Raw genomic sequence first — 72,089 nt, 5'->3', positions numbered from 1 at the left:
AAAACCACTGTCTAATCAGTTCGTCAGTTGACGAGTATGCTTTAAATGGTAATTCCACGATTAAGCAAGAAATACTTTTTTTTCTGTTCACTGATGGTTGGTCTGCTTCCAAGTGGTTGTGAGAAATGCATGTTGTTGATCGCGCGATAAGACTCCACGACTCTACCTCCTTGTCTTGACTGAGGGAAGTTCAGCTCTTGAAATCGTCATCCAGCTCACAGAGTTAATATTAAGACGTTGAATACTTAAATATCTCTTGCTGTCCATGGCGAAGGCACGAAAATCCCCAGGCGTCATCATGATTGCATGATATGGTCGAAAAAGTTTAGCCTCTCTAATTATTTCCGCATATTCTTCTGGAACCATTGTTGCCCACACGTAGTACCCATATTTGGAGACAAAGTACTAGAATGAACGTCATGACAAGATGTTGGCAATAACGACTTATAATTTTGAATGGAATAGGTTCCGGAGGTATTCTGGCAACTGAAATATCACTATGACGAAGTATAATAATCCTACCGGGGGCACGAGCTGACTTACTGCCAAACCTCGTGGGCTTAATACAGGTTCCGTCTTGCACCCACACTAGAAACGAATCTACTGTACCAGTTGACTTTCCCGTGTCAACGCCTCAACTGACTGTGGACAGTTGGTATGGAAAGCATCCCGGCAACATATGAAGTTTTAGTACGTCTGTCTTTTTAAATATTAACCTGATATTTGGTTTGTATGCCACACGGAGGAGGAGATCAAATCAAGAGCAGCAATAATGCGAAAAGGATGAACCTGCGAAGGACCACAGAGAGTGGGGAACTAAGTTACGACAAGACGCATGTTTACCTTCCCAGGATCAACTTGAGAGGGCGAGAAAAGTGTAACCATACACATGTCCAGTCGACGACGGCTACAACAGCAAGATGATAATAATAATAATAATAATAATAATAATAATAATAATAATAATAATAATAATAATAATAATAATAATAATAATAATAATAATAATAATTGATTTCAAAAAAGTCTATGATTCTGCTGATAGCAAGTCACTCTTTCTAATTTTGAAAGAACAAGATTTAGATATGAAAACGCTTGAAATCACAAAGCAGACACTGACGGACACGAAGTCCAAGGTTAACTTCACGGGGGAAACTTCAGACACCTTCCAAATCAAAACGGGAGTAAGACAAGGAGATGGACTCCCGCCTTTACTCTTCAACTGCGTCGTTGAAAAAGTGATACAAGAATGGCGCAGACAGAAATTGGTCCTCACAATTCACCAAACAATCACTTTAGGCAGACTAAAATTAGTGATAGATTGCCTAGAATTTGCGGATGACCGCAATCTTAACCCGAGACATTTCAACAACCTAAAATCAGATTGAACTCCTGAAAGAAATTGTGGAAAATTCGGTCTTCTGATATCTTTTGAAAAGACAGATTTCATGACCTGCAAACAAGCACTAAAATTTATTGAGACCACATATGGCACAATTAAACGAGTACCACAATTTAAGTATCGTGGTGCTACATTTCAGGAAAATGGACCGGAAACAAAAGACAAAGACATTGGATGTCAAAAGATGGAAACTGTGTATCGACCAACCCAAAATATCTATGACAAAAATGTATCTCGAAACACACAAAACTAAGATATTAGAATACAGTCATAAGACAAGAATGTCTAATTTTGAACAGGACAGCAGACATTGAAAATATTCATTAAAATGAACGCAATTTCATAAAAAAATTCTAGGTCCGAAACTCATCAATGGACAATACCAACTTAGAGGCAGACAGGAAATCAAACGATACACAAATATTCAAGTAGGCTAAAATTCTCTGTACATATTAAAAGAATACATCCAGACAGGTTTACCAAAAAAATAGTCGAATTCTATGAAATCAGGAGTAAACCTAAAACAGACACAATGAAATGGATTGGCGAAATCAAAGGAGTTACACCAGCAGATGTCCACGAGCGGGTAATGTTCAGATCCAAAATTCACAAATGGCAAGTTGTCCCAGAGGACAGACCAAAGAAGTAGACTGGAACAACCTGTTTTGAAGACAGAAAGGAAGTCCAGCGTAAGAAAATGAATGGAATATGGGTATCAAAGAAGGCAAATGCACGCCTCTGAGTACTTTGCGTAGTCTTAATGGGCTTATTCGTATATATAATAATATTGACATGATAATGTTCGGGCTTTTGGGCTTATGCCGTGTCAAGAAAATAAGGTGAAATTCTATACGTTTTGCAGAGAAGTGTGCTCTGCGTCATCAGGAGAAATCTCGACTGTCCACGAGGAAGGCTTCTTAAACAATGACTCTTTGAATTTAGACGTTATAATAGAAGTGGAAATGGTACGTTCATTCGCCACCAGATGGCTCTCAGGACGTGGCATAACGCTATCGTTCGAAGCGAAGCTGACCGAACCATCAGAATCAGTCTACGCGGTTCACATAACGTGTGTATGTAACATATGACATTGACAGGTGTATCACAGCCTAGAATGAAATGGCAATACTAATATTAATAATAATAAAAATAAAATAATTAACAAATCAATTACCTGCATGAATTCGCAGTTAGGATTGGCGTCAAAATCATCTCCATCGAAACCCAATTCATTTTTAACATCATACATGCTTCACGACATCTTGTGACTATCCACAGTAGAATCTTAAAAGTGCGAAGATCAAATACCTTGGTGAATGGGTTGAGTCCAACAATTTCGAGAAGTCTGCCGTCTTAACGCGTGTCAAAAAGTTTGAAACAGGCTTCCGAGTCCCTCAACATATATAAAAGAAAAGTCTATGTCTCAAAAAGCAAAAATTAAACATTATCAAACTGTAATTGCAGCAATTACACTTCGAACGCACAGCCTGCTGGAAAAACTGGCAATTAAGGAGGATTATCCGAAAATTTCTTGGTCCCAGGTTCAAAGATGGTGTTTACAGACTTTGGAGCAACTTAGAAATATTCACTGATACCGAAAAACTTCAAGCGCAATGTGGAAAAGACGCGGTCACCTCTTCAGATTGCCAGCTGAAAGGATCTGTTATCCTACTTCAGAAGTCTCAAAACGATTGCTGCTTAGTTGGTGGAGATCGATAAGGATCTCTTAAAGTATGGAGTCTCAGAAACTGACATTCATCTCCGAGCATCACTCAAACACAAACCTAGACAGGCTCACCGAGAAATAGTCCCAACTCGACTGAAGCATGTCGATTCTGAAGCTTGGAAGAAAGTACAGTCCGAAAGGATGGGAACACGGTGGCCACGCAGGAGATCTCGCGGTCCTTAGTGACCCTAACGATGAATGATAACAATAATAATAAGCACAGAAACATACATATGGCTAGGCTACAACATAAGGAAATCAAGCAAACCGAGTGAGTTCGCGGTGTGGTTTTACTTTGAGCTTGCATTCGGCAGATTGTGGATTCGAATCGCACTGTTGGCAGCCCAGAAGATGGTTTTCTGAGAGTATCTATTTTCACAGCAGGAGAATGCCGGGGCTGTACCATGATCACTACCTTTCATATCTTTACGTAGCCGAAAACCTTCCATGCATTGTTGCGACTTTTCTCTCCTATGACGTAATCGCCTTCCTCACGCACTCAAAAGAGTACGGAAAATGCTCCTTTACCATACTGTAATTATTTTTCGCACAGCTTTATTACAAATTGTCTGTGACTGGTTGAACTGCGCTTTACAGTAACGCGAACACAGTCAGATAGATTATTAATAAACTTAACCTTGTTGAATTGTGAAATGAAATGTCGTATGGCTTTTAGTGCCGGGATATCCCAGGACGGGTTCGGCTCGCCAGGTGCAGGTCTTTCTATTTGACTCCCGTAGGTGACCTGCGCGTCGTGATGAGGATGAAATGATGATGAAGACAACACATACACCCAGCCCCCGTGCCATTGGAATTAACCAATTTAGGTTAAAATCCCAGACCCGGCCGGGAATCGAACCCGGGACCCTCTGAACCGAAGGCCAGTACGCTGACCGTTCAGCCAACGAGTCGGACTGTTGAATTGTACCTCTTCCTGATTGCAGAACTGTGCTTCCTAACTTATGTACAACAAAAGATGGCTTCTCTGTATTCGCCGCCATCACAACACTGATTAATGGATAATTATAGCATACATCAAGCTCGTATTAACTTCATTAACACAGGACCTGAGCACCGTGTGCACGACTCTGGTAGTTTAGTGGATTATCCGCTGCTTGTAATAACATTAACTTTTATATGTCTTATTACAGCATAACCACATGTGCACACCTCTTAGAACTTTCATACCAAGACACAAACAAAGAAATCTTGAGTGCAACGATCAACCCTCGACTATTAGCGTCGTGATGAATCAGAATGGTTTACAATTAAATTCACCACAGTATTAAATAAAATATTGTACGTAACAGGAACTAAATGATAATATTACGTTACTCGTTTAGGGAGTAATGGTGTAACGTCTCACTCGTAATGTGGAGGTTGCGTAACGAACTATTGCTTTCCGAAAATCAAATGATCATAAATATGACTCTCAATTATCGCTACTCATCCATACCTTACATCACAGCCTGCACGGTTGTTAGGTAACGTTGTCTGGCCATCCATCCATACCTTACATCACAGTCTGCACGGTCGCTAGGTAACATTGTCTGACCATCCATCCATTTCTTACATCACAGTCTGCACGGTTGTTAGGTAACATTGTCTGACCATCCATCCATACCCTACATCACAGTCTGCACGGTTGCTAGGTAACATTGTCTGACCATCCATCCATACCTTACATCAAATCCTGCACGGTTGTTAGGTAACATTGTCTGACCATCCATCCATACCTTACATCACAGTCTGCACGGTTGTTAGGTAACATTGTCTGACCATCCATCCATACCCTACATCACAGTCTGCACGGTTGCTAGGTAACATTGTCTGACCATCCATCCATACCTTACATCAAATCCTGCACGGTTGTTAGGTAACATTGTCTGACCATCCATCCATACCTTACATCAAATCCTGCACGGTTGTTAGGTAACATTGTCTGACCATCCATCCATACCCTACATCACAGTCTGCACGGTTGTTAGGTAACATTGTCTGACCATCCATCCATACCTTACATCAAATCCTGCACGGTTGTTAGGTAACATTGTCTGACCATCCATCCATACCTTACATCACAGTCTGCACGGTTGTTAGGTAACATTGTCTGACCATCCATCCATACCTTACATCACAGTCTGCACGGTTGCTAGGTAACATTGTCTGACCATCCATCCATACCTTACATCACATCCTGCACGGTTGTTAGGTAACATTATCTGGCCATCCATCGGTACCTTACATCACAGCCTGCATGGTTGCTAGGTAACATTGTCTGACCATCCATCCATACCCTACATCACAGCCTGCACGGTTGTTGGGTAACATTGTCTGGCCATCCATCCGTACGTTACTCTACTGCTTGTTAGGGTTACATTTCCGTCAGATAAAATTCAGTCACGCTAACTTCCGTAACGCATATTTTCAGATGATCTGCAACGATAAGGCATATGTATGTCAAAATCATATCACAGAAAATCTCACTGCAGTTTACCTTGAAACAGGTACGTGAGACCATTATAAGCTCACAGACAAGAACGTCATAAATACTTTTGAATATCAGTTCTAACATATTCTTTCGGCATTATCCAGTGTCTCAAGACTGTTATGCAGTATCTACAGACGAAAACAAACGAATTACTAACCAATAACCACATGCATCTCCCTATAAACTCCATAGAAAGACTTACTTTCCTCCTTTGTGTTCGGCATAGAAAAACTGCACAGATTGTGTATATGAGTAAACTTCATCGCTGAACGGTGCACCTGTTAACAGCGCTCTCCAGAGAACATCTCACAATGCAAACGGAAAACTCTGCACCTAAATGAGTCGCATATCCGCACACCTCGCTGACACACTCAGAAGTGTGGAATTTATTGCAGGAGCAGCCGGTAGAATCTGATCTCTCTCGCGGATACCTTCACACCCAGCGAGACAAAACAACGGATTTGTTCTGGATGCCGATTATTGGCGAACGTGGACCACAGATTCAGGCATCATGTTGTAATTACTGGCTTTAAATTAATTAAACTGTCACAAATTTGGAATGTCCGAAAGCAATTGGCGTCGTGATATTTCCGTCACAGTTCCTCCCATTCTTACACTGGAATCCGAGGAAAAGTGATTTACAAGTGGTTATATGATATTAACAACATTCAAGATTATGACCTGTTATAAATTCTTTATCTTATATCCATTTATATCCTTGTAGTGATGGAAAGGATCATAAACGATCTTTCCTGTCATATACTTTCTCCGTTACACGGATATGTTTTTGTGCTTAGCAGAGGAAAGAGCGAGTACAGATTGTTTGGATGTTCCCCTTTTAGTAGCCTCTAACGACATGCAGGCGAGATGAAGTCATCCGATAAATCGAAGGGAAAATGTGTGCATGCACTAAAGAATGGGAAAGTTCATGCATTGTGAGGAAATTGAAGACATTCCAGGCCTCGTAAAAGTTAAAGTATTATTATTATTATGGTGAATACCGTATTTAATAAATGTCCGCACGCAAATCATCCATATTTGATTCACGCGGTGACATCTATCTCTATGTATGTTGCTAAAAAGATATAAGAGGTGTGTACACCAGTGGCGACTCCTGAATTCTGGTTTAGGGGATGTAACCGAAGAAATGCCAAACATCAACACAAACAGACCGTCATTCCAAAAAGATTTTTAAAGAGAAAACAGCAAACAGGAAAGTTTATTTAAGATCTCACATCCAGTAATCTAATGTCTGTTTCATAAATATTTTTATTGAAATGACGAACACACGAATTAAGATGTGTAGTTACATTCAGAGTTGGACGCGATTGTCCTCCATTTATAATTCTGCTTTTCTCTGCAAAAGAAAGTATACTAAAAGGTTCTCTTAATAATCATTCGATTACACATTGTTAGAATTCAATTGGGATTGCGCGGTGGAAACGCGCGACCCTGGCGCTCCCTGCTGAACTACTCTCTGATCTGTGTGATGTCATTTCAAATCGCATCATTCCCGCGTTTTGTTTGTTTGATATTTACACTACAAGCACACGAAACTGAATCATTTATATTACAGCAACACACATTTATAGCACAAGAAAATAATTTCTCATCAGGAAGACTCCAGTATTTCATCAAACAGCAAATAAATCCCGGCCACACGCGATAACTTACATAATTCCACCTTGCACCGCCCTCTTGACCATGTGGCTGTTCGTTCCGCATTCCAACCCCAGGAAAAAGATCAACACGCAAGAAGTGTCTAGTGCTCGCGCTGCCATCTCTGAGTATCGTTAACGGTGCGTTTGAATTTTATATAAATAACTTCCATGAATATATGAATAATGAATATTTATTTTTCGTTGAAAATTCAACGGATGTGACACATCAGCCGCATGTACTGGAAATTCGCCACTAGTGTACACGGAGTTATGTAGTTATTAAACATCAAAATTAATGTTATTTCTAGCAGCGAGCAGTCCACTAAGCTACTGGATCCTTAAAGATGGTCATCCGATCCTGAGTTAATTAAAGTAATACGAATTGTGTTATATATATGAGCTATAGCTGGGAATACAGAGACAACATTTTTATTGTTACGGAACCACAGCGCTGCAATCAGGTGGAGAGACAATTGAACAAGGTTAAGTTAGATGTTTGCTGATTCATAATCTCTGACTATCCGTGTTAACGTTGCTGTAAGGCGAAGTTCAACCAATTCGAAACGGTTCGTAATCAAAGTAAGTGCAGTGCGGTAAAGCGTCATTTTCCGTACTCTTCTGAGTGTGGGAAGAAGCCGATTACGTCATAGTCACTACCTGCCATATTCAATAGTTTTTACGATGTGGCCTCTTTAAGTCCGAAGCAAGGTAGGTTTTCATGAGGTCTCTCCATCTGGAACGGTCTTGAGCGATGTTCTGCCAATTGATCCCAGTAATCTTACGGATGTCTTTATCCTATCTGTCCGGTGGTCTTCCCCTAGGTCTCAGATGATCTTTCCGACTCCACTCAAGCACAAGCTTTGTCCACCTACCATAAGTTCTCCGAGCAACATGGCCTGCCCACTGCCATTTTAGGGTAAACACCCTTTTTAAAATGTCACTGACCTTTGTGACTGATCTGATGTAATCTGCTCTCTTCCTGTCTTTCTTCGTGAAGCCCAGCATGAACCGTTCCATAGCTCTTTGGGTTGTTCTGAGCTTTTGCTTAACAAACTCGCTCAATGTCCAGGTTTCACAACCGTAACTCAGTACAGGGAGAACACTTCTTCAGGTGTGTTGGCTTGTTGGATTTGAGGATTGAAGAATTTCTTCCGTAAGCTTGCCATCCTAGTTTGAACCAAAGATGTATAGGTTGTGTAATTCGTCTCTGTTTCGGCAAAACGTCATATTTGTCAATGTTCTTCGTATCCATTATTTTCCTGGTCACGCCTCCCAGTTATATATGGATATTATTTAGAGCATCAGAACATTTTTCGTTGAGTTCATTTTCCTTTGCTTATGTGTAAAGCGAAATGAACCTTACCACACTCTAGGAATGTATGTTTGCACGACTTATTTACTCAGTCTTACAGTATAATGTTAATTTTCCTTTAGGCATTAGAGTACGAGAATAAAGACAACGACAATTGTTCTGATGGACTGCACGTCAATATGTGGCTGAGAGGCGTGACCAGTCTTAAGTCAAGTAATGGATGCGAAGAGCATTGGGAGATACGACCTCTTGTCCGAACAGCGACGAATTGTAAGTATGAGACACAGTTTAATAAGACGCAACTGTGTTAAATTGTTCATGATTAAAACATTTTTAAAATTTATTTACTAGCAGTGTCCCGCTGGCTCCGCCCGCAATGTACAAAGTGTGGTGTTGTTCGTTACTATCCTCACGGATGTATTTGCAAAGTTTCGAGTTAATGAAATAAAGAACATGATCTGCTGTGGTAATCTATATATTAAAAAAAATTGATGAAAACTAAAGTCAGTCAGTCCGGCCATTCTATCCGGTCGATTTCCATAATTTTTTAAACTGAAAGGTATTCATGCACAGATTTGTCATCAGGTACTATAAATCACTTCTTCCGCATTCCTCAAATTATTTCATTTATCAATTTTTGTCTCTTTGAAGCAATCATATCTTTGGTTCTAATTGATGTACAGAGTTTGTTTTGGCCTAAGAACACTCAGTAACTCGAAACTTTGCAAATACATCCGCAATGATAGTAACGAACAACACCGCACTTTGTACATTGCGGCCGGAGCCAGCGGGACACTGGTAGTAGAATGTAATATTATGTCAACGAAACACTTGAAAATACATCACACAAAGAAATTGAATTAAACGTTCCTTCCAACAACACAACGCGCCGAACTGTTAAAAAGTCCTTCAAAGATCTTCGTCTCGAGACAAATGTGCTCATAACTTTTCTCAGAATCTACCAATTTAAGTAGTCATTACCGCAAAAGAAAGCCCTTGATCCCCTGAGTGTTTTTAGACCAAAACGAACTGCGTACCTCAATTAAAACGGAAGACGTGATTGCTTCAATGAGAAAAAAATGTTGAAGAAATGAGACGTCAAATTGAATGTGCACTCATAACTTTCCTCAGAATCAACCAATTTGAATAGGTCAGAGCTGAAATGGAAGAGCTTGATCCACTGAATGTTCTCAGGCCAAAATTAACTCCATACCTCAATTGGAACCAAAGATATGATTGCTTCAAAGAGACAAAAATTGAAAAATCAAATAATTTGAGGAAGGCGTAAGTTAAGTGATTGGTAGTACCTGGTGACAAATCTGTGCATGAATACCTTTCAGTTAAAAAAGAAATGAAGGAAATCGACCGAATAGAATGGCCGGACTGACTGACTTCAGTTTTCATAAATTTTTTTAATATATAGATTAATTAAGCTTGTTGAAAATATTTAAATATAATTAGTTTAATAACAGTTAAAAATAATTAATTTTTGATATAGAAAATATTTCATTTGCAATCAACTTATTTCATGTCTCCAATATGCCGAACGTTCCAAGCTTGAATACACTTAATTCTTCTTCTTTCGGCTCTTTTGGTTTTCATTGATGAAAATGACGTCAGTTTGGTTGTCGAGGAGGAAATACTGTTCAATAGTTCCCGCTAGAACGGAGATTGTAGTGAGCACGTGACTTCTAGAGGCCTGTCATTGCTTATACGAATAAAATAAACACATCTCGGGCAGTATTCACCAAGTTAGTTTCCCCCTTCGCGAATATAACCCACACAGCACACGCCGTATGACTCGCTAAGGATATGATGGTGTGTCAGTTATGTCAAAATGAACCAATATACGGCCGCCTCGGCTTCCTTCCTCCCCCCTCCACAGAGATAGCAATCTCCTGGTGAAATGACGCGCGTGGGCCCGGCGACGATATTGATGGAAGAAGGAAATTTCCAGATACTCACAGCATTGCCCCATCTTTATCGATGCGTGAAGAAGCTTTGTGCCAGCTCCTACGCGCTTACGTCATCCATGCGTTTCAATTATTGATATGAAGACAATGAGAGTTATCGTATTGGAGATCACTGGAGTGAAACTGCACAGTATTAATAATGTGACTATGCTATCCTCATGTGCCATCCCTTCGAGCTTCACAATTGAGCTGGGGCGTGCAGGATAACAGTTTAAAGCATTCCAACCTCAAACACTTGTATTACGTCAGCTCTGTTTCCCAAACAATGATATTCATAATTGCTGTTTTAATGGGATTTATTACGAGAATACCATCTCCTTTTAGCACTGTCCCAAGAGAGTAACAAAGGGTTGCGACATATCGAGCAGCAATTATATTTTACTAGCAAATGTACACGTGCTTTGCTACGGGATTCTACATTGTATACGGATATCGAAGTAAATTACAGTACATGAAGTGAATAAGATTTTTTAAAATTACATGTCTCTTGACGTTATCCGAGAAACAGCATAGGGAGGTCCGCAGACGTTGTTTCCAAAGTAAAGTGCGAGTTGCGGAGTTGTGATGATAACGACAGGTCCACTTGTCTGCAGCAATTCACTATGCATAACGTCAGTCACATTTGATGGGTAATTTTTTTATAATCTGGGGCACCCTAGCAAGGGGGCACCTATTCTTAATGATAAAGAAAATCAACTAAGAGAGTTTTGAAAAAATGCGCGCACCCTTGCCGTCTGCTAGTCAAATCGAGAAGGGAATTGTTCATTACAATGGTACACAGGCGTTGGAGGAGGACCCCATTCCTACTGCCAGTTAAAGTCGATGTGGGGAGTACTGATTATAACAGCAGACGCCCTCCTGCTGACAGTCACTATTGATTTGTAAAGTAATTACAATGTCAGACACACCCCCTTCTAGATCGCTACAAATCGACTTCATTGAATAAACGTAGATCGACATACGGAAGTGTATGCATGTTCACCTTCATTTATAGAATAACTGCTGCGAATCGGCGTACGATATCGAAAAGCGGATTGTACGGTAAGACGCCTCTGGCCTCATTTAGCGATCTAAATGACTGGCCCTATGATATTTCCTCGTATGTCATCTATTTAAAGGTGCGATTGTTTTAGAAACGTTGAATAGGGTGAAATTTGTGTAAGATTTTCACACAGTGAATTACTTTTCAGATACTTATGCGACAGCTTACATACGGCTACTGGGTGGGCCAATATTCGTGTTGAATTTGATGATCCCATCTTTCCTATAAGTGCATGAAACCATCAATTATAAGTGAATCCTGTAGATTCAAAATCCTCTATATCCAGTTCTATAAATTGTTTCGGAAGTGACTTTTTCTTTGACAGGTTATTCTTGAAATGGTATTGAACAATTTGTGTTATCTAAAGATGCAAAGAGGATCCAGAAGCAATTATAAGTAATATAAAATACATTAAGAGATATTAATATGCAATAAAATCAGTGTTAAATATGAACGTAGGGGATTTTGAAACTCATAATCATGAATATTACTGGATATGGAGCATTTTGAAACTAACTCATTTACTTCAGCTCTTACCAAGAAACTGATGTTAAACAATATAACATCACTGAATCATATTTTATACAAGTGTTTTGCATTCTTGGCCTAGTAATCGTGAATACAAACTTCTAAATCACAGTCAACAATGTAACTATAAGCACTTCAATAATACTTTAATCGCTAAACATTACTCAGCTTTCTCGATTTTCTCTAGATCTTTTCCAAGTATCCACCTGCCGCAACCTTTTTCGCCCTCTTCCTGGAGTTGCGTTAGCAACAAGAAAAGTTTTCTCCCTCATTTTTCAATAAATGATGCCAGGGAATTGGACAACAAATTGCTTTCTCCTTAATGCGCTAGGAAGCCACCTACTATCAGAGTAACGCATATTTCCAACATACTGCTTTCTGAGGGAGAAAGAACGGACGACTTGTCCTTTTACTAAGCCTTTTACTTTAATCAAACTCCCCATGAATACGTTCAAATTATCCTCTGACAATCATACTGGTTTGTCTTCATGTTGGTCCATTAGTATACGAAAATCTGTAGTTAAGAGAAGATCGCAAGGGTTGGCTGCACTGCTAAACAAGTGACGTCATTCTGATTCCTCAATATATCTGAAATTTCTCATTGGTTGATACACATAGAGGCTTTCGAACGTAACTGGTGGTGGATATAGAGGATTTTGAATTTAACAGTGATTTTGAAGTAGCTCATTCTATGTAACTTAGCGCGTTTTGAGACTCAGAGGTTCACCAACCGATCAAACTCATCCTTGGAAATCTACTGCTATGCTTATCTCAATTTTTAAAAAAATGGTCTTTAGGGGGTTTTGAATCAAGATGATTCAAGTGTACAAAGTGGAAAATTTAGTTAAATCCAGAAATGCAGCCAAATTTAACGTACAGAAAAGCTATAATTGTGCCAAATTTCAATTGTCTAACTCGTCTGGGAGAGTGTGCCACCATCTTCATATGGAGGAGGGGGTTAAAAATTGGTACTTGCAGGAAACTTTAAGCCCATGAAACCTATAAGTTACGTTCTGGATAAATATCACCGACTGTATTCTTTACAGATTTGAAACTCCCAGCGTGTCTCTCTCAGAGAATTTTGAGAATTTTAGATTTTTCTAGAGATCCTGAAGTCAAAAGCTTGTCTGGTACCAAGTTTTAAGTTTCTAAAATGCCTAAAATGGTCTCATTAAATCACGTCTGTTTTCATTTTAATGCCTTAATTTATATAGGCCTATATATATAGTACACTATATATAGATCGCTCCAAACTAACTTCCATTCATTAACACGGATTATATTTCACCCGCTTCTCTAGTGGCTCTAGGGGCATCTTACTACCACCGTATGTTGTTGCAGGTAGTAAGTCATACTGGAACATACACGCGTCCACTAGCTCGGGCATTTTTGACAATTTACTTTCTCATCTTTTCACCCTCTATGTCAAAGGGGGGCATTTTTGACAATTTATTTTTTCACCCTTTCTCACCCTCTATGCCGAAAGGGGACTGAAGTTGGACTTTAAAAATCCGGAATGTTGCTATTCATCTCACCGACCCCTAAAACTATGTATTCGACACTATTTTCTATTATTTCTATATATCACTCCCCCATCGCCCCCCACCACGAAGAGGGCTGAATTTGGACATTAAAAAATTCCGGACTGTTACTATTCATTTCAGCGAGCACGAAAAGTATGAATTCGACACTACTTTCGATGATTTTCATATCTCACACCCTAACCCCCTCCCTATAAGCGTTCCTGGGGTGTCCTACCCCCACGTGGTTTGTCTCCTGATACTAAAAATCCGAAGTGTACAATTCACGTCGGCGACTCCGAAAACTATGTATTCGACACTATTTTCATTTAATTTTGTATATCACTCCCTACTCGCCCTCCACCCCAAAGATGGCTGAACTTGGACTTATAAAATATCCGGTGTCTCAAGATTCATCTCAGCGACCCCGACAACTATGGATTCGACATTATTTTCGATTATTTTTATATATCACTCTCCTACGCCCCCCACCAAGAAGGGGGCTGAACATGGACTTAAAAAGTTCCGGAGTGTCACTATTCATCTCAGCGACCCCGAAAAGTATGCATTCGATACTACTTTCGATGACTTTTATATCTCAGCCCCTTTCACCCCCCCCCCCCCGACCCTAACGGTTCCTGGAGTGTATCACCCCCACGTGGTTTGTCTCCTGATACATAAAATCTATTGTGTCACAATTCATCTCAGCGACCCCGAAAACTATGGATTCGGCACCATTTTCTATTAATTTTATATATTACCCCAATCGCCCCCACTCCGAAGGGGGCTGAACATGGACTTAAAAAATTCCGGAGTGTCACTATTCATTTCAGCGACCCCGAAAACTATGTATTCGACACTGTTTTCGTTTAATTTTATATAACACTCCCCACTCGCCCCCTAACCAAAAGGGAGCCGAACTTTGACTTTAAAAAAATCGGTAGTGTCACTATTCATCTCAGTGACCCCGAAAACTGTGGATTCGACACTTTTTTCAATTACTTCTATACCTTGCCTCCCTGACCCCCACTCCTAATGGAGCTACGGATGGCTTACCCCCACAGAGCTCGTCTCCAGATAGTAAGTCATAAGTGTACCAAGTTTGGTTGAAATTGCTCCAGTGGTTTAGGAGGAGATGTGTCATTTACACACACATACGTCCATCTTTATACATAGTAAGAAAAGATTTGTAGTACTGTGCGTTTTAACGTAAACGTAAGTTCTTGACGAGTACCAGCGCTTTTAGTGTTTGTGCAGAACGCATATATCGCATACGATTCTGTTTAATGTCTACATTGACAGATAAAAAAAAACCTTCAGGCAAGCAACTCAATGTTGAAGACATCCTAGGGAAGTTTTAGGTACATAAAATAAAATAAAATAAAATAAAATAAAATAAAATAAAATAAAATAAAATAAAATAAAATAAAATAAAATAAAATAAAATATGAGATTATATTCCTTAGTTAGTCCCAAAATTTACAATCCTTTCCTTAATCATCGTTATTCGGACGAATAGATGAGCAGTTTGCCTTTTTCTACCACTAGGAGAGCTAATGTGAGTCAATGCACTGTTTCACTTAAAGCGCTAATGTGCGTCAATGCATTGCTTCCCTTTAACACCGCTAATAGCGCTAATGTGAGTCAATGCACAGTTTCACTTAAACACCGCTAATAGCGCTTATGTGGGTCAATACACTGTTTCACTTAAACACCACTAATAGCGCTAATGTGAGTCAATGCACTGTTTCCCTTTAACACCGCTAATAGCGCTAATGTGAGTCAATGCACTGTTTCACTTAAACACCAATAAAGCGCTAATGTGAGTCAATGCATTGTTTCACTTAAACACCAATAAAGCGGTAAAGTGAGTCAATATAATGTTTCACTTAAACACCGATAAAGCTGTAATGTGAGTCAATATATTGTTTCACTTAAACACCAATAAAGCGCTAATGTGTCCGACTCGTTGGCTGAACGGTCAGCGTACTGACCTTCGGTTCAGAGGGTCCCGGGTTCGATTCCCGGCCGGGTCGGGGATTTTAACCTTAATTGGTTAATTCCAGTGGCACGGAGACTGGGTGTATGTGTTGTCTTCATCATAATTTCATCCTCATCACGACGCGCAGGTCACCTACGGGTGTCAAATAGAAATACCTGCATCTGGCGAGCCGAACCCGTCCTGGGATATCCCGGCACTAAAAGCCATACGACATTTCATTTTAGCGCTAATATGAGTCAATGCACTGTTTCACTTAAACACCAATAAAGCGGTAATATGAGTCAATGCACTGTTTCACTTAAACACCAATAAAGCGGTAATATGAGTCAATGCACTGTTTCACTTAAACACCAATAAAGCGGTAATGTGAGTCAATGTATTGTTTCAATTAAACACCACTAATAGCGGTATGTGAGTCAATGCATTGTTTCACTTAAACACCACTAATAGCGGTATGTGAGTCAATGCATTGTTTCACTTAAACACCAATAAAGCGCTAATGTGAGTCAATGCACTGTTTCACTTAAACACCAATAAATCGCTAATGTGAGTCAATGCACTGTTTCACTTAAACACCAATAATGCGCTAATGTGAGTCAATGCATTGTTTCACTTAAACACCATTAAAGCGGTAATGTGAGTCAATATATTGTTTCACTTAAACACCGATTAAGCGGTAATGTGAGTCAATATATTGTTTCACTTAAACACCAATAAAGCGTTAATGTGAGTCAATGCACTGTTTCACTTAAACACCAATAAAGCGGTAATGTGAGTCAATGCACTGTTTCACTTAAACACCAATAAAGCGGTATGTGAGTCAATGCACTGTTTCACTTAAACACCAATAAAGCGCTAATGTGAGTCAATGCACTGTTTCACTTAAACACCAATAAAGCGGTAATGTGAGTCAATGCACTGTTTCACTTAAACACCACTAATAGCGGTATGTGAGTCAATGTATTGTTTCACTTAAACACCAATAAAGCGGTAATGTGAGTCAATGCATTGTTTCACTTAAACACCAATAAAGCGGTAATGTGAGTCAATGCACTGTTTCATTTAAACACCAATAAAGCGGTAATGTGAGTCTATGTATTGTTTCACTTAAACACCAATAAAGCGGTAATGTGAGTCAATGCATTGTTTCACTTAAACACCACTAATAGCGCTAATGTAAGTCAATGCATTGTTTCACTTAAACACCAATAAAGCGGTAATGTGAGTCAATGTATTGTTTCACTTAAACACCACTAATAGCGGTATGTGAGTCAATGCATTGTTTCACTTAAACACCACTAATAGCGCTAATGTGAGTCAATGCATTGTTTCACTTAAACACCACTAATAGCGCTAATGTGAGTCAATGCATTGTTTCACCTAAACACCACTAATAGCGCTAATGTGAGTCAATGCATTGTTTCACTTAAACACCACTAATAGCGCTAATGTGAGTCAATGTATTGTTTCACTTAAACACCAATAAAGCGCTAATGTGAGTCAATGCATTGTTTCACTTAAACACCAATAAAGCGGTAATGTGAGTCAATGCACTGTTTCACTTAAACACCAATAAAGCGGTAATGTGAGTCAATGCACTGTTTCACTTAAACACCAATAAAGCGGTAATGTGAGTCAATGTATTGTTTCACTTAAACACCAATAAAGCGGTAATGTGAGTCAATGCACTGTTTCACTTAAACACCACTAATAGCGGTATGTGAGTCAATGTATTGTTTCACTTAAACACCAATAAAGCGGTAATGTGAGTCAATATATTGTTTCACTTAAACACCAATAAAGCGTTAATGTGAGTCAATGCACTGTTTCACTTAAACACCAATAAAGCGTTAATGTGAGTCAATGTATTGTTTCACTTAAACACCAATAAAGCGCTAATGTGAGTCAATGCATTGTTTCACTTAAACACCAATAAAGCGGTAATGTGAGTCAATGCACTGTTTCATTTAAACACCAATAAAGCGGTAATGTGAGTCTATGTATTGTTTCACTTAAACACCAATAAAGCGGTAATGTGAGTCAATGCATTGTTTCACTTAAACACCACTAATAGCGCTAATGTGAGTCAATGCATTGTTTCACTTAAACACCAATAAAGCGGTAATGTGAGTCAATGTATTGTTTCACTTAAACACCACTAATAGCGGTATGTGAGTCAATGCATTGTTTCACTTAAACACCACTAATAGCGCTAATGTGAGTCAATGCATTGTTTCACTTAAACACCACTAATAGCGCTAATGTGAGTCAATGCATTGTTTCACTTAAACACCACTAATAGCGCTAATGTGAGTCAATGTATTGTTTCACTTAAACACCAATAAAGCGCTAATGTGAGTCAATGCATTGTTTCACTTAAACACCAATAAAGCGGTAATGTGAGTCAATGCACTGTTTCACTTAAACACCAATAAAGCGGTAATGTGAGTCAATGCACTGTTTCACTTAAACACCAATAAAGCGGTAATGTGAGTCAATGTATTGTTTCACTTAAACACCAATAAAGCGGTAATGTGAGTCAATGCACTGTTTCACTTAAACACCACTAATAGCGGTATGTGAGTCAATGTATTGTTTCACTTAAACACCAATAAAGCGGTAATGTGAGTCAATATATTGTTTCACTTAAACACCAATAAAGCGTTAATGTGAGTCAATGCACTGTTTCACTTAAACACCACTAATAGCGGTATGTGAGTCAATGTATTGTTTCACTTAAACACCAATAAAGCGGTAATGTGAGTCAATGCATTGTTTCACTTAAACACCAATAAAGCGGTAATGTGAGTCAATGCACTGTTTCATTTAAACACCAATAAAGCGGTAATGTGAGTCAATATATTGTTTCACTTAAACACCAATAAAGCGTTAATGGGAGTCAATGCACTGTTTCACTTAAACACCAATAAAGCGGTAATGTGAGTCAATGCACTGTTTCACTTAAACACCAATAAAGCGGTAATGTGAGTCAATGCACTGTTTCACTTAAACACCAATAAAGCGGTAATGTGAGTCAATGCACTGTTTCACTTAAACACCACTAATAGCGCTAATGTGAGTCAATGCACTGTTTCACTTAAACACCACTAATAGCGGTATGTGAGTCAATGTATTGTTTCACTTAAACACCAATAAAGCGGTAATGTGAGTCAATGCACTGTTTCACTTAAACACCACTAATAGCGGTATGTGAGTCAATGTATTGTTTCACTTAAACACCAATAAAGCGGTAATGTGAGTCAATGCATTGTTTCACTTAAACACCAATAAAGCGGTAATGTGAGTCAATGCACTGTTTCATTTAAACACCAATAAAGCGGTAATGTGAGTCTATGTATTGTTTCACTTAAACACCAATAAAGCGGTAATGTGAGTCAATGCATTGTTTCACTTAAACACCACTAATAGCGCTAATGTGAGTCAATGCATTGTTTCACTTAAACACCAATAAAGCGGTAATGTGAGTCAATGTATTGTTTCACTTAAACACCACTAATAGCGGTATGTGAGTCAATGCATTGTTTCACTTAAACACCACTAATAGCGCTAATGTGAGTCAATGCATTGTTTCACTTAAACACCACTAATAGCGCTAATGTGAGTCAATGCATTGTTTCACTTAAACACCACTAATAGCGCTAATGTGAGTCAATGCATTGTTTCACTTAAACACCACTAATAGCGCTAATGTGAGTCAATGCACTGTTTCACTTAAACACCAATAAAGCGGTAATATGAGTCAATGCACTGTTTCACTTAAACACCAATAAAGCGGTAATATGAGTCAATGCACTGTTTCACTTAAACACCAATAAAGCGGTAATGTGAGTCAATGTATTGTTTCAATTAAACACCACTAATAGCGGTATGTGAGTCAATGCATTGTTTCACTTAAACACCACTAATAGCGGTATGTGAGTCAATGCATTGTTTCACTTAAACACCAATAAAGCGCTAATGTGAGTCAATGCACTGTTTCACTTAAACACCAATAAATCGCTAATGTGAGTCAATGCACTGTTTCACTTAAACACCAATAATGCGCTAATGTGAGTCAATGCATTGTTTCACTTAAACACCATTAAAGCGGTAATGTGATCAATATATTGTTTCACTTAAACACCGATTAAGCGGTAATGTGAGTCAATATATTGTTTCACTTAAACACCAATAAAGCGTTAATGTGAGTCAATGCACTGTTTCACTTAAACACCAATAAAGCGGTAATGTGAGTCAATGCACTGTTTCACTTAAACACCAATAAAGCGGTAATGTGAGTCAATGCACTGTTTCACTTAAACACCAATAAAGCGCTAATGTGAGTCAATGCACTGTTTCACTTAAACACCAATAAAGCGGTAATGTGAGTCAATGCACTGTTTCACTTAAACACCAATAAAGCGCTAATGTGAGTCAATGCATTGTTTCACTTAAACACCAATAAAGCGGTAAAGTGAGTCAATGTATTGTTTCACTTAAACACCAATAAAGCGTTAATGTGAGTCAATGTATTGTTTCACTTAAACACCAATAAAGCGGTAATGTGAGTCAATGCACTGTTTCACTTAAACACCAATAAAGCGGTAATGTGAGTCAATGCACTGTTTCATTAAAACACCAATAAAGCGGTAATGTGAGTCAATGCACTGTTTCACTTAAACACCAATAAAGCGGTAATGTGAGTCAATGCATTGTTTCACTTAAACACCAATAAAGCGTTAATGTGAGTCAATGTATTGTTTCACTTAAACACCAATAAAGCGCTAATGTGAGTCAATGCATTGTTTCACTTAAACACCAATAAAGCGGTAATGTGAGTCTATGTATTGTTTCACTTAAACACCAATAAAGCGGTAATGTGAGTCAATGTATTGTTTCACTTAAACACCACTAATAGCGGTATGTGAGTCAATGTATTGTTTCACTTAAACACCAATAAAGCGGTAATGTGAGTCAATGCACTGTTTCACTTAAACACCACTAATAGCGCTAATGTGAGTCAATGCACTGTTTCACTTAAACACCACTAATAGCGGTATGTGAGTCAATGTATTGTTTCACTTAAACACCAATAAAGCGGTAATGTGAGTCAATATATTGTTTCACTTAAACACCAATAAAGCGTTAATGTGAGTCAATGCACTGTTTCACTTAAACACCAATAAAGCGGTAATGTGAGTCAATGCACTGTTTCACTTAAACACCAATAAAGCGGTAATGTGAGTCAATGCACTGTTTCACTTAAACACCAATAAAGCGGTAATGTGAGTCAATGCACTGTTTCACTTAAACACCACTAATAGCGCTAATGTGAGTCAATGCACTGTTTCACTTAAACACCACTAATAGCGGTATGTGAGTCAATGTATTGTTTCACTTAAACACCAATAAAGCGGTAATGTGAGTCAATGCACTGTTTCACTTAAACACCACTAATAGCGGTATGTGAGTCAATGTATTGTTTCACTTAAACACCAATAAAGCGGTAATGTGAGTCAATGCATTGTTTCACTTAAACACCAATAAAGCGGTAATGTGAGTCAATGCACTGTTTTATTTAAACACCAATAAAGCGGTAATGTGAGTCTATGTATTGTTTCACTTAAACACCAATAAAGCGGTAATGTGAGTCAATGCATTGTTTCACTTAAACACCACTAATAGCGCTAATGTGAGTCAACGCATTGTTTCACTTAAACACCAATAAAGCGGTAATGTGAGTCAATGTATTGTTTCACTTTAACACCACTAATAGCGGTATGTGAGTCAATGCATTGTTTCACTTAAACACCACTAATAGCGCTAATGTGAGTCAATGCATTGTTTCACTTAAACACCACTAATAGCGCTAATGTGAGTCAATGCATTGTTTCACTTAAACACCACTAATAGCGCTAATGTGAGTCAATGCATTGTTTCACTTAAACACCACTAATAGCGGTATGTGAGTCAATGCACTGTTTCATTTAAACACCAATAAAGCGGTAATGTGAGTCTATGTATTGTTTCACTTAAACACCACTAATAGCGGTATGTGAGTCAATGCATTTTTTCACTTAAACACCACTAATAGCGCTAATGTGAGTCAATGCACTGTTTCACTTAAACACCAATAAAGCGCTAATGTGAGTCAATGCATTGTTTCACTTAAACACCAATAAAGCGCTAATGTGAGTCAATGCACTGTTTCATTTAAACACCACTAATAGCGCTAATGTGAGTCAATGCATTGTTTCACTTAAACACCACTAATAGCGCTAATGTGAGTCAATGAATTGTTTCACTTAAACACCACTAATAGCGCTAATGTGAGTCAATGCATTGTTTGACTTAAACACCACTAATAGCGGTATGTGAGTCAATGCACTGTTTCATTTAAACACCAATAAAGCGGTAATGTGAGTCTATGTATTGTTTCACTTAAACACCACTAATAGCGCTAATGTGAGTCAATGCACTGTTTCACTTAAACACCACTAATAGCGCTAATGTGAGTCAATGCATTGTTTCACTTAAACACCACTAATAGCGCTAATGTGAGTCAATGCATTGTTTCACTTAAACACCAATAAAGCGGTAATGTGAGTCAATGCATTGTTTCACTTAAACACCAATAAAGCGCTAATGTGAGTCAATGCACTGTTTCATTTAAACACCTTAAGGCGGTAATGTGAGTCAATGCACTGTTTCACTTAAACACCACTAATAGCGCTAATGTGAGTCAATGCACTGTTTCACTTAAACACCACTAATAGCGCTAATGTGAGTCAATGCATTGTTTCATTTAAACACCAATAAAGCGGTAATGTGAGTCTATGTATTGTTTCACTTAAACACCACTAATAGCGGTATGTGAGTCAATGCACTGTTTCACTTAAACACCACTAATAGCGGTATGTGAGTCAATGCACTGTTTCACTGAAACACCACTAATAGCGGTATGTGAGTCAATGCATTGTTTCACTTAAACACCAATAAAGCGCTAATGTGAGTCAATGCACTGTTTCCCTTTAACACCACTAATAGCGGTATGTGAGTCAATGCATTGTTTCACTTAAACACCGCTAATAGCTCTAATGTGAGTCAATGCACTGTTTCACTTAAACACCACTAGTAGCGCTAATGTGAGTCTCTGCATTGTTTCACTTAAACACCACTAATAGCGCTAATGTGAGTCAATGCATTGTTTCACTTAAACACCAATAAAGCGCTAATGTGAGTCAATGCATTGTTTCACTTAAACACCACTAATAGCGGTATGTGAGTCAATGTATTGTTTCACTTAAACACCACTAATAGCGGTATGTGAGTCAATGTATTGTTTCACTTAAACACCGCTAATAGCGCTAATGTGAGTCAATGCACTGTTTCACTTAAACACCACTAGTAGCGCTAATGTAAGTCTCTGCATTGTTTCACTTAAACACCACTAATAGCGCTAATGTGAGTCTCTGCATTGTTTCACTTAAACACCACTAATAGCGCTAATGAGAGTCAATGCATTGTTTCACTTAAACACCAATAAAGCGCTGATGTGAGTCAATGCATTGTTTCACTTAAACACCAATAAAGCGCTAATGTGAGTCAATGCATTGTTTCACTTAAACACCACTAATAGCGGTATGTGAGTCAATGCATTGTTTCACTTAAACACCACTAGTAGCGCTAATGTGAGTCTCTGCATTGTTTCACTTAAACACCACTAATAGCGCTAATGTGAGTCAATGCACTGTTTCACTTAAACACCACTAATAGCGCTAATGTGAGTCAATGCATTGTTTCACTTAAACACCACTAATAGCGCTAATGTGAGTCTCTGCATTGTTTCACTTAAACACCACTAATAGCGCTAATGTGAGTCAATGCACTGTTTCACTTAAACACCACTAATAGCGGTATGTGAGTCAATGTATTGTTTCACTTAAACACCACTAATAGCGCTAATGTGAGTCAATGCACTGTTTCACTTAAACACCACTAATAGCGCTAATGTGAGTCAATGCATTGTTTCACTTAAACACCACTAATAGCGCTAATGTGAGTCTCTGCATTGTTTCACTTAAACACCACTAATAGCGCTAATGTGAGTCAATGCACTGTTTCACTTAAACACCACTAATAGCGGTATGTGAGTCAATGTATTGTTTCACTTAAACACCAATAAAGCGGTAATGTGAGTCAATGCATTGTTTCACTTAAACACCACTAATAGCGCTAATGTGAGTCAATGCACTGTTTCCCTTTAACACCACTAATAGCGGTATGTGAGTCAATGCATTGTTTCACTTAAACACCAATAAAGCGCTAATGTGAGTCAATGCATTGTTTCACTTAAACACCAATAAAGCGCTAATGTGAGTCAATGCATTGTTTCACTTAAACACCAATAAAGCGCTAATGTGAGTCAATGCATTTTTTCACTTAAACACCAATAAAGCGCTAATGTGAGTCAATGCATTGTTTCACTTAAACACCAATAAAGCGCTAATGTGAGTCAATGCATTGTTTCACTTAAACACCAATAAAGCGCTAATGTGAGTCAATGCATTGTTTCACTTAAACACCAATAAAGCGCTAATGTGAGTCAATGCATTGTTTCACTTAAACACCACTAATAGCGGTATGTGAGTCAATGCATTGTTTCACTTAAACACCGCTAATAGCGCTAATGTGGGTCAATGCACTGTTTCCCTTAAACACCACTAGTAGCGCTAATGTGAGTCTCTGCATTGTTTCACCTAAACACCACTAATAGCGGTATGTGAGTCAATGCATTGTTTCACTTAAACACCACTAATAGCGGTATGTGAGTCAATGCACTGTTTCCCTTTAACACCACTAATAGCGGTATGTGAGTCAATGCATTGTTTCACTTAAACACCAATAAAGCGCTAATGGAGTCAATGCATTGTTTCACTTAAACACCACTAATAGCGGTATGTGAGTCAATGCATTGTTTCACTTAAACACCGCTAATAGCGCTAATGTGAGTCAATGCACTGTTTCCCTTAAACACCACTAGTAGCGCTAATGTGAGTCTCTGCATTGTTTCACTTAAACACCACTAATAGCGGTATGTGAGTCAATGCACTGTTTCCCTTTAACACCACTAATAGCGGTATGTGAGTCAATGCACTGTTTCACTTAAACACCACTAATAGCGCTAATGTGAGTCAATGTATTGTTTCACTTTAACACCACTAATAGCGGTATGTGAGTCAATGCACTGTTTCACTTAAACACCACTAATAGCGGTATGTGAGTCAATGCACTGTTTCACTTAAACACCACTAATAGCGGCATGTGAGTCAATGCACTGTTTCACTTAAACACCACTAATAGCGGTATGTGAGTCAATGCACTGTTTCACTTAAACACCACTATTAGCGGTATGTGAGTCAATGCACTGTTTCACTTAAACACCAATAAAGCGCTAATGTCAGTCAATGCACTGTTTCCCTTTAACACCACTAATAGCGGTATGTGAGTCAATGCACTGTTTCACTTAAACACCACTAGTAGCGCTAATGTGAGTCTCTGTATTGTTTCACTTAAACACCACTAATAGCGGTATGTGAGTCAATGCATTGTTTCACTTAAACACCACTAATAGCGGTATGTGAGTCAATGCATTGTTTCACTTAAACACCAATAAAGCGCTAATGTGAGTCAATGCATTGTTTCACTTAAACACCAATAAAGCGCTAATGTGAGTCAATGCATTGTTTCACTTAAACACCAATAAAGCGCTAATGTGAGTCAATGCATTGTTTCACTTAAACACCAATAAAGCGCTAATGTGAGTCAATGCATTGTTTCACTTAAACACCACTAATAGCGGTATGTGAGTCAATGCATTGTTTCACTTAAACACCACTAATAGCGGTATGTGAGTCAATGCATTGTTTCATTTAAACACCAATAAAGCGCTAATGTGGGTCTATGTATTGTTTCACTTAAACACCACTAATAGCGGTATGTGAGTCAATGCATTGTTTCACTTAAACACCACTAATAGCGCTAATGTGAGTCAATGCACTGTTTCCCTTAAACACCACTAGTAGCGCTAATGTGGGTCAATGCACTGTTTCACTTAAACACCACTAATCGCGCTAATGTGAGTCAATGCACTGTTTCACTTAAACACCACTAATCGCGCTAATGTGAGTCAATGCATTGTTTCACTTAAACACCACTAATAGCGCTAATGTGAGTCAATGCATTGTTTCACTTAAACACCAATAAAGCGCTAATGTGAGTCAATGCATTGTTTCACTTAAACACCACTAATAGCGGTATGTGAGTCAATGCATTGTTTCACTTAAACACCAATAAAGCGCTAATGTGAGTCAATGTATTGTTTCACTTAATGCCTTATAACTACATTCGGAGTGGATACTTTTAAAAAATCAAGAAAGGCCTGTTGGTTCTGAGGCAAGGAACACATTACAGGAAATGTTATGCTAATGTGATAATTCGCCCAGGATATGAATAAAAAACAAAACGAGTAAAGACACAAGTTTTTTAAACTGTTTTTGTAGAACTGAATTTATGCCGGAAGTGGTTTTCAAAATGTGTCTGTTTAGCTTCTCCAAGTAACAATTTGAAAATTCTCCGGGGCCTTTGTCCCTTCAACTTCCTGCACAATTGAGGAATTTGCTTCAGTTTACATTTTTCATGGCATGGAGACCATGATTATTCTGCTAAGGAATGTATGCACCATTAAAAATGTACGAAATATGTGACGTCGCAATTATATTCTGTTATAAGATTGCGCTGTGTTGACTCGCGCGCTCAGTGGGAGTTTAGCTGTTTGGTCGAATCTTGTTCCATTCCGACTCCGACCATATTAGGTGAGGGAGAACTAGGGTGTCTTTTCACTCCGTTCATTCTTTTCACGATATTTTCATTCCTCGAAGTGTCGTACCTCTTCCATTTACCCTCCGTTTAGTGTTAATAGAGGATGGTTGTCTAGTTATACTTCCACTTAGAGCAATAATTCTGACTGTTTATCTCTGAGTATAGTTACATTTTGAGGCGCCCAACTCATTGTCGGAGGCTGTGGTGTGTTATTATTACAATATTCTCTCCAGCTGAAATCCCGGTTATGGAAGTCATTTTCTACTAATTCGTCCCGAGGGGAAGCTTCCCATACTCATCTTCATCACATCCACCTCTTCAATAAGCATCTTCTCCCCATTAAACTCCTCTTGACTTTTGCCATCTCGTCTTCTGTGTGTTCCTGGTCATCGAAACGTGGTAGACAGTATAGCAGGAGGAAGAGCTTAACTGAAATGTTTTTAACATTTGAAATCAATTTAATTAAATAATGGTTTCCTTTTGGCAACTTAAAAGTTTGATACTAAAATAATATTCAGAAAACAAACGGGTAAAATAATAGCTGCTAATTGCGTATGATATCACGAGTTGTGGCACCCCAGGGTTCGTTGTCATGACAACACACCAGCTGCGTTAGTCAGCTTTTTCTCGCTCCACCACCCACCGGCCCTTTCCACATTATTTTTCAGGACGCTAAGATATGAGATTTGAGGTACAGGTGAAGGATTTGTCACTCTCTCACTCGGAGCTCTCAAGTAACTCTTTTATTTTGAAGACACAAAGAGCAGTCATCCTGTAGCTCCTTTAAAACTGAGGCTTCTAAGTGTCTCTTGTTCCTTGGCAGTGGTAAATGGCTACGCGAGTCTGCTCTCTGCTAACAAGGAGACATCTCTGTGGCTGTCATTCAAATCCTAATTTGACAGTTCCAAACAATGGCACCTCACAGCCCGCTGAGCCCATCGGGTGATCGATTGAGGGGAATGTTAGGAGCTGTGTATGTGAATGTCATTGGGAGTATTCTTTGGATAAATGTTTTTATTGGAAAGTAGATCTTTATTGTTAAGTATATTTCATACTTGTGTTCTAAATTTATCACAAGAGCATTCACGTAACGAGCTCCATTCTCCGCACTGCTTTACTTCTAAATTCACGTTTTGGCTCTGTCTGGTGGTTATGCGCTGAAACATAGACATCCACTCAATCTCAAGCTGACATTCATATCGACTTATATCGAAACCTAGTTGCCAACTCTAATATTTACATTCATCACATGGTTAACCTATCTCGCTCAGCATGTATGGTCTTCAGTACGGTTTTGTGTTTTTCTTCAGTAATTAGTGTTTTTTATATTAGTCTTTATCTCTAGAATAGTGCAGTATAGTGTAGCATAAGTTAGTGCAATACAGGTTTAGTAGATCAGTGTGTGACAACAGCTGCAGTTTTATTTACGTCCGTGTGTTGGTTAGTGTACTTCGTTCGTGCGTGTTTAGTGCGTCTCAGAGTAGTTCGGAAAAGACAAGGGGCAAGATCAGTGGAGTGTTCCCTTTGTACGCCATAACCTCCTTCCTGGGCCAGCCATTAGAGGTGAGTGATGTGTTATTTAAACAGTCTCTTTTGTTCTTAACAATGTATTCTTTTTTAGAGACGGGTGTTGGTAGTGTGTGTAGTTTTTGTGAATTTGTTTCCAGTTCCGATTCATTAGATTTTGTGAGTACGGTATTACATTTTACGAGGGCTGTTTACCGCTGTCGTATTGCATCAGCCGTTCTCGCGGCAGTAGCGCGCTGGCGACAGAGGTAAGGCGATGGGGAGTATAATTGAGGCAGTAAGACCCTATTGTATAGGTTATCTCCGCGTCACAGAGCTTCTTATGAAATGTATCACTTTAGTTGTTAGCGTATAGCAAATGGGGAACAGTTTTCGCTTTGCCAAACCTAAATAGGAATAATACAGCTGGAATTGATGATATGCCCTCAGAATAACTGACTGCCTTAGGAGGAAACGGTGTGGTGTGGTTATTTCCTTCAGGTGAGAGGTACAGGAAAAGTGCCATACAATTTTAAAAATAATCTTGTTTTACCTTTCTTGCAAGAAAGCAGGTGCTGGCAAGTGTATAAACTACGGAGCCATTAGTTTAGTATCTCTCGCTTGCGAAATGTTGACACTTATTATTTACATAAGGATGGAAGATCAGTTTGGCTTCAGAAGAAATGTAGGAACACGTGAAGCAATGTTAATTGTACGTCTGATCTTTTCATGGCCCTTGATTCTTAGCATTGCAAACTTTCATCTGGAGTGTGGCATTGTGTGTATAATAACTAGTTCAGAAAGATAGAGAGTAGAAACTTTTGAAATGTGGTGTTACAGAATAATTCTGTAGATCGAATGGAACTAGTAAGAGGAGAACGACTCGGAAAACTTTGATCCTAGTCCACTGTCACTGCGTAGCCTTACGAAGTGGTGTCTCAACGGCGCACTGCCCGCCAGCGTCTTGGAAATCGAACTGATAAGCGCACTACTAAACTGGAGAGAAACGGTGATAATTTGACGATTGAAAAAAGCCTGAAGATCTCGAATTGTTTTAACATTTGTAATAGACACATAACAAATTCCAACTTGTAAGTTTGAGAAGTTCCATTTTTCAACCACTTTAAAATCTTACGATTTTTCTTAGTTTATAATAATATTAATTTATTTTAAAATTAGTCGGTAATTGTGTATTTTTTCATGGGGAGGAGCCTACAAAAATATAATAAATGAAATACAGGTTGTTCAAAACGAATAATGTACCAGAAAGAAAGATTATACCCAACTAGTCAATTTTATGCTGAAGCAAATATATTTAATGTAAAGCAGTTCTATGCCCCTGAAATATACAAATATATAAACATTAACAAAAATATAATTGAGAACATTAAACATGAATATTCAACACGCAGTAAGATGTTCCACCGTTGTATGTCATACAAACCCTAACTTAGTATAACAAAGCGCAATTTCTTGTACTTCATCGTAAAATTCATTAATGTCCTGTCTGATTCTTTAAAAAGTACTTCATTAAGCCAGAAAACGAGTCTGAGCGTCTTAAATCCTTTGTCATGGATAATAAAACTGTTATTGAAGAAACAGCTAAATGAAAATACCACGCCGTTGTATTCAGTTTGTATTCGATGCTCCACCATGTGCTGTTGATTCACTCACACCCATACTCGTACTTCAGGCATAATTCTAAACATGTTTCTTTCTATGTAATTAATATTCTAAATTACCACACATAAGATTTCAGCTTACGTGGTATTTTACCGATATCCTGACTCGGCACTGTTGAAGTTGATGTGATTTTCTTATGTAAAGTAATAATAATAATAATAATAATAATAATAATAATAATAATAATAATAATAATAATAATAATAATAATAATAATAATAATAATAATATATTTACTGTGTGAAAGAGAAAGTTACAAGTTTAATTTATTTTAAGTATTAATGTTATTAGAAGTGTTATGCGTATAAGAAACAGAGTCCTGTAAATATGTAAACAACGTAATGAATGAATAAATACTACTACTACATCTTCAACCGTGACCTTGATTTATAGTTAAATTTGCACAAAATGCAGGTTACATAAGTAAAACTCAGATTAAAAACAACTTCTCCTTGACAAGGTGAAAGATCGAAATGTCTAAGAGTCTTTGGTGTTTTCTTCATTGTCAGTATTTGAAATCTCTTGATGTGGAAGATGTGTTATCTCAAGACAAAGAGATTCAAAAGTTTCTTAATAGATAAATGTTTTTTTTTGCTAGTTGCTTTACGTCGCACCGACACAGATATGCCTTATGGCGACGATGGGACAGGAAAAGGCTGAGAGTGGAAAGGAAGCTGCCGTGGCCTTAATTAAGGTACAGCCCGAGCATTTGCCTGGTGTGAAAATGGGGAAACCACGGAAAACCATCTTCAGGGCTGCCGACAGTGGGATTCGAACCCTCTAACTCCCGAATACTGGATACTGGCCGCACCGAAGCGACTGCAGCTATCGAGCTTGATAATAGATAAATGAAGCGAAAGTGTACAGTATCATTATTTTTTGTGAAATTCAACAGTTGATGTGAATGGAAAGAGGGAATTTTGTTGTCATACGAAATGGACTGCTTGTGTTTGAGATGGAAAGCAACTTCCTATGATGTTGTTGCGACCGAATCACCTGACACCTCTCACGGCTGACTCAGTTCAGGCCTCGTACTGTTATGAGTGTTAATTGTGTTTTACTTATGTAACCTGTGTTTTGCGCATATTTTAACTGTAAATCAAGATCACGGATGAAGATGTTTTCTATGAAAAATGAAACATATACCGACTAATTTTAAAATGATTTAATGTTATTTATTTATAAAAAATCGTAAGATTTTAAAGTGACCGAAAGGTGGCACCTCGCAAACGTATAAGTTGGAATTTGTTACAATGAATAATTCCACCGCGTACCAAGATGAAATTGAATTATGGTTTCCTCCTGGGAACTTAAATTTTGGGATCATTTAAGTGTTGGGATGGAACGAACAATAGTCAAGTCATATCATGGATAGACACTGAGTTCCTGCCAGCCCGTTCAGCCGGTGTCGCAACAATGTGCTTGTCATAATTTGCCACACTTACCTTTCCATCCTCGCTCCTACGTCTTTGTCTATGCAGCCGAAACCCTAAGTATCGGAATTTATCTTTCTTAGGAAACTGAATGCCATCACCAGTCGAGGGGACTCAATTTACAACTTTAAGATATCTTCTATCACTCCCCGCAGCTCGTCCGTTACTGTCACACCGTTCACGCAGTCCCATAGGAAACCCATGAATTTGATGAATGGCTAACGAGATAATAAAACTTATCCCAATCCAGAGAGTGTTTAAAATGCTTTCTTTCAGCTGCAGACGAGTGTTATACTGTGTGATGGTGGACTCTCTGCAGTTCAATCTCCAACATTTCGGCACGAACATTTAGAGCACTCGAAAATACACTGTGAACAATTAATTCAGATCCCATGAAACACACTAAACCGATCAATGGTACTCCAGGCGACCTTTCGAGTAGACTAAAGCGGAAGAGAGGGTGAGAGGTGGCTGGTGGTCATGATTGTTTTAAGAGGATGTACAACTAGACAACCATCGTCTATTAACGTTCATCAGTGAGAAACAATGGAAGGCATCCGACACTTCGAAAAACGAAGGTATCGGTCAAAGAAATACAAGGGACACGAAGGGCATGAAAATGAAGGACATCCTAGGATTCGCAAACCTAATACCTTCGGGGTCAAAAAGAACAAGAGTTGACGAAGGGAGATCGGATGGGATAGATGAAAGTGAGGAGCCTGACACAAGTAAGTAGAAGCAATGTCAGGACTCAGGTCAGGGCCTCGTGGTTGCCAACCCACGCTCCCTAGTTCAGAACCCTTGGGCCCCTTTTAGTCACATTTTACGACAGGCAGGGTATAGAGGGTGAGAGGGGCTGCATGCACGGTGTTGTCACTTGGTAGCAGTAGGGCAAGGGGGCGCACGTCTCATGCCTACTCTTAGCACGAGTTACGACAATGGTGTCGTCAGTGCGCAGCTGCCACACCACTATCACAGGCCGTTCTGAACAGCAGTCTGCTTTGCTATCAAACACAGTGTATGTGCATGTTGTGCGATAATTATGAATTCTTAGATAATCTAATTCGTTTCTTGGTTTATTCTTACTCGTTATTGACTATTATTGTGCGTGTACATGGACTTTTGTGTAATGGACCTGAACAAAAACTCGCCACATTGTTATGAGTTGAAAAAGAAACGCGAGATTTTTACGTCTGGCGAGAGAGAAAAGGTCTTGTTTCTTAATAAGCATTTCCAAGCAAAAACTGTTGTCGGCCGGATTTCTACTGACAGACCTCTCTCCAGCCGGCGCAGTTGGAATACTTGCTGTTAGGAGGGGCATCATTCCATTCCTGGTCCAGTCCTCGACTGGAATCAGAGTATATATTTACATGATAATAATAGCGACTGATAAATAATAAAATAATGCAGGCCTAATATATGCTACAATAATAATAACTGAATGTAGCGTTTATAGTGTTTGATATGCATGGCGAAAGAATTTGTTCCCAGTGCTTAAGCCTGAAATTGTGATACTTATTTATTTTTTTGCTACTTGCTTTACGTCGCACAGACACGGATAGGTCTTATGGCGACGATGGGACAGGGAAGGGCAAGGAGTGAGAGGGAAGCGGCCGTGGCCTTAATTAAGGTACAGCCCCAGCATTTACCTGCTGTGGCTGGTAGTTAAGTGGCCGTATAGTATTCCACTAATACTGTCACGTGCCAGCACTGGTGGTTCCTTTCGGTCCTTCTTGGCAGGGACTCGCGAGTCAGCCGGCCTGGAGGGCATGGCAGGCCTTTCCGTCTCTTGTTATGTGAGCTTTTAGAGATCCTCTAGGCATCTCGCGACTATTCTGGTTCACATCAGCCGAGCTATAAAATGGGAGGCTAGCCGCGGACACTCAGTCAGTGTTGGGCCCAGTGTGTTGGAGTTCCGTGGTTGGGCTGAGGGTGACAGGGATGTTGGCTGTCGCTAATGTCCCACTGAGATCTGAACGATGAGTTGTGGTTCTTGGTATCGGAGTGTACGGAGAGTGAATGGACTGAAGACGGCGTGCGGAACGGAAGACTGTGTACTACCTGAGAGTACTGTGTGTGTATATTTCTGTGGCGCGGTGATCCAACGAGGGAATCCGCTATCGTGAGTGTGAATTACTGGACTGTCTGTGGAGTCGAGCCAAGCAATAGTAGTCGTGTGTTGTGTAGCCCTTTAGCTTGTGTTCAAATCCAGCGGTCTACACACAGTTGCTGCTGTATGAGATGACTGGGTTTGGGGAGGTGAAAGCAAGGATTAGCCGTCCCCAGCGACGGTCTGGACTACCTGCTGTGCCACAAGGAAGAGAGACTTGTAAATATACAGTAGTTAGTAAGTGTCACCATCCATAGCTGAATTTCCGTATATATATGTACTGGCGGAAAAAATATCCAGACACCAAGAAGAGGTTGTGCTTGATTAACGTACGCTGGTTTATAAGTCTAAAAGATGACGTTGATTCACATTTCGCGTGGCGCTACTAGCGGGCCCATGACGTTGCGCATACTGTGCGAGAGCGTTAGTTACCTGTGAGATTGGGCGGAGTGACTGTGATGCCAGTATCAACAGCTCACTGCGGTTGAACGAGGCCGTGTAATAAGGCTACGTGAAGGTGGATTTTCCTATGCACTATGCAGAAATGTCTCCACTGAGCATGCGCGCTGGCAGCAGTGGTCACGAGAAGGTACTCTCGCAAGAAGACCGGGCTCCGGACGTCCCTGTGGCACCACCGAGAGGGAGGACCGCCGTATTGGGCGTACGTCAGTGGCACAGTGGACTGCGTCTGCAGCAGTATTCGAGTGGCAGTTGGCACCACAGTGACGCAACGAACTGTTCGAAATCGGTTACTTTAAGGACAGCTCCAAGCCAGACGCCGTGCGGCGTGCATTCCACTTACACCAAACCACTGCCCTCTGCGACGTCAGTGGTGTCAAGCGAGAGCTCATTGTAGGATGGAGTGGAGTTCCGTTGTGTTTTTCGATGAAAGTCGGTTCTGCCTTGCTGCCAGTGATGGCCGTGTGTTGGTTAGAAGGAGGGGAGGTATGCGCCTGCATTCCACCTGTATGCAGCGTCGACACACTGGACTTCCATCGGGAGTTCTGGTCGAGGGAGCAATTTCCTATGACAGCAGGAGAACTCTCGTGGTTATCCCACGCAGATGTGTACGTCCGTCTGGTGATTCGACCTATTGTACTGCCATTCATGAACGGCATTTATGGGGGTGTTTCCAACAGGATAATGCACGCTTCCATGCCTCTGTTGTAACCCAACGTGCTCTACAGAGTGCCGACATGTTGCCTTGGCCTGCTTGATCTCCCGATCTGTCTACAATCGAGCACGTATGGGTCATCATTGAGCGACAACTCCAGCGTCATCCACAACCGGCATTAGCCGACCCTGCATTGACCAACCAAGTGCAACAGACGTGGAACTCCATTCCACACGCTGACAATTGGCACCTGTACGACACAATGCATGCCTGCATTCAACAGTCAGGCGATTACACCGGTCATTAATAGACCAGCATGGCACATTTGCGATGGCTTTTCTGTAGGCTTGTACCTTTAATCAATTAAATATGTTACCTCGACAAATTCATTGCCAAAATGTCCGTATTCTACATTCTTTATTTCATGGTGTTTGGATATTTTTTCCGCCAGTGAATTAGTGATGCGATATTCGATTCATTTTACTGAATCGATTCATTTGATTCCGTTCATGTTACTGAATCGATACAGTGATCCGATTCACGGCACATCAGAGTCACCGTTCCTATTACATCTGTGTAAGGTGTACTGATAAGACAGCAGCATGCTGCCATCTGGTCTTCATTCTATGAACTGCTTTCCTACGCGTCATCTAGCCTTCAGCTCCTGGCAGCCACCTCTTCGCATCAAATGTTGATGTTACAAAGCCCTTCCCCCAGAGTGACAACTCCATTAAATAAGTATACAGAATTAGATGAACAAACTGTCTGAACGATTTCAAAGAACGTGGAAATTTCATTATATTCATGGTAAGCACATAATAGAAAATAAATAAGTTAAAAGTGAAATGCAGGAAAAATTAAGTACTTGTGCGATACTATACATGGTCGTTATATTACAGTGCAAAACTTACGTAGTCAATAATAATAATAATAATAATAATAATAATAATAATAATAATAATAATAATAATAATAATAATAATAACCTAGGATGCGTCTTTACGGCCATGGTAATTGGGAGTAAATGCGTCGTTGCGACCATCTGCAACAATAAACTATTGGATTCAGCGAGAGAATCCAACAAGCCTCTTTCACTCCAACTACAGCACGTAACCTACAAGAGGTGCCCCTGTTAAGCCGAGCAACCCATTTTAAGGTTGGGTAACCAATCCCAGCTGGAAACTGGGTCGGTGAACCAATCAGTGCTGGGGGCTCCAAGGCTCACAACCTTGGTAGTACCTTGGTCGGTGTGAAATATCACCGACCCCAGTCTACAGTTTTTCAACTGTGAAAAGCATGGAGGAAATTTCAGCTAAAGGAAATCAATCCACCGTTGTCTTGTTCGACGTTAGCGGGCCTTCGGATTCTGGGGAGCCTGCACCGACATGCTCGGAGGTATCGGAGACTCCACGAAAGATCAGACATAGAGCCAAGAATTTCTTTGCTACCTTTAATGCCAATTATCTCCAGAAGGTAGGAAAACTGAAACAGCTCACAGATATCCTATCGGAACAGCAAATTTTGATTGCAGAATTCAGCGAACGAGATTTACAGATGAGCAGGCCTTTGAATCAGAAGGTTACACGATCTTCAAGGGTAAACCTGGTAAACGTGTCATACAAACTGTCCCCCACCTCGGCAGAGGATTTGTAGTCAACAAAATGATTCTGGACTCAATAACAAATTTCACCTCTGTGAATATTAGAGTCTCGACTCTGTCCTTTCGAAGCACAAACAAAATGCATACCATTGTGAACGTTCATGCGCCGATCAACCAAGTGAACAAGAGAGACCCGGAGGGAACTGATAGATTCTGGGAAGAACTTGAGGATACTTTATCCAAGATACCAGACACACATACTATCATCTTGCTTGGTGATTTCAATGCCCAGGTAGGCAAAGAGAGAAAGTTCCGAAACATCGTTGGAAACTATCCTGCTCACCAGAGAACAAATCGTAATGGAGAAAAGCTAATAGAGCTGTGTAAGGCATTTAACCTCGTAATGAAGTCTACTGCTTTTAAACACCTGTCCAAGAAACAGATGACCTGGAAAGCCCCAAATCACCACCTTGGTGAATTCCAGATTGATCATGTCGCGATCGCACGGAAGACTAAAAGAGAAATTCACAATGTGAAAGATCTAAGACATGTAAAACTGGACTCAGATCATTATCTATCCAAGATAAAAATCAAACTGCTCCCGAGAAACATAAGGGGAGTTCGAGTCAAAAAGATTGAAAGGTTTGATAGAGAGAAACTAGGACCTAACCATGAGTTCACTCAGAAACTACAATCCGTGGATGCAGAGAACTAGGAACAACTGCGCGAGGCCCCGGTCAAAACAGCTAAAGAGACGGTTCAGTTTACTAAGCCCAGGAAACATGCTTGGTGGAACAGTGAATGCGATGCAGCGATAAGGCAAAGGCAGTTCGCCTGGCAGAAATGGAACTCGCTAAAGAACCAAGTCAACTGGACAAACTCCTTGAATGAGAGAAAGTGTGCAGCAAAAGCCGTACGCAGTGTTAAACGTGCTTTTGATAAACACCATCTGGCTCAAACTGAGCAGGATTTCAAGAAGAACAATGCACGCAACTTTTATAAAACATTTAAGAGTAACTTGAGGAAATACGACCCACCGAGCCTAGAGTTCAATGAAAAACTAGCCCATGAAGACAAGGAAAACTGCCGGATCCTTGCAAAATACTTCGAATCCCTTCTTAAGTGCGAGGCCAAATTATCCAGATTCATATTTGAAGATAAAAAACAAGTCCACCCAGATTCAGCTCCACCTACTAAAGAGGAAATCAGACAGATTATCAAATCCTTGAAGAACAATAAAGCCCCGGGTGAAGATTCAATAATAGCTGAATTACGGAAGTTTGCTAGTGGCAATGCAGTGGAGAAATTAACGTACATCGTACATGACATCTGGATTACTAAAAGACTTCCGAATGACTGGACATCTGCCCTAATCCACCCACTTCATAAGAAAGGCGACAAGTCGGATATTAACAAATATCGCGGCATCTCCCTCTTACTTATAACCTTCAAAATTTTCCCGAAAGCTCTTCAAATCAGGGCAGAAGAACAGCTAGATCCAGAGCTGAGTGATTACCAAGGAGGTTTCAGGAAAGGGCGATCATGTGAGGAGCAGATTATGAATCAGAAATCTGTCCTTTCATATCTTGAACTAAGGGGCAAGCCTTTCGTAGTAACATTCGTTGACTTTAAGAAGGCCTATGATTCAACTGACAGAACTATACTAATTCAGAACTTAAAAGAATTTGGCTTGGACGGTAAAACAAGAGTGATCATCCAACAGACTCTCACCAACACCATCTCAAAAGTGAAGTTTAGAGGAGAGATTTCAGAGACCTTTGAAATACGGACAGGAGTTAGGCAGGGAGATGGTCTCTCACCTCTGTGGTTTAACTGCATCCCTGAGAAAGTGATCCATGAATGGCGCAGAGAAATGAGTTATGAAGGAGTCCAAAGCGGAGTCAGACTAGGTCACAAGAACAAGAACCTTTCAATTGACTGCCTATCATTTGCAGACGATCTCGTAGTTTTCGCTGATTCCTTGGATGTGGCCAAGAAGCAGATCAACCAGCTTCAAACACAAGCTGCAAAGGCGGGCCTCCAAATCTCCTTTGAGAAAACGAAATTCATTACAAACATCAAGCTGGCGCCAAGTGAGCTAGACGGGACTCACGGAAAAGTCAAGCGGGTTGAAAAATTTAAGCATCTTGGTGAATGGATAGAACCTAACACGTACGAAAAAGAAGCCTTTGCTTCACGCATGAATAAAATGGAAATGGCTTACCATCTGACTAAAAAGTCTATACCGAAAGATCTGTATCTCTTAATGCAAAAATCAAACACTATTGCACTGTTATCCGGCCAGAGGCTCTATATGCAGCGGAATGTCTCGCCATGAACAAAACAGGAATGATAGAGAAATTGGAGGCCAAGGAAAGAAATATTTTGAGGAAAATCTTAGGTCCAGTCAAAGACAACGGCGAGTTTAGGAGACGGCACAACCAGGAGTTGTACTCGCATGTGGAGAAAATAACTGACGTGATGCGAAAAAGGAGGATTACATTTTATGGACACATGGCCCGAATGAAGTCAACACGGTTAACCAACCGCATTTTCATTTTCCTCCACGAGAAAAAGGCAAAGGGGGCATGGTTCTGTGAGGTACAGAAAGATCTGCAGGAGATTGGGATCTCATTTGAAGATATCCAGGAGCGAGACCCACTTAAGAGAAAACTCCAAGAACATCAGAGTTTCCAACCAAATCCGAAACTGAAAACTGGAAAGGCATAGACGAAAGAGCGAAAGGAGCAACACCGTGTACGAATGAAGGGATACCGGACCAACTTTAAAGCTCAAAGGGAAGAGTTGAAATGACGTGGTCCTTAGTTGGCCGAAACGAGACAAGGAATAATAATAATAATAAGAAGAAGAACTGACATAACTCAAATTTTATCCACTAACTTATCGTTTTCCCTCAGTTTTCACGAAAGTCACAACTCTATTATATATACACAATTAGATGTAAAATACCTGTGTTCGATATAAGTAGCCTACATATTAACTATAGATCAAATAAGTTGCTTTACCTCGCACCGACACAGACAGGCCTTATGGCGACAATGGGCTTGGAGTGGGAAGGAAACGGTGTGGTCTTAATTAAGGTACAACACCAGCATTTGCCTGATGTGAAAATAGGAAACCACGGAAAACCATCTTAACGGCTGCCGACGGTAGAACTCGAACCCACCACCCCCGAATGCAAGCTCATAGCTACGCGACCCTAACCGCACGACCAACTCGCTTGGTTATCATTGAAAATATGTCTCTTTCTATCAGTAGAGGATTTTTAAATCGTCATATTTTGTGTAGACTACCCAGGGTTCATAGTAGCCCTGTTATTGCGTCAGTCGGTTCACCCACTGTCCACGTCTTGTGCAATGATGTGACATACGAACTGAGAAAATACTGGGAGGTCCTTCCCAATATAAAACAGACAATTTCGAGTGGTCAGGAGCATGGCTTATAAGGTAGATTAGAAAGTTGAGTCGAATGTCAACTAAGTTATAATACTGATTCATTAAACTAATAAATTGAAGAACCTAACAGCCTACCTATTTACTAGCTAGTTACTTTGGAATTATGTTTTGACTACCTTCTTGCCTGCTTCTTGTTTAAAAGGCCCTAACATTTAAGGTCATCGGCCCCACTATATTTTTAACACTACAAATACATCCATATATTATTTAAACCTCCCTGTAAGAAGAGGGCAGTGAATGCAAATGGGTATTATTTTCAAATGAGATGAGAGCGAGAGCCCGCCTTAGCGTGGGATTCCTTCAGTGTGCCATGACTCACTGTATGTCTCGCTGCAGCGGAAGTTCGGCTTCCCGCCAATGTCCAGTGTGTGTTGTGTCTCACTGAGCCGTGATAATGTACGATTCTTTCAGTGTGCTGTGGCTCTTTATGTCCCTCTGTGGTGAATGTTCGGCTTCCCGCCAATGTCCAGTGTGCCGATAATGAATCGTGTGTGTTGTGTCTCACTGAGCCGTGATTGCGAACGATTCCTTCAGTGTGCTGTGGCTCACTGTATGTCTCGCTGCAGTGGAAGTTCGGCTCCCCGCCAATCTCCACTGTGCCGATAACGAACCGTGTGTGTTGTATCTCACTGATCCGTGAGTGAGCCACTCGGCACTGTCTGCTGCGAGTCAACTGAATCGTGCGCCGTGAGCTCGCCGTTCCTGTGAATCGATTCACTCGGACACTTGAATGAATCGATGCAGTGCTTCGAATCATATGCACACTAGCCAACACTACACTGTATATGTGTGGCCATCCTGAAATAAATTAGAGTAATCAAACACACATTGTTTTCTTCGTAACAATACGAATACGTTATTCCATTGATTCATTTAAATGCGCTCCAGTTACTGTGCTATGTTGTACTGCTGCAGTACACTTTCAATCGCGCGCCAGTTCATTTGACTACCAACGGGAGTGTGACGGGGCGATGATGTTACTTCCACTTTAGTCTGTTCAAAAGGCGGCCTGAAATATAATGCTGTAGCCATCACGCTGTACGGAAGCCTATCGCAGACCACGATGTCATTGGGCCAGCTATATGTTGCATCATCCACTCGCCCAGATACGCTACAGGGAATAACCGGCATCTCCACTGAGCCCAGCACTGTCCTCAGAACACTGTTCCTTAGATCTCGGGTAATAGATTGCCAGACAACTCCTTATTCTTATTTTTCTGTCGGGTATTTTTTCAGTTACCAGACGTTCACACAAGATGTCGATTGAGCTAAGTTGTACGATCGGATGCCCTTCATTAGGTGAATCCTATGTGGAAGACTTTCTTCACTATTGTGTGTTTCTGCGGTGGTTGCACGTAAATAAAGATTTGAATTAAGAGAAACAGAACTGTTCCATGCCAATGCCAGAAAAAATAATCAGAAGCGGCTAAAATTCACGGTCCGATAAGAATCGCATCAGAGACCTAGAGAGCTAGAAGTAGCTGAACTATTCTCAGACAACTGCTGGTCTATAAATAAATCTCCTAGTCTGAAGGAAGGCACGATCAGCTCACAGAAATAGAAATCGTGTTGGTTTTCATCTTCGCAGACAGACACGAAATTAAGGTGGAATGGGAGGAGATGTACAGAGTACTTTGGACCTCTCGAAGATGATCGATACAAATAAATATGCTGACGAACGTTTCAGCTTCTGCAGCGGAGTGGATACTTCGAGAAAGTGTGAGAGGCAATGACATGTAAATGGGGTTACCTGCCAACAAGGTATAGTGGAATATTTTGTACTTCAAATAGAAATTACCAGGACTGTTAAGATATTTACCTCACTGCTGATCAATGCCATTGTTAAAATAGTGTGTCAATTGCTGCGGTACACACTGGATCATGGATAGAAGACAAGAAAGCGAGTGTAGTTTCTTTGGTTCCAGCCACCAATGACGTGCTTCACCCACAGGGGAGATAAACAAGGCAAAACTTTAGAGTCCGCCCCGCAAACACGGGGCACGACTACGTGGCACACCCGAAGTGATTGTCCTATGTTAATACTTAGGTTTCCCCCTAGTAGCGCTGAGGTAAGTAGAATAGCACTGCTGCCAACTGTTGGTTGTTGATTTGATATGGCTGTCTTTTCCTTGTTCTTGCCGTGCGGCCATAGATAAAGCTTCTCGAAGGGAGTGTTCTCATGACAGAGATTGGCTTGGATGTGCAGAGTACGTTATAGCTACTAAATGAACTGTTTTTTCTTGCCGTAAGCCCCGAGATTAAAGGAGGAATTGAAAAAGAGTAAGGTTACCGCCCGACGCTAAGACACCTTCAAACTTCGCTGGCCTCTCTAGCACTTTTCCTTCTGCAGTGGCTCGTAACGAAATCTCTGTCTCTTCATTGGTGGGAATGACGTCTTAATCGTCGGTATCTGGGCGAATGCCCGTGATCCTTGGCGGAGTAATGGGTAATGGCACCTGGACCATTACTACTGGTGGAACTTTTAGTGACATTTCGTTTTACGGGGTTGAGGGGCAAGGTTCCGGTAGTGCTGCCAACTGAATAGAACTGAAATCTCGACAGGAAATGTCGAAATCTCTACAACTGGGTCACACACACATCATATCTCGTGACTTTCTGTTTATTATGCATAATAATACAATAGTTATGCTAGTATGCCTCTTTTTACCAGGGGTGCCTGGAGATTCGTCAGAGTGAGAAGCAGAACTTTTTTTTTTACAATTGGCTTTACGTCGCACCGACACAGATAGGTCTTATTGCGACGATGGGATATGAACACCGAGGAGTGGGAAGAAAGTGGATGTGGCCTTAATTAAGATACAGCCCCAGCATTTGCCTGGTGTGAAAATGGGAAACCACGGAAAACCATTTTCAGGGCTGCCGACAGTGGGGTTCAAACTCACTATCTCCCGGATGCAAGCCCACAGCTGCGCAGCCAACTCGCCCGGTAGAAAATGTTTTACTCCTCTTAATCGTTGACACAGGTTTTCCCGTAATGCAACAGCTTGTTCTATCGCCTTACTGAGGGGGAAGAGCGACTGTTTATTTCATTTCTCTGCGTCACAGAGGGTGATGTTGCCTTCCGAGTAGGATTTTTAAGGTATTCGTGTGATGAATTTGGATTATGTAAGCCGTTGCAATTGGCTTCAAAAGTTCAGTTTTCATCCATATTCCTTTACTTTCGCGGTAAAATAACAATATTCGAAGTTTTGCTGTTACGCCGCCATCGAAATGCATAATCGATTCAGTTTTTGTGTCATAGGTTGCCAAACCCTCGAAGGTAACGGAGGTCTACCGATTCAGCGCTGGGGGGCCGAACTATCACTAAAAGTTTCGCGGACAGTACTTTACGTTATAAAAGTAACATGTACTACTAGGGACGGGTGGGTTGAACCCTGAAAAGCGTAATGAACACGTCTCTCCTCCAGAATATTTTCTAGGTAAGAACTGCAGCACTGAAACTAACATATTGTGTGGTTATAGCAACGTGTTACTGAGTAACATACATAGAAGACAAAAGATTGATATTTATTAGACATGTACTACCTCTAGCACTACGTTTTAGTATCTCCTCCTAAATCCTTGTACGGTTCTTCAAGAAATATTTATATTATAGCATATAATGTGATTTTCTGTAGTGTACTGCTAAGAGACCATTATACTTAGCTCTAGCACTGCGCTTTAGTATCTTCTTTTTTAAATTCTTAGTGTTGCCAACAAGGGCACAAAAAGACATCATAAACAATGATAGACAATGGATGATATAACGACGCCATTTTGGTGGACGGAATCACGAAATAACGGTAATGCTGCAGAGAAGTCAGGGTGCCTGACTTTATGTGTGATGAATAATTTTCCCTTCCTTGCGCAGTGATGAGAATCATTCGGCACTGCTTTGTCTTCAGCCTCTCTCTATAAGTCTAATACGTCCAACATCAACATCGCCTGTATATCTACGTCCATCAAAATGGCGTCGTTCTTTCATCCGTATGACGCATACTCGTTGGCTGGTTACGACCACAGTCTAATATACACAGTCGCGAAGCTCGGCTTATTTTTTCCATCCATGCGACTGCAGCGCTCCACGTGGCCAGCAAGCTGCCGGTCTTCTGGGATGTGTAAGTTGTATACGTTTTGCGAGGTAAGCGTGAGGTAATTACATTATAGATGATCGGTTTACTATTAAATTGACATGGTATGTACGAAAGGAGGTGTGTATGGCGCAATAAATTGCTCAGTTACAAAAAGACACCAGAGCTATCATTCTTTAGGCTTTCTAAAGATCCTGAACATTAAAGCCTTAATTACTGTTTACATTTTCGGATAAGAGAACAATATTGTGAAGATTCAGATTTTTAACTTCAGATAAGTAGGCATTTCGTTCAGCACTGATTCAGGAATGTAACTCATAGTGAAATCCATCCAATTATATGAACTTAAATAACGTTTTAACACAACCGTAACCTCTAACACGTAGCGGTGTTTTGATTTTCAGTGTGTAGAAAACTGCTTGCCGCCATGTGTAGTGGTTAGTGTGATTAGCTACCACCACCCGGAGGCACGGGTTTGATTCCCGGCTCTACCACGAAATTTGAAAAAGCGGTACGAGGGCTGGAACGGGGTCCATTCATCTTCGAGAAGTTAACTGAGTAGAAGGGAGTTCGATTCCCACCTCAACCATCTTCGAAGTCGTTTTCCGTGGTTTCCCACTTGTCCAGACAAATGCCGGGATGGTACGTAAGTTAAGGCCACGGTCGCTTTCTTCCATCTCCCTTGTCTATCCCTTCCAATCTTTCCATTCCCCACAAGGCCCCTCTTCAGCATAATTGGTGAGGCCACCTAGGCGAGCTACTGGCTCTCCTCCCCAGTTGTATCCCCCAAACCAAAGTCTCACGCTCCAGGACACTGCCCTAGAGGCGGTACAGGTGGGATCCCTCACTCATTCCGAAGGAAAAATCAACCCTGGAGGGTAAACGGATTAAGGAAGGAAGAAAGGCAAGAAAATTGCTTGTAAATAGTAGGGGAGATTATTTATTGAAGAAAAATGTGAACTATTTGTACAATAACATCACGTTATGTTCCAATCATTTTGGGTTTATGTCAGCAGAGAAGAAGAAGTTAGTATGGAATCTCCGGAGATTTCTTCGAACCGAAAGCCGGTCTCAAAGGAGCACAACACACAGAGTCATACGTTGCACCGACTCAGATAGGTCTTTTGGCAACAGTGGGATAGGAAAGGGCTTGGAGCGGGAAGGAAGAAACCATGGCCTTAATTAAGGTACAGACTGTTTTGACGATGGGAAACCACGAAAACCCATCTTCAGGGCTGGCGACAGTGGAGTTCGAACCCACTATCTCCGAAATGTAAGCTGATAAGCCGCCCAGCCACTTGCACGTTTGTCAGAGGAGCGGAGAGAACATGGGCTGTATGCTCACTAACTTCGATGTAGTATGCTATTAATTCCCTAATGTTAATACCTGATTTTCCACATTAATGCTGTGAAGGCACTAAGTCATTAGTGTTGAAATTATTTGTGAAACTAAGTGTACCGGGCGGTACACCTCCACTCCGCTAATTTAAAATGTGCGCCTGTGGAAACTCCTCTGCTGGAGGAAGTCTGAACTTTATTTACCCTATTAATTTTCTAGTTTCTCAGAAGATGTCACCACCTGGAAATTTTTGAGTTTGTGAACTGTGTCATTTTCGACGTACTTTTGTTTTGCTTGAAGTAAGAAGTGTGAACTTTCTCTTCTAGAGGACACCACTGAAAAACTACAATTGTGCACCCTAGTGGGAAGAAAAATAACTGTTCTTTGGAGAAAATTTTATTTCAAAAGTTTGTTCTTTGTTAAATTTCTTTCTGTTATTGTTTAAGTTGGCTGTATACCCCTCTCTTTCCCCTTGTTTTGCATTTGACCAATCCCGAATTTCTGACCAATCATTGGTATCTTCCCCCAACTTGAATATGTTTCTATACCCTAGCCAATAAAAAGTTTGTGGGAGGGTGTTTTCTTTCCCCTAACACCTAGAACCTTCCGCGAGAGGATATAAACTGCTGATTTTTGGGTCTCCGGGCCATTTCTGTTCCATCTTTCAGTGTATTAAGTACATAGCAGGAGGCGGGAAGCGCCTCTTTCTCCGGCAGCGGTCAACTATAAGGTAATGGCCGATTAATATATTCTTTCTTTGCTAGCTCAGCAGTTTAACTCTCGGGGCGGGTGCGAAGCGTTCCACCATGTAACCTTTTCCTAAAATGTAAATGTAACTACTCTTTTCATCTATTCTCTTGGAAAGCTACATTCTGGGATAGAGAGTGCTAACCCTCTCGAGCTCCCACTCATATTGTTTTGAGGTGAACTTATTTTTCTCAACCTATTCTTCGTTAATGTAAAACAAATTGTTCTCTTCTTAAGTCACCTCTTTAGTATGGGATTAGCCCTTGTATTAACGGCCTAGCGCCAAGTAGGTCTTAATCTAGTGTATTAGGAGTGCAAGTTCGCCTCCTCTCAAATTGTTATTTTAGAGGTCATTTAATTAACATTCGTTTCGTTTAATAGACCTCAGTAGATTGGGTATTTTACCCCTGTGTTTATGTCCGTTGAGGACAGCTTGAAGGTGGAGTTTGGTGTGGCCTGGGAGAGGCTTAAATTTGAGAGCGAGTGGCTCTTTTGAAAATTGTATGTTGTATGCCTCGAGGAGGCTTTTCAGTGTAATTTGGAGCAAGGGCTCCTAGGTATGAATGGGGTTTTCTGCCCCTCTGTTAAAACTTGTGTTTGGGGTAAAACTGAGCTGATTGCCCAAGCATTGTGAACTCGGGGCGCGAAGCCCAAATTCTGTAAATATTGTAACTACCTTATTTTGACTTGCTATTCTGTACCTGCCATGCTTGTTACTTATTTATTTTGAAAAGAAAATATAACCGTATTAAATTTTAAATTTACTTTACAGGCACTATAATTTCGTAGCTTGAGATCCATTCACACCCGCACCTTCTTTCACCTCTACCTACCGCTAAAACACGGTAACAAGTGGTAGCAGAGCGTGGTTGAATGGGTCTCAATTTAGCCCCTTTTGACGGCTAAACATTGTTTGTTCCGAACTCTAACTATTTTCCCAGTTGCTGGAATTTTTTGAGTTTTTCAAAATTGATGTAGATGTTGATTCCCATAGGGAACCTAAAATATTTGTCCCGAATGAGTAAATTTATAATACCAATATAATGGTCCATTATTGGACATTATAAATTTTCCAGCTAACTCATTCTTGGCTGCCTGCGTTTCGCCCTCGTATGCTAAGTTAGGCTCGTCAGTTGGGACTTAGCACACCACCCAAGACGCAAGGCTAGTGCATACCGTGGAGGCCACTGCATAGGCTATTTGAAGCCACCAGCAGTGCAAATGCACTATGAGAGCTATGTCTCATTTTCAAAAATTGATGCCTGCCTGGCCATCAAATGATGTAGATGTTGATTCCCATAGGGAACCTAAAATATTTGTCGCGAATGAGTAAATTTATAATACCAATATAATGGTCCATTATTGGACATTATAAATTTTCCAGCTAACTCATTCTTGGCTGCCTGCGTTTCGCCCTCGTATGCTAAGTTAGGCTCGTCAGTTGGGACTTAGCACACCACCCAAGACGCAAGGCTAGTGCATACCGTGGAGGCCACTGCATAGGCTATTTGAAGCCACCAGCAGTGCCAATGCACTATGAGAGCTATGTCTCATTTTCAAAAATTGATGCCTGCCTGGCCATCAAATGATGTAGATGTTGATTCGCATAGGGAACCTAAAATATTTGTCCCGAATGAGTAAATTTATAATACCAATATAATGGTCCATTATTGGACATTATAATTTTTCCAGCTAACTCATTCTTGGCTGCCTGCGTTTCGCCCTCGTATGCTAAGTTAGGCTCGTCAGTTGGGACTTAGCACACCACCCAAGACGCAAGGCTAGTGCATACCGTGGAGGCTGCTGCTGCTGCAGAGCTTTCATTCCCCGCCCGAAGGACGGGGCGGGCCCCCTAGATCGTGTCGCGATCTCTCGGGCCGGGAGATGTGGAGAGAACAGTGGGATGTTTGAAATGAAGAAGAGGGAAAAACGGTGTGAAAATTTGGATGACTGGCTATATGGATTGAGATTTATACAGGAGTGTCGAGAAGGAAGTTTTGTGGAAGTGTAAGCTGGTAAAGTGTTGAAGCGATGTGATAGAGGACAGTTGTGAGGTGTCGGAGATGTTCAAGGGTCGGTGGTGGTGGGAGGGAGATATTAGCAGAAGAAGGAGTTGGACGGACATAGATAGAGCGTTGGAAGGGAGGATGATCAGGCCGGGTATGGTGACGAGAGGTGGAGTGGTGATATCTAGGGCGGGGAGGTGAACGAGAGGGTTCGACGGGATGACGACGGCCGTAGAGAAGTGCTCCGCTGGAGATCAGGTGGGCGACGGCTGCTGCACTGGAAAGCTGAAGTCTGATTAAATACGTCGGACCGGTGGAGTTGTAGATACGGAATGCCCTCTTGACGGGTATGGCTTGAAGGCGAAGTTGTTCTTGAATGTCAGTTGCCGGGATGAGTGGGCTTACGCCGCGGACGACGCAACTGAAGACTTCGTTTGTGGCTGATGTGTCTGACGGTGTTGGAGGTTGATGAGCGGCTGCTGCTGTTGCGATGGACAGTGGTGGTGGTGATGTCGTGGTCGGCAAGGCAGATGTAGACAGCGTAGAAGGGCGGGTGACTTCGTCAAATTTATACATCACTCCCATTACCACCACCTACACCACCACGACCACCACTGTCACCTCGACCACTCCAATATCTACCCTCCGTACTTCCCAGATCGCTGTTACAACAGTTGTCCCATGCCACCCACCTTCACTAATGACCTCTTCACTCCTCACTTCGCCCTTCCCTTCACATCCCTATGTATTTCCTGAAACAACGAATACCACAGTCGACGCACCGCCTTCGCCAGCTTCACCCAGAACAGCAGCCTCCGCAACATCAGCGCCCTCGCAGCCACCAACAACTTCTCACAGAATGTCCAGCTGTGTCATCCGTGGAGTGGATCCGGCTCTCTCCGAAAGGACCATATTTCAGCAACTACAAGCTAAAGACATCCCAGTCCGTCGAGTCTTCCGCATCAAGAATGCAACAGGGCCAACATTCATGGTACGCATCCATGTCCCGAGCGCCACAGATGTTCAACACCTCATTGACCACGGAGCTTACATATATGGCCAACGTCATCGAGTAGAACCGTCCATCTCTCCCCCTAATCCTGTCAGACAACCCACCAACAATTCTCCCCGCCGCCCCCAGGCAGCCAACTTCTCACCTAGTCAATCTGTCAGTCCACCTCCTCACCCATATAGCTTCTTTCCTTACCCACCTCCGCCACTCCATCTCATCCGGTACTTAATATCTTCCCTTCATAATCTCACTACGTCCTTGCATCTCCTCACCTTTCAATGCTATCCTCCCAATCTTCTCTAAATTTCAATCCTAGCGAAAATCCCCTAAAATTTGCATATCCGTAGCCCACCTCCTTAAATTTGTCCCATCGCTCCTCCCATCTCACTCATTCCTTGCTCCTCACAGTTATCGTCGCTCCCCTTGGCCCGAGAGATCGCGACACGATCTAGGGGGCCCGCCCCGTTCTTCGGGCGGGGAATGAAAACTCTCGAAGAAGAAGAAGAAGCCTCCACGGTATGCACTAGCCTTGCGTCTTGGGTGGTGTGCTAAGTCCCAACTGACGAGCCTAACTTAGCATACGAGGGCGAAACGCAGGCAGCCAAGAATGAGTTAGCTGGAAAATTTATAATGTCCAATAATGGACCATTATATTGGTATTATAAATTCACTCATTCGGGACAAATATTTTAGGTTCCCTATGGGAATCAACATCTACATCATTTGATGGCCAGGCAGGCATCAATTTTTGAAAATGAGACATAGCTCTCATAGTGCATTGGCACTGCTGGTGGCTTCAAATAGCCTATGCAGTGGCCTCCACGGATCCTTCTCGCGCAACTCGAAACTTGACTGCCTTATTCTCTGCGCATCTCCAATTACTTTTTCTTCGGCCTGGTGGCTCACCAACTCTAACTTTGCTGCCTCGCCGACTCAAAAAAGCATATCAGGCTGACACCAAGATGGAAGTCGGCCTCCCCACTCTGTATATCTGTCTCGCCAGGAATGTCAATCCAGCTATCCCCGAAGAAGAAATTGAAGCAGAACTCCGTGCGATTGGCATCCACCATGCCATACGATCTTCCGCTGGCCCAGGACCATCAACTGATGTGCTACTCTATACTCCATCTGCAGCTGACTTCTGGAATGCTGTTGATAATGGCGTTTATATCCAAGGCAAGCTCCATCGAGTAGAAGAAATTCCGGCAACAACTACGTCAGCCCAGCCAACTGCCTCTACCACAGCCGAGCCTACAACTACGCCATCACAGAAACCTCCACAACTGCAGACTTCGTCAAATTTCTACATCACTCCCATTACCACCACCTACACCACTACGACCACCACTGTCACCTCGACCACTCCAATATCTACCCTCCGTACTTCCCAGATCGCTGTTACAACAGTTGTCCCATGCCACCCACCTTCACTAATGACCTCTTCACTCCTCACTTCGCCCTTCCCTTCACATCCCTATGTATTTCCTGGAACAACGAATACCACAGTCGACGCACCGCCTTCGCCAGCTTCACCCAGAACAGCAGCCTCCGCAACATCATCGCCCTCGCAGCCACCAACAACTTCTCACAGAATGTCCAGCTGTGTCATCCGTGGAGTGGACCCGGCTCTCTCCGAAAGGACCATATTTCAGCAACTACAAGCTAAAGACATCCCAGTCCGCCGAGTCTTCCGCATCAAGAATGCAACAGGGCCAACATTCATGGTACGCATCCATGTCCCGAGCGCCACAGATGTTCAACACCTCATTGACCACGGAGCTTACATATATGGCCGACGTCATCGAGTAGAACCGTCCATCTCTCCCCCTAATCCTGTCAGACAACCCACCAACAATTCTCCTCGCCGCCCCCAGGCAGCCAACTTCTCACCTAGTCAATCTGTCAGTCCACCTCCTCACCCATATAGCTTCTTTCCTTACCCACCTCCGCCACTCCATCTCATCCGGTACTTAATATCTTCCCTTCATAATCTCACTACGTCCTTGCATCTCCTCACCTTTCAATGCTATCCTCACAATCTTCTCTAAATTTCAATCCTAGCGAAAATCCCCTAAAATTCGCATATCCGTAGCCCACCTCCTTAAATTTGTCCCATCGCTCCTCCCATCTCACTCATTCCTTGCTCCTCACAGTTATCGTCGCTCCCCTTGGCCCGAGAGATCGCGACACGATCTAGGGGGCCCGCCCCGTTCTTCGGGCGGGGAATGAAAACTCTCAAGCAGCAGCAGCCTCCACGGTATGCACTAGCCTTGCGTCTTGGGTGGTGTGCTAAGTCCCAACTGACGAGCCTAACTTAGCATACGAGGGCGAAACGCAGGCAGCCAAGAATGAGTTAGCTGGAAAATTTATAATGTCCAATAATGGACCATTATATTGGTATTATTTTTCAAAATTGTTCTGTCACCATGCCCGGCCCTCGCGATGTTCTCCATCTTAACTATTTGCGCAAGGAGGAGTTGATCTATGAATTAACTATCAGAAATGTGCAATCTGGAGGCACGGTTGCAGTAGACACTAACAAGCTTAGAGAGTCCCTTGATTTGCCCATTTCCATCCCCAATTTGGGAGAGAAAGAAATTGATGACTCTCTTTCCACGATCGTCGAGAATATTACTGGGCTAGCTTCTGTAGTTAGTTTTTTTGATGAAAATGATCCGTCTCCTAATCAAATTAAGCGTGTGCAAGGCAGGCTATATCATTTTTCGAATAGGGTTAACGATCTGTTGTCTCTAAAACTGAATGACGTTCAGAGGAAGGAAGCTAGTACGCTCCTGGAAAATATTTCCGAATTATCTAGTAAGGTCACTCAATTGTTAACTGGGGAAGTTCCTCCCAAATCTGATCAACCCACCATAGTGAATGCAGGTAGTGAGGAAGCGCCTCCCAAGGGAGAAGTTAATAGGATAACCGTTGCTGCTCAAACTATCCCTGCCCCATTGGACAACGAATCTGAACGTCGTGCATCTTTGAGTAACATCCGTTCTGAATTAACTTCCTTGCCATTGAAACCTTTACCTACTATGTCACCCGGGTTTAGCAGCTTTCCTCATCCATTGGCAATGTTGCTCAGAGGTATCTCTAAGTTTTCCGTTAATACCACCAGTGATGTAATTTCTTTTTTAAGATTTCTAGTTGAATTTCAGGATCATGCCCTTGTGTTTTCTCTTTCTCCATGTCAAATTTTGCAAATTATCTATCCGTATGCTATTGGTATTCTCTCAGATAAAATCGTAAGAGCCATTGCCGAGCAATCATCTATTGAGGATTTCCATGCCCATTTGCTAGCTAAGTTCATCCCGGCTAGGGCCAGGTCCTCCCTTATTCAGAAGTACTATTACCGTGTACAACGCTTGGATGAAAACTTGGCTGATTTCATACAGGACATTAAGTTTTATACTAGGGTGTTTGCTCTTCATTTCCCTGAGGATCAGATTGTACAAGCTATTGTGGAAGGGATTTCACCACCCTACAGGTCATATTTGTGTTTCGCGGCGTGCCCGCAAACTTTCTCTGAACTTGAAGCGTTGGCCGTCTCAGCGGAAGGAGTTAGATACGCCGATTCTTTGCGTGTCGCGAAAGAACCCCCGCCTTCCTTTAGTAATACTCGGCCTCCACCTCGCCGACCAGTCAATCCCCGTAAATGTTATGCTTGCGGGTCGCCTGACCATCTGCGCAACAAGTGTCCACTGATCAAGTCAAGTGGGACAAGGAATGGAGCCGGGTCATCACAAGGCTGTTTTAAGTGTGGGGCCTTCTCACATATCGCCAAGAATTGCCCAAACTCAAATAGCACCCCCTCCTGCTCAACTTATGGTGCAAATTCCACCTATGCCAATACTAAAAAGTGACTAGTGGCTTCGGCTGAGTCGACTAATCCATCTTCCTGAGACTCAGCCCCTAGTAAACAGGTTGTAAATGCAGAGAACGATCAGCCTTCAAATTCATCTTTTGAATGCCCTAAAGAATGTCTTAGGATTGCGGCGGATACCCCCGCACCTGTTCCTTTTCTTAAGATTGAGTTAAATAACGAGCCTATAACAGCTCTCTTAGATTCAGGCAGTGTTTGTTCGATTATTTCGGCTGAATGGTATTCTAAATTGAAAACGGTTTGTAAACTTCCTGACTATGTCTCTTCTCCTGTTCAATACGTATCGGCTAATTCATCTCCATTAGAAATTCTAGGTTCCTTACTGGTCAAAATTCGTATTTTTAAGTTTACATGGAAAGTTAAATTGTTTGTGGCCAAGCAATTGTCTTGCCCCATTATATTGGGAGCTGACTTTATTTCTCACACTGGTCTTGTGCTCGATCTCCAGTCTAGGTCGTGCACATTCAAATTTGCTTCTAATTGTAAAATCCCACTATTAAAGTGTAATTCTGTGTCATGTTCTTCTATTTCGCCTACCCAGGATGAGATGTTGTTAGACCTTAGACATCTACCTGAGGAGCAGGCTGATAGTATTCGCAAACTGTGTCTGTCGTTTCCCGAGGTGTTCTCTGATACTCTTGGTGTTACTGACCTTATTGAATACAAAATTGAGGTCACGGATTCGATTCCTGTCCGTTTTCCACCTTATAGGCTATCTCCACCTAAAATGAAGGCTCTGAAAGAAATTATCGATCAGATGTTGAAGGATGGTATTATTAGGCCCTCTAAGTCGGCGTATTCATCGCCTATTTTTCTAGTCCCGAAACCCCAAGGAGGCTTCAGGCCTGTCATTGATTACAGGGCTCTCAATCGGAAGGTGGTGTTGCAATCTGTGCCCCTTCCTGACCTACATTCTTGTTTTTCATGGTTTCGTAAGGCCAAGTTCTTCACCATCTTGGACTTGAATCAGGCCTATAATCAAATTCCCCTTGCCGAAGAGTCTAAACATCTTACAGCGTTTGCCACGGACTGGAATTTATATGAATACAACCGCGTACCTTTCGGGCTCCCCACGGGGGCAGCTGTGCTCACTAGGCTACTAGATAGGGTCTTCTCCGACATCAAATTCGAGTACTTATATCACTACTTAGATGATGTCGTCGTATTTTCAGAGACTTTTGAAGAACATCTAGATCATCTGCGAGAAGTTCTCGATCGCCTTCGTAAGGCTGGGTTAACTGTTAAGTTGTCCAAGGTTGCCTTTGCTAAGCCCTCTATGTCATTCCTAGGGCATATTGTGTCACCCGATGGTGTAGCAGTCGATCATTCTAGAACACAGGCCATCCGTGATTTTAAACCTCCCAAGGACATTAAAGGTATCGCCAGGTTCATTGGTATGGTGAATTTCTTCAGGAAGTTTATTCCTAACTTCGCTAATAGAGCCGCGCCCTTAAACCTTCTTCGTAGGAAAGGCATCAAATTCGAGTGGGGACCTTCTCAACAAGCCGCTTTTGAAGACCTTAAATTAGCACTTTGTAATGCCCCTGTACTTGCTATGCCTGATTTCTCGAAGAAATTCATTGTCCAAACCGACGCATCGTCGTCGGCGGTAGCTGCAGTCCTTCTCCAAGAGACTGAACTAGGGAGGCGCCCCATCGCCTATGCATCTAGGGCTCTCTCGGCTCAAGAAGCAAAGTACTCCATATATGAGCTTGAAGGTTTGGCAGTCTTATTCGCCTTAGAAAAGTTCCGTCTCTATCTGGAACACGTCAAATTCGACCTGGAGACAGATAATCAAGCCTTAAGCTGGGTCTTAGGTAGACCGCGTCGTACTGGTCGTATAGCCCGTTGGGCCATCCGTATTTCTGCCTTCCAATTTGATGTTAGACATATCAGAGGTATCGAAAATGTTGTTGCTGATGGACTCAGCCGTATGTTTTCTAACGACGTCGAGACCCACGAACCGGTCGACAGTTCATCACCTTCCGAGTCCATACTATCTGAGGTTAATGCCATCCTAACAGATGCTCCCATGCTTTTTAGGGATATCGAGAAATACCAACGTGAAGATCCGACGCTGGCTCCGATAATGGAAACCCTTTCTTCTGGGGAACATGTTGTCCCTTATGTTCTGAGGAATGGGGTTCTATGTTGCCCTTCGAGGCATGATAAGATGATGAAAGTTGTTGTTCCAGCTGTTCTTGTACCTATGATCTTCAAGTATTATCATGAGACCCCATTAGGAGGGCATCTTGGTATCTTTAAAACTCGTGAAAAAATTCGTGATATGTTCATCTGGAAAGGTATGGACGGTGAAATCCGTGAACTAGTAAAGGCTTGTAAATCCTGTTTGCTTAGTAAACCGACCATGTCCACCAAGGTAGGCCTCTTGTCTTCTCAGCAAGCGTCGCGCCCCATGGAACGCCTGTATATTGATTATGTAGGACCCTTCCCCCAGTCAAAGGGTAATGCCAACAAGTTCATCTTTGTGTGTGTAGATGGTTTTACCAGATTTTCTTGGTTATTTCCGACTAAGCTGGCTACCGCTCAGTCCACCATTACTTGCTTAAATTCTATTTTTGCTTCTTTTGGTCCGTGCCAATATATGGTATCTGATAATGCTAAGGCTTTTACATCTAATTTATTTCGTAAATTCTGTTTTGACTTGTCCATCTCTCATGTAACTACTTCGGCTTATTACCCTCAACCATCTCTGGCTGAACGGGTTAACCGTAATCTCAGGTCCGCACTTATTGCCTATCATCATGAAGATCCTTCCAGGTGGGACACGTCCCTGCATTGGATAGCTTTTGCTTTGAATTCGGCGGTTCATGAATCTCACAAGTTTACTCCAGCTTCTTTGATGTTCAAGTTTGTTCCCAACACGCCGCTCTCTAACCTCTGGTCTCTGAGTGACATTCTACCCGAGACAATAGATCCGGACAACATTAAAGATCTTTGGAAGAAGGCTAAAGCCAATCTTAAAGTGTCTCATGAAAAGGTTAGGGAAAGGTATGATCGTGGACGGAGACCCACCCCTTTGAAGGTAGGTGACCAGGTTATGGTCAAGAATTTTGTTCCCGCGGGCAAGCTTGCCCCCAGATTTCATGGGCCATGCATCATTCTCGATTTTCTTACTCCGGTTACATTGTTAGTAAGCAATCCAGCCACCGAGAGGATATCTAGGGTTCACCTGTCCCAGGTGAAACCGGTGTAAATTTGTTTCAACTTGCTTCATATAATTTGATAGGAATATGATGGTTATATTTTTTTTTGTGTTCCACTCTTAAGGCATTCTGCTCCTTCTATTTTATTTTATATGTAAGCATTTCTTGTAAACCTCCCCCGATTGTTAAACTGCCATCCTGTCCTTGTCACGGCCATTACCACGCTCCCGTCTCCTGCTCCACTACACACAGTGGCTGGATTAGATGAAATGCCATGGATATCTGCACGCCGCTGGCCCCTCAATCTCTCTACATGCCTGTGCCCTCAAAAGAAAAATGATGGTCCAACACAATTCTGCCGCCTAGCTTTAATGTTTCAGTGCCCCCGCAGCCGCGCGGCGCTGTGCCGCGGCTGGGTTCGAGGACGGGCCCCCTCGGCCCCAGCGAGGACGACATGTGCACGGCGAGCCGGAGCTCTCCTCCCGGCCAAGGCTGATGTGCGGCGCACGACCTGCTACTTGCCCGCAGCCTGTATATGTTCACCGCGGGTGCGGCGTGCTTCAACACCTCTGCTCCCCTCATAGTGCGAGCGAGCGGTATCTCAGGGTACTTGAGGGGTCCGAGCGGCTTCCTTTGGACGCAAGCTGTAACGGCCGGTCTGGCCATCCAACTTAGCCTACATCAACTACATAGACATTCCTGTTCAACCTTAATACCGTTTCATGGGAATTCAACAGCAATATTTGGTGGACATTGCAAAATTTTTCTTCACTTTTAAGTATTAAAAGTTTATCCTCAGAATTCAACTACTACAAACAGAAAGACTTTACTTCACTTGCAACAACAAAATTTTGAAACTGAAACAAACCAAATTAAGAAAATCTCATAAATGCTTCTGCAATCTATCTTCATATTCACATCATAACTTGGAACTTGTTTCAAACTGACTTCATGTGTCATCCCTCGAGGAACCTTTGGGGGGGGGGGAGGTCTGTACCGGGCGGTACACCTCCACTCCGCTAATTTAAAATGTGCGCCTGTGGAAACTCCTCTGCTGGAGGAAGTCTGAACTTTATTTACCCTATTAATTTTCTAGTTTCTCAGAAGATGTCACCACCTGGAAATTTTTGAGTTTGTGAACGGTGTCATTTTCGACGTACTTTTGTTTTGCTTGAAGTAAGAAGTGTGAACTTTCTCTTCTAGAGGACACCACTGAAAAACTACAATTGTGCACCCTAGTGGGAAGAAAAATAACTGTTCTTTGGAGAAAATTTTATTTCAAAAGTTTGTTCTTTGTTAAATTTCTTTCTGTTATTGTTTAAGTTGGCTGTATACCCCTCTCTTTCCCCTTGTTTTGCATTTGACCAATCCCGAATTTCTGTTATTAATTTCTGACCAATCATTGGTATCTTCCCCCAACTTGAATATGTTTCTATACCCTAGCCAATAAAAAGTTTGTGGGAGGGTGTTTTCTTTCCCCTAACACCTAGAACCTTCCGCGAGAGGATATAAACTGCTGATTTTTGGGTCTCCGGGCCACTTCTGTTCCATCTTTCAGTGTATTAAGTACATAGCAGGAGGCGGGAAGCGCCTCTTTCTCCGGCAGCGGTCAACTATAAGGTAATGGCCGATTAATATATTCTTTCTTTGCTAGCTCAGCAGTTTAACTCTCGGGGCGGGTGCGAAGCGTTCCACCATGTAACCTTTTCCTAAAATGTAAATGTAACTACTCTTTTCATCTATTCTCTTGGAAAGCTACATTCTGGGATAGAGAGTGCTAACCCTCTCGAGCTCCCACTCATATTGTTTTGAGGTGAACTTATTTTTCTCAACCTATTCTTCGTTAATGTAAAACAAATTGTTCTCTTCTTAAGTCACCTCTTTAGTATGGGATTAGCCCTTGTATTAACGGCCTAGCGCCAAGTAGGTCTTAATCTAGTGTATTAGGAGTGCAAGTTCGCCTCCTCTCAAATTGTTATTTTAGAGGTCATTTAATTAACATTCGTTTCGTTTAATAGACCTCAGTAGATTGGGTATTTTACCCCTGTGTTTATGTCCGTTGAGGACAGCTTGAAGGTGGAGTTTGGTGTGGCCTGGGAGAGGCTTAAATTTGAGAGCGAGTGGCTCTTTTGAAAATTGTATGTTGTATGCCTCGAGGAGGCTTTTCAGTGTAATTTGGAGCAAGGGCTCCTAGGTATGAATGGGGTTTTCTGCCCCTCTGTTAAAACTTGTGTTTGGGGTAAAACTGAGCTGATTGCCCAAGCATTGTGAACTCGGGGCGCGAAGCCCAAATTCTGTAAATATTGTAACTACCTTATTTTGACTTGCTATTCTGTACCTGCCATGCTTGTTACTTATTTATTTTGAAAAGAAAATATAACCGTATTAAATTTTAAATTTACTTTACAGGCACTATAATTTCGTAGCTTGAGATCCATTCACACCCGCACCTTCTTTCACCTCTACCTACCGCTAAAACACGGTAACACTAAGATTAGATTACCTTGTGATATTTTGCAATGAAAGTTTTCAGTGTCATAAAACAATAAAGCTCAAAATCCAGCCATTTAGGCTCCTGAGATGTTTGAATATTGTTTGAATTGTTTTATAGTTCATTACTATTTTTATGATTTATGTGAAATTACCAAATTCAGTTCAATAATAGGATTTCGAAAATTGCTAAGACCTTAACTACAGTGGTATGATCAGCTGTTCATTCGAAAATAAACTATTGCTGTTTTCCTTCGGTATTATTACCACGCTGTAGTCTAGTGTATCAACGTAATTAAAATGTACGATTAATATAGTTGTCGAGGTGGTTACAGTTTTTAATTTACGTGGGAAAGTGCATTCAACTGTTGGGTAGAGAATTGTTCCGGACAGTTAAAGCTTGCTGGCCGCTACGAGTGCTAGTGTCGTTCCGCCTGACAACAGGATGCCATTTCATTACTAAGGAGCTTCGCGACTGTGTATATTAGACTGTGGTTACGACGGTGTTAGTCAGACCCGCAGCTCCAAAACACAGACTGTGGACGGAAACCAGTCACACACAAACCAAAGTCGATGAGTGTCATTCTTCACCTCCACAAATCGCATGTGGACAGACTGCGGTTTTGAAAAGCATTCCACCCAAATCTAGTAAGCGTTTTCCTCATAGGTTTCGCGGGCGGGCATGATCATGAAGAAGAACAATGCCGTTCAATAACCTGCCGCAGCTGAGTTTCTGAAACGTGTCCGTAGCACGGTATAGTACCCGTCACGTAAGGCTACCATATTGTCTTTCCTTGAATGGCTCCTCACTGCTGCCAACTTGTCTACTTATATATCACGAGACATGATCATCAAACTAACCTCAGTGTAAGTATCAATGATGGAGATTCCCTTACACAACTACGTGATGAATCAAGATGTTCATAATTAAGTCGGTTTTCAAGCTCAGTGAGGAATTAAGTAAAGAAATTCTCTCTCATACTCTCACGTTATATATTTGAGCCTTTATTTTGATATACGTATTTTTCGGTGTTTGTGGTGTGTAAATAATTCGGGCCCTTCCTCGAAATTTACTATTACTTACTGGACTGAAGAGAAACCACGCTGTAATAATATATACCCACAAATAAATTACATGTACATATGCCGTAAGTCAACAAAAATACAGAAATTTCTTTACTTAATTCCTCACTCTTGAACAGAGGCGGTGCCCGTGAGATCTGGCTCACACGCTGAGACAAGCGCCGCCAGAGTGCATGTCGGTTTGAGGGCGGAATAAGATATGCATACTTTTTCTTGTAATTTAACATGAACTGTTTTCGAGAGGAAAGACGTCTCACATTCTGGTGGTCGGGCCTATCTCACGAGCCTCCCCTGCTCCTTCCATCATCTAATGAGTTCATTAATGGTTCTTGAAGCCTAGCTTGCAGGCACGCCACTGTTCGTAAAACTGACGTGCTTGTTACATAACGAGCACCTTATTATTTTCTTTGTTGATGACAAACAATATGATTTCTCCGTTCAGGGATTGACATAACTGTAGAGATAGAATATGGAAGGAGTAATACGGTAAGTTAGTTTTCAACGAGAAGAAAGCTTTCTCAAGGCCGCAAAACGCTACTCTTTAAAGAGTCACATAAACATCAGGGGCTCGACTCTAATATTTATAACTGAACTTACGTTCGGGCATGGAAATCCGCTTCCTAGCCAATGAAACTATTATATAGGTAATATAATTAAATTCTTTGGTTGCCCCTCTTAGTAGCCTCTTACGACATGCATGGGGCAGAGACTCCATTCACAGGGGAGATGAAAGAGTTGTGATAAATCGAAAGTAAAATGAATGTATCGATTTCATTCTCCTCTTACGATAGGCAGAGGATACTCCCCCCACATGTAAGATAAAGTTCGCATTAACACTTTATGAAGTCACGCAGTAGTTCTCATTGCAGTTACAAAGTGATGACCTTTACAGAATAATGAAACTCAATATATTGTGATTTAATGAAGTATTGTAGAAGGCAAGGGCAAGCTTATCGTAATCATCATTTCTCATTAGCGATGTCGCAGTCGAGACTGAACAATCCTGGCAGAACACGGCTCATCAACATAATTATATGAAGCAGTTCTCCCCCTCGAGGTAATAAATAATTAGTTTTTGTCTAGAACTAACTGTTGGGTAATATTGGATGATTAGTTGTGGGAATAAATATTTCCATGTGGACAGTATTACTAATGCCGGGTGATGGTGAATTTCCTCTGCGCCTTCAGAAGTTTGCAGGTCTTAGTTTCGACGTGATTGAAGATGACGTGTTGAAGTAACACACAAATGTATTCTACAGAGGGACGTATGTTTCTAGTTGAAAATGTGTGTTAACTCTGACAGTTAAAGAACAATTCTTTGTGTGGTTCACCGGTTTAAACTGCCTCATTGGGAAACGGTGCGGGATTAGATTAACCTTTCTCATCCCACGCCCGAGTTATCTCGGATTTGAAATGTCACAGTCTCTCCCAGACACGAGTTTAGTCCAACGTTACAGTTCCGTTGTTTAACACGTGATGCTATCATCTGAATAATAATAATAATAATAATAATAATAATAATAATAATAATAATAATAATGGAATATGGCCCGGTACAGGTCTTACGCCTGACGGCTACACGGGGATAGAACACTCCCTGCCTACGATAAAATCTAATATAGAAGATGGCACGAACACGGACCAAGTGGAATTAAGTAATGAAGGTAAAAATCCCCGACTCAGTCTGCAGTGCCCCGTGAATGCGGGAGTCGATTCATGACTTTACAATACACAATTCCTCGCGTTCCTCGTTGACAGCTGAATTTCCCCTAATATACCTGTACCCAGGCGGAGTGAAAGCACAATGGAGGATGATGATGACTGTACCGGGAGGTAGACCTCAACCCCGCACATTTAAAAGAAGGAACGCTATCTATCGAACGAATCTTGAAACAGCTAGTGCATGAAGTTGGGACATTGATCAGAAGATGTCACCATTAAACAACACAGTAATGTGTTATTTTCATAGAGTTAGTGTTTCATTTATTAACTCTATGGTTATTTTAAAGTTAACTAAACTGACTGGATTTCTTTATTTTGTTTTGGGATACATCAAGAAGTTCGCACTCTTCTCCATAGATGTCTCTACTAAAAGACTGAGGTCAAGGTGGAATAATTAGTGATTTAAAACATTTTCTGTTTATAGGTTTTCTCAACTGAATTGACATTCATTATCTGTGATACTTCAAGCTTTGCAACACTTCCTTCTCATCCCACCAGCTTTTGAGTCTGGCCAATGGTAAATTTCCTGTAATTATTTTTCAGCCAATCATAAATTTCTTGTATTTTTCTGAATATCCAATGAAATGAGGAGGTATGTCTGGATTTAGTCCAAAGCCTTCTCGAACCCTCCTCTCGGGTATAAAAGCTGCGGCTTTTTCAAGTCAACCTGTCTTATAGATCGTCGAATTACTGAGTATGTGTGTTAAGAGATGAGGCGGGGTTCCTCATTCTTCGGCAGGCAGAGCATCAGCGCAGGTAATGGCCACCAGTTTTCTCTCTCTGTAGCTTCCTCCCCAAACTGACCCGAGGGGGAAGGTTTTAAGCTTTAACTATGTAACCACCTGTAAATTGGGGATAGTGAGTGCGTTACCCTCCCGAATTCCCCTTCAATTTATCTTGAGGTGACTATGATTTTGTAACTGTTTTTCTCCTGTAAATGATTTAATAACTTGTCCTAGTCACCTCAGTAGTTTGGGATTAGCCTCTGTATCATCGGGCCGGGACTCCAAGCAGGGTTTTAAACTTGGTTGTCAAGGAGAGCAAGTGTACGCCTCCATGCATTTTTGAGTTTGGGCCAGTAATTTAACCTGTTCTTCCGTTTCATGAAGGCCCAGTAGGATGGGTACTAGATATCCCTGTGTAATCTAAATTGTAAATTGTAAGTTGTGTCTAGAGAGGCCATGAATTGAAAGGTATTTTGCAAAGTTGCCTTGAGTAGGCTATAAGAGTTTGGAGCGCAGTCTCCTTGGTAGAGAATGTAAGCTCTCTTCTGATATTGTGTGGTGCCTTTGGAAGGCCGTAAATTTTAACAGTTGGAGCAAAGTGCTCTTGAAAATTGTGTTTTGGGAGATATCACTCCTTTTCTACCTGTCTAAGCGCAACATAAACGTTGTTGGGACCTGTGTAAAGCATGAGCTTGAAGCTCAAAATTGTAACTGTTCTTGTCTGGGGTTTTCCTTTTTTCTCTATTCTGTTTCTAAGTACTTGTACCTGAAAAGTTGTTTGTTAAAATTTAATTTATGAAAAGAAATATAACCTTTATTTTAATGTTTTAATCTCTGACTTTCATAGATAGATCATTTCAGTCCACACCTTCTTTCAGCTCTCTCTGTTCCACAGAAACTCCGTAACAATGAAAACAGCGAAAACGAGTTAGAAGTGAATGAATGTGTGGGCACAGTTGTTCACTTGCGGGAAAATGTTTCCCTTCCCTGATTTTTGAAGTATACTTATCTCAATGCAACCATTGCTAAAACATGCAGAAAATCCAGGGATGGGGAATCATAAGGGTGAATACAACTTAATAATGAAAAGGTTGATAAATTTCGAGAGACCGGTTCAGTGCGGTTCTGTTCTGGCAGCAGATGTTTCGTATAGGGTACTTAAATGTCATTAACTTACGTAAATTGGCTCAATAAACTGACATTTCACATATACAGCAGAGAGAAACAACCTCGGTGTGTCCTTTGTGCATGAATTGAGAGGTTCAGACGAGGCGAAAGAGGTTTATCACTCGCCATATTACAGAGCGAGTGAATTTGTGTCGGCATCTTATGTAAATAGGGAGTTTCATATGATTTATTTATTTTTAATTAATTATTTTTTCACATTGCACGACTTGTGTGCAGCCACTCATATGCTCGCGGTGGGCATCGCTGCCACCTTTCTCTCTTTGGGTGGGAGGGTGAAACTTAGTGTTGGCACGTAGCCTACTTCTGTTGAATAACACCAAGGGGTTTGCTCAAGGCTTTATGTCCCCATCAGACGGAGGAAGTCATCAACATCTTCATACGCTCTCACTCCATACGAGCAGTGCGGAGAGTTTTGGAGTTGAATGCAGGCTTTTTGCACACAATCTAGTGATTATAAATATTGGGCTATACCACCACCTCCCTAACATTTTGAAGGTGAAATTTTTCGACGATCGGGACTCCAACCAGCTAACCACAGTGTCAGAATAACGATCATGACCGCCAGGTGGGCACTGATCTGTAAAATAATTATGTGTATTGAAGGAAAATTCAAATGTAGGAGGTTGTGCTTCCCAATCGCGGAATGCTTCATTTATGAGTGTTGTGGCGCATACCCGAGTTTCTCTACCTCCGAGCTCAGTATAGAGCTGTTCGTATCGCCTCAAATACTCTGTCCACACGACATGCCGTCTTCTGTCTGCCAAAGTGGGTGAACAGAAATGTAAAGACATTTTATACTCCCTGCCACGTAAACCTCTACACTCTTTCTCCCCTGTTAATGCTGAAGATTGTGATTTTCTAACAGTTAAGTTCGATTCAGTGTCGGTAACCACACACTTTAGGGACCCTACCTGCTGATATGACGTCTTACAGTTACTGTTGATCCTGCATGTTGGCACTAAATAGTCATGATTTCTTTCGTGGCTTGCGAAATTTTAGGTATTGCCACTGCCGCATTGTGAAAATCACTAGTGTTATATTTGCAGATATAATTACAGCATATCGTCTTTCTCTGTGGGTTTGTAAATCTCTTTGTGCAATGCCAGGTAAGTAGAATAGTGGCAAATTCGAATGATGTATTTAATAACGTAGTTGGTGTGAAATGACGAACGCGGTATTTTATTAATACGGTCTTATTTCCTCCAATTCGTATGTATTGAGTACAATTAGGATGTATAAGAAGCAAGAACTCGCCTACAAAGATCAATTCAGTTGAAATGGGACGACATTTCGTTCCCAACCTGACTTGTCTTATCAGGACCTTTTTACGGTTTGCAGACTTAGCCTTTGTGTATTTTTATTCATTTACGACATATGTACGTGTGATTTATTTGATTTTGTTTATTACATCGTAGTTTCTCTTTCGTGCGGCAAGTAGTAGCAAATGTCAAGAAGGGAGCTGCATTATTTACACAAGGTAAACACTCAAGAATACGGTTATAGTAATGCGAATATGAAAATAAAGGAAGAAATATATAACATTAAATTAAGTGAGGGTGAGATAGAGAATGTGTATTTCAGACTTAACTATGAATATCTTGATTGAACTTTTACTTGGGTAAGGGAACCTCCATTATTGTTAGTCCCGTGATTTCAATATGTTATGTAATTAGTCATGTTGGCACCAGTGATGAACCGTTAGAAATAAAGAAAATAGGGCGGTGATGTTTGCTTTTTATCGTGTCACCTTATATTAGCGAATTATGATGTGTCTGACTTTTATGAGCACAGTGATGGTAAGTTGCAATGTACATCACGCCATTATGAAGTTCTGGTGAAAGAGCCAATATTGTAGATCCATGACTATTCAGTGGCTCTGTAAATACAAGCTCCTTTCTGTCTGTTTCAGCCATTGTCGACACATCCAGAAACTCTGGCAGGGGAAGGCTGAAAGAACTTGGCAGTGAAAGGGTTGTTTATCCGTGTGATGAGGACAGTGCTGAGCTGTGAATATTGGAACATGAGTTACTTGAATATTCCAGACTGAGCCTGCGACCACGAATGTGATGTGGGAGGTTCTACACAGTGCTGAAATGCAGACCAGCCGCAACGTGGAGTGGCCATGCGCCCTAACCGGAGGGTGACCCAAGAAAATCAGATGAGTACAGCTATAGGGTATCCGGACGATTCAGATGTTTTTGGATATAGCACATATCAGCAAATATTTCGACCACCGAAACATATACTATTTTAGTGATACTAGTGGAGTTAAAAACATTTAGATAAAACAATATTTAAAAGTTAACTGAAAGCGTCCGATAATTGGAACAGTTGCTCTTAAATCCAGACATCACTGAAACATAGTGTGCCATTTCCCGGACATCATATTTTGGCCAGTTACGACGGTTTTGTTTTCCACTATTCAACTTAACACATGCACGGTACATTACTATTTACATTTCATATTGCTTTAAAATACATTTGCCACACTCAAAATCATGTTTCCACACACACAGTACTTGGTGAAACCATATTTGGCACAGGCCGCATTCGTGCAGTAACGTCACTGAAATACTCAATATCACAAGACATGTATCGTCCTTATCATTGTTTTAACTCTTCAGGACACGGTTGAGGTAGAGCCTTATTTCCCCTCTATCTTGGACACCCCTCTATAACCGAAGCTGGTCAACCCTGACGTTCATATCAAGTGAGTCCTGTTAAAAGCGCTAAATTGCCTGATAGAGGTTCAGGTGTCATGAACGTAATACACAATGGGCTTAAAGAAATAGTTTGAAACAGTGCGTTTTCCCTGCAACTGTGTCTTCCTGGCATTCGAGTAAGAAACAAAATGAGAGAAATCGTGTGGTTGAGGAGGAAGGGGAGCATGCGCCTATCTCAAGTCTCAAGGTCTGACAATAAACACCTGTTCAGTCCGTGGTGACTTGCGAATTGAGGTGGAGATGTGAAGTTTCAGAGTGGTAGTACAACTGCGTCTTAGTTCCACATCAGAGGCTTATATCAAATGTAAACCACACAGACGTTACGGAAATAGGGTATTGGCCCCACTACCCTATTTAATTTTTACTTTCTTTGTAAAAGGCATAGGTGATAGTAGAAAATAGTGTAGTAGATTAATTTTATTCTATTGAGGAATAATGGCCACACGAGTTTCAGTTAAGTGCGTAAGCTAGTCACTAAGATCAGAGTTCTTTTTTCGAGTAGACTTCGTGCGTTTTAGACATGGAGTTTGAGGTCGAATTGAGAATAAATGAATATTCATTTCAATGAGCGAAATTTGGTTGTGGTTGTGTCGAGTTCGGTAGCCGCTGGTACTTCAGAGTAGTTTTAGTATGTTCTATTAGTGTCGACTTCGTTAATTTCGTTAGTCACATCGCAGATTTCTTGCTGGTTTGACAAACATTAGTGATTTAATCGCACTGGGGACCGCTTATCACGAGTTATTTTTGCATTCTCTCTTTCGTTCATAAAACCTCTCGATCCCTAACATTAGATTTTCCTTTCTTTCCCGTGAAGGAGGTTTGCTAGATTTAACAATCATTAAAAACAAATCTGCGCGGGTCTGTGACATCCCAGGAGAAGTTTTTTGTTTGTTTACTTCGTTGAACCACATCCTTCCAGTCTTGTAGCTTTTGATAAGTGACACGATCGTGTTCGCTGTCCATTCTCAGAAGACACCTGTACGTCGCATGCTAGCGTTGGCCGTTTCCTCGCTTTCGGTCTGTAGGTTCCATCCGGGAACACTCTTGGCCCAAGAATTTTGCGGAAGGATACATCTTTCGATTTTTTCCAGGTGCCTTTCCTGTTCATCATTAATTCTGTCGATAATTATTTGTAGTGCGGTGCAGATGTTGATGGTTTGAGAAGCACTGGATGTTTTGGAACTGTATGGAACAGATTATTTTTCTCTATTTGGTCCTAATCAATTCAATATCGTATCAGAAAGACCACTTCGGAGTTATGTTAAATACTAAAAATGGCTTTGACGGCCGCAGATCTTACGATCACAGGAATAGAACCAGCTTTTGGGTGGTTTGGAGAACAGATTTTTGAAAACGGAGTATTCACTTCTCCTTTAGCAAGTTAGCAATCCTCATTTGCTAAGATGGCGGTACCACGCGGTTGGTCTGCCACTGCTAAGCAGAGTCCTGGAGGAGCGTGCCAATCCAACTGACGAGCCCGAATGGCACGTCTGGGCGAAACTCTGCAAACGCACACGGCCTAACCACCCAAAAGCTGGTTCTATTCCTTATGGTAAATATTTCAAATGTCTCTACGCTTGTGATGTACTCGATGGCTCGCGTCCTAAAATGCTCAAATGAGAAATTGATCCCACTTGACGTTAGCCGTATATTTTGATCATCTTTAGCGTATTCACAAATATTATCTGAAACTTATAATTTCCATGCTGCACTAATTTACCAGAATATTCTTAGAGTGTTGCAGGAAGAATAATTCATCGGTTTAGATCTCCAGTTTAACTGCAATGGTCCTCATATTGTCGTTTCATTGGACATTAGAGGTGTGGCATATTTTAGTTTGTTTGATGAGAAAGTATAAGAAATTGGTATGAATTTAGTCAGTTTGTTTTTTGAAAGCGAAAAATGTGTTCCTAAATCGATGCAATGTGTAATCCAGTGCTATCAAGCGTATTAGTAACCACAGTAAAGATTTTCGTTATTTAAACATAAATTAATTAAACGACTTTAATTCAAAAGTAAATATTCGGATCTTCGAATAAAGGTTCGAACTGGAACTAGCATAGACGTGGTTGTGAGCGTTTGCACCTTGTTCCAATGCTAGACAAAGTTATTGAGTGTCAATGCTGAAAGTGGTAATTCAAATCATGTGATACTTTTATGCATTGATCATGTTGTGTGTCATAATTAAACTCTAAATGCAATTATAATTTCCATAATTACCATGTGAAGGATAGGGACATGTTGAGTGGTAAATAAATATTTGATTTTAGTTTACACATATTCTTCAGTTTCATTTTATCGTGACCTGTGAGACGTTCTTGACGCTGGTCACCGACCGATATACAGTAAGTTAATGTACTGTCCCTCCTGCCGCGCGGTCCTGTAGGGAGGTAATTAGGTAGGTACTTGGCGTCGGAACTTCCGAAATAACAGCATGAAGTAAAAAAATGCTGCCCTTTATTATAGAATAACGATGACTACTAGGCTATGTACAGATTATCACTAACCTCCAACTCTCCGCGCATTCCAACCCTGCCTTGCGTACAACTGTATGTGAGTTCACTGTCGAGAATCCCCATCTGCTATCTTGAATTCGTGTTTTTATCCACCCACAGTAAAGCAAAGGTCCTACTACCTTAGAGGCTGGGTTCTGGGCGTTTCTGAGCCATTCACCCTGCTAAGTGGTGCACTCTGATGTCCCTCAAGGTACCTTTGACTTGTGTGTCTTGCCTGCACTTGTACGGTCTACTTAAACATCTGGAGCAAGCTCACCGCCTGGCTAACTCCATTTCTTACTCTGGTTTACTGGAATATTCTCCTTCATTTCTGAATTCATAAAATATAATAGCATTAAATATAATTGCATGTCATTACAATTTAAAAGTTATTAGACCATAATATTCCTATACAGCTTGTCCCTTTCCCAATACTCTGGGATCGAATCCCGGCTGCCCCTTATCTGAGGGTACGCCGGTTCGACCCTTCTCAATGTCTGTATATACGACATTCAAATGTCCTCTATGTACTTCAATCCTGTTTATATTTACCCCATATAAAATAGACTTTAAAGTGGCTATCAGCTTGCATTCGGAAGATAGTGGCTTCGAACCTCGTTGTCGGCACCCTGAAGGTGGTTTTCAGTGGTTTCCCATTTTTACACCAGGCAAATGCTTGGGTTGTAAGTTAATTAAGGTCAGGACCACTTCCTTCTCATTCCTGCCCCTTTCCTATCCCATCGTCCCTATAAGACCTATCTCTGTCGGTGCGACGAAAAGAAACTTGTAAAAAAATGATAAAAATAAAATAAAAGACAAATACATACATCGTCATTATAGACCATCATGTCCTTCAGCATTCACTTTGCAAGCCTCTGTCAATTTACAAAACGTTGCCACAATCCTCTATTTGCAACTAGTTGTGTGCCCTCGTTTAGGTATACAAAAGTGTTATACTCTTATTTCTAAATCGTTAGAAACTGAGTCTAACCACAGTCTAATATATACAGTCACGAAGCTCTGATGATATTTTTCATCCGAGGCGACTACAGCGCTCCAAGCGGCGAGGTGGAGGCAGCTTGCTAGCAGACAACAGGGAACAAATTACCACTACAGTCTAAAATGACCGAGCTCGATAGCTGCAGTCGCTTAAGTGCGGCCAGTATCCAGTATTCGGGAGATAATAGGTTCGAACCCCACTGTCGGCAGCCCTGAAGATGATTTTCCGCGGTTTCCCATTTTCACACCAGGCAAATGCTGGGGCTGTACCTTATGTAAGACCACGGCCACTTCCTTCGCACTCCTAGCCTCTTCCCTGTCCCATCGTCGCCATAAGACCTATCTGTGTCGGGGCGACGTAAAGCCACTAGCAACAACAGTCTAAAATGGTCATAACTTCTGAACCATTCATGCAAATAATGTCCTGACAACGTTATTGTAATCCTTATGAAATAGTGGAGGACGTCAAACAATTTATTTCGATGAGGAGTTCGAGAATAATATCGAAATATTTATTTAATCTTAAGGAGTTACTTTTCTTACCGCGGACTATAACATAAAATCGCTTTTAGAGGGCAAACGATTGGAAATGGGTATATACCATCGCGGACTTTTTTTGTAGAGGTTTCTATGCTCTACAATTCTTACGCTTACACTTGACGGTTCAGGCAGCGTAAGCCAAGAAAGCAAGCGACCGACCGACCGACATCGAACCTGCTCTACCACAGTTGATCACTCGCTTTCTTGGCTTACGCTGCCTGAACCGTCAACGATAGACCCCAAGTGTAAGCGTACGAATTGTAGAACATAAAAGCCTCTACAAAAATGTCCGCGATGGTATATAGCTATTTCGAACCGGTTGGCCTCTAGAAGCGATTTTATGTTATTGTCCGCGGTGAAAAAACATAACTCCTTAAGATCAAATAAATATTTCGATATTATCCTCGAACTCCTCCTCGAAATAAATTGTTTGACCTCCTCCACTATTTCATAAGGATTACAATAACCTTGTCAGGACATTATTTGCATGAATGGTTCAGAAGTTATGACCATTTTAGACTGTGGTGGTAATTCGTTGCCTGTTGTCTGCTAGCAAGTTACCTATGCCTAGCCGCTAGAGGTGCTAGTGTTGCTCCAGCTGTCAAATGGATGAACTTTCCTCTTATTAGAGCTTCGCAACTGTATATATTAGACTGTAGTCTAACCATCGTCGTCTTCATCTCGCTCTACTTCTCTTACCCTCTATAAGAGAGTCTATTATTCTCATAGGGAACCTATCCTACTCCATTCGCCTCACATGACCCACCACCGAAGCTGGTTTATGCGTACAGCTTCATCCATCGAGTTCATTCCTAAATTAGCCTTTATCTCCTCATTCCGAGTACCCTCCTGCCATTGTTCCCACCTGTTCGTACCAGCAATCATTCTCGCTACATTTATGTCTATTACTTCTAACTTATGAATAAGATAACCTGAGTCCACCCAACTTTCTCTCCCGTAAAGCAAAGTTGGACTGAAAACAGACCGATGTAAATATAGTTTCGTACGGGAGCTGACTTCCTTCTTACAGAATACTGCTGATCGCAACTGCGAGCTCACTGCATTAACTTTACGACACCTTGATTCAATCTCACTTACTATATTATCATCCTGGGAGAACACACAACCTAAATACTTGAAATTATCGACCTGTTCTAGATCTGTATCACCAATCCGACATTCAATTCTGTTGAATTTCTTACGTACTGACATAAGTTTAGTCTTGGAAAGGCTAATTTTCATACCATACTCATTGCACCTATTGCAGGCTTTCGACACACTCTGCCATTAAAACCAAGTCGTCTGCATAGGCCAACTGATTACTATATTTTCACCTAACTGAATCCCTCCCTGATACTTTATAACTTTCAGCAGATGATCCGTGTAAACTACGAGCAGAAAGGATGAAATAATACAGCCTTGCCAAATCCCTTCTCACTGCAGCCCAATTGTCAACATAAATGTCTTTGATTGATGTTAATAATATACCCTTAATCCCATAGTCCCCCAGTACGGTGAACATCTTTTCCCTCGGTACCCTATCATATGCTTTCTCTAGATCTACGAAACATAAACACACCTGTCTATTCTTCTCCTAACAATTACCTGCTCTGACTCCAACATTCTACCAAGACGTTCGCTTTCTCCCATCTTTACACACAGTTGTTCCTAGGCATTCCCTTGCTGTTTCTACTACAGCATCCCTGTATGCCACCAATTCTCTTTCTGTGTCCAGAACCTGCTTACGGTCCGTTGTTTGGAACTTTTCATTAATCATATCCATGTACTTCTGTCTAATTTCTCCGTCCTGGAGATTTTCTACCCTTATTCGTCTGCAGACAAATGCCACTCTCTCTACCCTAGGCCTAGAGATACTTAGCTCACTACAGATCAGATAGTGGTCTATATTATCGATAAATCCCAGGAAAACACGCACATTCCTAACATATTTCCTGAATCGGTGTCAGTTAGGATATAGTCTAGTGCCTTTACCCTCCCAAGCCTTATGCTTGAAGAATGTATTCGTCAGTGCTAAATCCATACTAGCACAAAAGTCCAGCAGATTCTTCCCATTCCTACTGGCTTTCGCACCTTCCCGACATTAACCAATCACTCTTTCGTATCCTTCAGTTCTATTTCAAACTCCATTAGTACTATCGTATCCTTGCTATTGACCCTGACTACGATGTCACTCAATGCTTCATAAAATATGTCAACTTTATCCTCATCTGCACCTTCACGTGTTGAATACACTGAGACAATTCTCGCCCTAAGTCCTCCAACTGCCAAATCTACCCATATCATTCGCTCATTTACGTGCCTAACAGAAAATATGTTGCGTGGAATAGTATTCTTGATGAACAGTCTTATCCCACATTTTGCCCTTCCCTTTCTAACACCCGTCAAGTACACT

Source organism: Anabrus simplex, chromosome 13, assembly GCF_040414725.1.
Source record: "Anabrus simplex isolate iqAnaSimp1 chromosome 13, ASM4041472v1, whole genome shotgun sequence".
Taxonomy (NCBI): Eukaryota; Metazoa; Arthropoda; class Insecta; order Orthoptera; family Tettigoniidae; genus Anabrus; species Anabrus simplex.
The sequence above is the reverse complement of the archived record's forward strand: the minus strand, read 5'-3'. Positions refer to the sequence as shown.